General features: G+C 38.6%; 1 protein-coding gene across 5 annotated transcripts; it reads right to left on the bottom strand.

Annotated features, from left to right (window-relative positions):
* Positions 1-18,470: 18,470 nt before the first annotated feature.
* On the bottom strand, positions 18,471-45,671 carry LOC112393769 (glycophorin-A). Of its 5 annotated transcripts, XM_024736140.1 has the most exons (8): positions 45,406-45,663; positions 42,065-42,124; positions 28,109-28,204; positions 26,096-26,134; positions 24,235-24,320; positions 22,703-22,760; positions 20,094-20,187; positions 18,471-18,620 (listed from the first exon to the last, which is right to left on the bottom strand). In XM_024736140.1, the coding sequence occupies exons 1-7, from the start codon at positions 45,440-45,442 to the stop codon at positions 20,144-20,146; spliced, it is 420 nt and encodes a 139-aa protein (XP_024591908.1). In that variant the 5' UTR covers positions 45,443-45,663; the 3' UTR covers positions 18,471-18,620; positions 20,094-20,143. The 5 variants fall into 5 exon arrangements, with proteins under 5 accessions (XP_024591908.1, XP_024591912.1, XP_024591910.1 ...); XM_024736144.1 differs by lacking the exon at positions 26,096-26,134 and having other exon boundaries at positions 45,406-45,671; XM_024736142.1 differs by lacking the exon at positions 20,094-20,187 and having other exon boundaries at positions 45,406-45,655.
* Between the last annotated feature and the right edge of the window lie 26,418 nt (positions 45,672-72,089).

Here is a 72,089-nt window from a genome sequence, read left to right as displayed (position 1 = left end):
AGGATGTTGTGAGACTATTCTATTCTCTTGGAATTGCCCACTAAGATCCATAACTGAAAACAAGAATGACTGAAAACCACCCCTTTCTAAAGGGAACCACTGAGGTGGTCTCACTGCTGGTGCCAGACCTCCTCACAGGGCTTTCTTAAAGTTTATAGAACCAGACCTTCTACTGGGCTAGTCTATATAAGAGGAAAGTAGACAGAAGAGATTCACTGGGGCTTCATTGTCAGTGACTTGGTGTGGTAAAGGGTGAGGCCCACTCCACCCCATTCCCAGAATCTAAGTGGGAAAAGGCAGAAGGAAGCTCTGAAAGAAAAGCTTATAAAGACTGGTGATGCTTGCAGAAGAGGTGGGCAAGACTAACATTCTGTTTGGGCAGCATTTTGCCAGGATGCTCCTATTGCTACATGAGTAGTGGGGAGAGAATTGGGGCTGGACAAGAGGGCTCAGAGAAGGGCAGGGGTTGAGTGGCTGAGCACCATCCATTTGATGTGTAAAGATGCCAGAATAGGGCTTCCCTGGTGGCACAGTGGTTGAGAGTCCGCCTGCCGATGCAGGGGACGCGGGTTCATGCCCCGGTCCCGGAAGATCCCACATACCGCGGAGCGGCTGGGCCCGTGAGCCATGGCCGCTGAGCCTGCGTGTCTGGAGCCTGTGCTCCGCAACGGGAGAGGCCACAGCAGTGAGAGGCCCGCGTACCGCAAAAAAAAAAAAAAAAAAAAAAAAAAAAAAGATGCCAGAATAGCCAAGGGATCAAGTGGAAAGTAGCTGAAGAATTACCCTGTTGGTATCTTACACAAGAAGCCTGCCCCCCAAGCCAGGAGACACTAACAGTAAGAGCCTTGGGATAAGAACTTGGTGATGGGAATTGAACAAGAATGGAAGAGGCAGAGCTGGCATGAATCCCCATGTTATGGCAAAGCCCTCTGAGATTACCTCTATGACTTTGAGAAATCCAGCATTGAAATTTTTTTTTAATATTTATTTTAAAATTTTCTTTATTTTTTTGGCTGTGTCAGGTCTTAGTTGTGGCATGCGGGATATTTTTTTGTTGTGGCGTGCAGGCTCTTCGTTGTGGCACGTGGGCTTCTTTCTAGTTGTGGTGTGCGGGTTTTCTCTCTATAGTTGTGCCGGGCGGGTTCCAGGACATGTGGGCTCTGTAGTTTGTGGTATGTGGGCTCTCTCATTGAGGCGTGCGAGCTCAGTAGTTGTGGCACGTGGACTTAGTTGCCCTGAGGCATGTGGGATCTTATGTTTGATCCCGGCCAGGGATCAAAACCCCCGTCCTCTGCATTGGAAGGTGGATTCTTTACCACTGGACCACCAGGGAAGTCCCTGACCTTTTTTTTTAACCTTTCCAACAAACAAAAATTTTTTTTTAATCTTATTTTATTTTTTGTTTCATATATGTTCTTTAATAATCCAGCACTGAACTTTGACTCCCAGAGTCCACTGGTGGCTGGATTGTGTAAGCCAGGTCAGCAGCTACAACCATTAAGCAAATGACCACAACCACATACAGTTAAATAAAACGATGTCCGTTCTATGCTTTTTGTTCTCTGCTTCCAACCCAGGGGAGCTAAAGCCTAGAAGGAAGAGGGTAGTAGCCATGGAACTTTGAATTAGGTATGAGATTAGCATTTTGAAATTGGAATCATTTTAATAACAAAAGGGACTGGAAAGTTTATTAACTCTCCAAGATGTATCTAAGGAATAAGAAAGGTATATTCCGTATAGCCTAAGTGAATAAAAGATTGAATTTTTTTACTTTAAAGAAATGAGACTTTTTTTTTTTTTAAATAAATTTATTTATTTATTTATTTTGGGGTGTGTTGGGTCTTCGTTTCTGTGTGGGGGCTTTCTCTAGTTGCGGCGAGCGAGGGCTACTCTTCATCACGGTGCGCGGGCCTCTTACTGTCGCGGCCTCTCTTGTTGCGGAGCACAGGCTCCAGACGCGCAGGCTCAGTAGTTGTGGCTCACGGGCCTAGTTGCTCCGTGGCATGTAGGATCTTCCCAGACCAGGGCTCGAACCCGTGTCCCCTGCATTGGCAGGCAGATTCTCAACCACTGCGCCACCAGGAAAGCCCGAAATGAGACTTCTTTATAACCAGTTTACAAATAAAGAGGATAGTCCTAGGGACTGAGTGCTATGAAGAAAATAAAGGAAAGAAAAGAGGTAGAATTGAATGGAAGGAGGAGAGAAGAAGCTGCTTTGCCTTGGCGTGGCTGGGGAGACCTAGTTCATTCGACAACATTTTATTGAATTTTTCTGTATTTCATTCACTGTTCCCAGGTTTGGGGATATAGTAGTAAGCAAAGCAGACAAAAAAATAAAATCAACAATCTTCTTTGAAGGTGTGAGGCAGGAATGATGTGAAGGAGGCAGCCCAGCAAAGGTATGAGGTAAAAAGGAGAAAAAAAAAGAATACAATTCCTGAGAAAGGAGCAAGTGAACTGTGTTGGCGTTTCAGGGAAAGGGTTTGGCTGGAGACCAGTGAACAAGGAGAGGGTTGGAGAGGGATGGGGCAGGGAAGATAAGGCTGGTCAGATCCTTGAAGAGCACGCTAAGGAGTGGGGTTTACTCTGGTGTAATGGGAAGCCCACTAAACATTTTAAGTAGGGGAAGTACATGATCTAACTTACATTCTAGAAAAATTACTCTCATTGCTTTGTGACGGAGAGAGTGTAAGAAACATGAGTAGAGGCTGGAAGACAAAACGTGGGGCTGATACAGATAATCTCACCTATTCTTTTTAGTAGGAATAAATGATACTGGTCGCTTTTCAGTGCCCTCCCTTTTCTTAATTTCAAAATACCTAGGGATAGGGGTACTTTGACCTGAGGAAATTAAAATATTCAGCACTTTTATGCTTGAGTGGGCCTAGAATGAAGTTCATTGATTTAGGTTAAGTAAGACTTACATTAAACTGATTGCTTTCGATTTAAAGATGATACCTTTGAATTGAGAATAGAAATAATTTTCATATAGTTGGAAATATTTGAAATAATTACTCAACTCCAGTTAAAACAGAAGGTCTAAAAATTACTTTATTAGCTTTCCTCAGAGCACATCTTATTACAAATAATACCACCCACAAGAGAAAAGAGCCATGAGATGGTTCAAGGGCATCCTATGAGTAACTTAAATAGAGGCTGAAATAACACATTCTCCTAATATATGATGCACTGATAGCATCTGGCAAAAGCATTTGGAAGAGACCCAAACTGAGACAACAACCCTAGTCAATAAGCTCCACTGAGTGATGTTCTTTAACTGATAATGTGAACTCAGGTTGAAGTCTAGTCGTAGAACTTGGAAAAAGGGAAGTTTGAGAAATTATATATTGTTCATTGTGCAATGACTGACCTGGCCATGAGATCAATTCTAAGAATGACTCTAAGAGGCAGATAAGTTCAAGGCTAAACTCAAAAAAATAGGAACCACTCAACAGATGTTCATCATCTCAAGTTCTATTCCTAAACCCTTCTGTACTGAAGAACTTTTTGGATCTCCACTGTGGAAATGAAATTCTTGTGTCTAATTTGAACTTACTCTTAAGTTCTCAGTAAGACACAACTAAACAGTCTCTGAAACATATTAGACGTGCAACAGAGTTAAAGAACTCATAGATTTGGATGACCGTTTTTATCAGTTATAAGTAAAACCCCATGCAGATTAATGCAGGCTATCCATTAGGGAAATGTGCTCTAGCACCTGTCTTGTCATGATTTTTTTTTTTTAACTTTGAAAACATTAATGACTTTTATTGTATAACCCACAGATGAAGATAATCTTTCTCCCCCATCTCAATTCCTGGAACACTTGTGGTACTTCACTAGTGATGTGCATCATGTTTTCTCTTTATTATAATCATGCCTGTTCATAATTTCCTTTCTACATTGCACAGAAGCTTCTTACGAGTAGTTGGCAGATGCTTTTGGAGTGGAAGAAACCTGGGCTTGAAATCAGGTGCAGTTGTGTTCAAATGATAATTACAAGACAAAGGAAGATTTAAATTTACAAATTCTCAAGAGCTGTGGGAAAAAAAGCACTTGGTAGGGTTTAATAACTACTTACAATGAAAAAAAAAATCCCCTAACAACTAGGAGTGAGCTTCTTAAACAATAATGGTTATAGACTGAAAACTTATAGGAAACATCATTCTTAATGAAGAAACTTTAGTTCAGACATATTCCCTTTAAGAAAAGGAGCAAGAAGGATGCCAACTGTCACTGCCATTATATAATGTATTACTGGACATAGTGGCTAAAACAACATGTCTTAGCCTCCATGGCATTTAGTTGTGGTTGTGCATCTAAGTCTGGCCAATTGCATGTAAGTGAAGGTTACCACTTCTTCCATTTGCCAGTCTGGCCCAGAAAACTTCACCTGAGCATTTCTCCATTCTTTTTCCTGGCTAGGTGACTTTGCAGGTTGAAGAGGCACTAAGCCTAGATCCCTGAATGACTGTGTGGAGCAGAAATCTCTCTCCTCCCCACCCAGATTCACACTGCACACTTATATGAGCAAAATTACCAACTTTAATTGTGCTGAGCCCTTAAAGTTGGGGCCTCTTTGTTATAGCATTTAACCTATCTAATACAGAAATAGGGATGCTACCATAGCGAACCCCTGAAATATATGGCATTGGGTTAGTATTTGGGTGTCAGGAGACAAAGAATTAGATATTATTATTTGGTGAGTGTTATCTACAACAACTTAGAAGGAATGTGCCTTCTGCATCTGTAGTTTAGGAGAGTGGTTAGAGAGAGCCCAAATTCTGGTGTTTGTTAATTTTTACTGCTTGTATGGCTGTTATCATAACTGACACTATCTTGGGCACTTACAGTTTTTCCTTTTCTTCCGTTGACTCTACCCAGAACTATACTGTGCAGTAAATCACTTCTCTGTCATCAAGGGCTTTGTAGTTAATAGATATTGTTTAACAATAATCAGAATCAGGTGGCCTCTATGCTCTGTTAGTCCCCAAACAATGATAAAAACCTTTGCTGATGTATTCCAGGATCCCATGAGACTAGTTACCCTTTCATGAATCTTGACTTAGGAATACTTGTCCTGTTTCCAAGCACCTACCCCATACCTCGGTTAACTGTAAAATTGTCCCTATGGCCCCTCACTGGTGCAGAGTGCAGCTGTGAATGCTTCTGGATCATTGCCTGCCCAATCCCACCTTGTGAGTTAGTTACCCAATAATAAATTGATCTATTGATTATATGGAGCTGCCTACCTCATTTTTTGGTCTCAAGATGTCTTCTTAGCTTGGTGGACACTTTTCATTCCCTCCTTCCTTAAACACTGCCTTTAGCAATATATTTTAAGAAAATAATTAGTTCAGGAAAGAATTGGCTTTTATTTTTAAGAAGAAATTAAGGATCTCAGAATGCTGGAGAAACCAAACGCTTCTGGACCTAAAACAGTAGAAGATAAGACTGAAAAAAACTTAGAGGAAAAAGATGTATCGGTGCTTCTCATTAACCAAAATAATCCATCCCTATGGCTAAGATTATATCAAGAATATTGCTTTTCATCTTAGCCCATTATTTAAGGTGTCTCGAAGGAGCTATCATTAAGTTAGAGGCAAGGATTAATGCAAGTACACAGAGAAATTAAGAGATTTGGAATTGTGTCTCAGAAATAATTTTGGGTGTAGTTACAGGCAGATGGAGCTGATTGAAAGCAAATTGACTAGAAGTCACTTAAGTTTCTAAGGGATTTGTGTTACCAAAGTAACCCTGAGCCTGGCTTGAAAAAGCCTTTGCCTATTTCTTATCTAAAACAACCCTGGCACCATTGGAAAATGTGTTGCAAAATGTGTACAGTTTTCAGGAAGGGCCCACTGCTCAAAACTCACTTCAATGTGACTGTGATATTTAATCACCAGGAAGAGCCTTTCAAAATGCAAAGCCAAGTGCTATGGAGAACAATAGACACATCTTCTCCATCCTGGGCTTCACAGTTCTTGTCCATAAGATTCTCTCATTGCTTTGCACCAATGACTGACGTGTGTTTCACATTCATCTCTTTTTTTGAATGGTAATTTTTACGGCTAACATCCTAGCCCAGCTCCACCATTGTGTATGGGGGGTGGCAGGGACAGATAGCTTGTCTTCTTAGTTTCTTGATAGTTTGACCATGAGGAACTACATTTTAACCTCATGAGAAAACCGTTCACCATCAAGAGATCCTAGGCTTTCAGCTACATGCTGTGCTAGAGGGGAGAGGAGGAGAGTGTGATTTTTGTGTGAGAATAGGGAAGTACACGAGTATCTCATGACCAGAAGCATGAGGTCATGGCAGGGACTATCAACTGTCCACTAAGATCCATTCTACCCTTAGTACTGGGCATAGGGCTTGATTTTTCCCAGACTCCATTGCAGTTAAGTGAAGAATGAGACTGAGTACTAATCAACAGAATGTGAGTGAAGATGATATATCCTCTCCCCCACTTCCCCCTCCACTCCCTTTTAGTTCGTAGTGATTAAGCCTCCCATGTGTATTCCTTCTTACTATTTCCCTCTTGACTGGAATAATGATGCCCAGGGTAACTTTGGAAACCATGTGTTGAAGATGGCAGAGGTGCCATTGGCTTAGATGCATGAATGGCTACATGAAAGATAATCTCTATTCCCTGCTGACCTGGAATATTTCTGTACCATTACCTGAGCAAGAAATCAACTTTTGTGTTAGCACCATTATAAGTTGGGTTTTAAGCTGCCCTAATTAATACCATATACAATCAAGTCCATGGGATATTTTAGCAATAATCTCAAGCAGTGAAAATACACCGACTCAAATGGGTGACAGCAAACAGACTAAGTAGGTTTGGGCCCACAATGTCATCAGGGCCTGAGGATACAGAGAAATATCTACTCACAAGACGAGGGCTATCCAAGTGGTCAGAAACCAGACAAAAGAGTTAGGATTGAAGTTCATTTTCCAAACCTGGTAGAGGAATTATGGGATAAGCCTTTTTTTTTTCTTAACATTTTTATTGGAGTATAATTGCTTTACAATGGTGTGTTAGTTTCTGCTTTATAACAAAGTGAATCAGTTATACGTGTACATATATCCCCATATCTCTTCCCTCTTGTGTCTCCCTCCCTCCAACCCTCCCTCTCCCACCCTTCTAGCTGGTCACAAAGAACTGAGCTGATCTCCCTGTGCTATGCGACTGCTTCCCACTAGCTGTCTATTTTACATTTGGTAGTGTATATATGTCCATATATACTCTACCACTCTCTCACTTTGTCCGAGCTACGCTTCCCCCTCCCCATGTCCTCAAGTCCATTCTCTAGTAGGTCTGTGTCTTTATTCCCGTCGTGCCTCTAGGTTCTTCATGACCTTATTTTTTCTTTTTTAGATTCTGTATATACGTGTTAGCATATGGTATTTGTTTTTCTCTTTCCGACTTACTTCACTCTGTATGACAGACTCTAGGTCCATCCACCTCACTACAAATAACTCAATTTTGTTTCTTTTTATGGCTGAGTAATATTCCATTGTATATATGTGCCACCTCTTCTTTATCCATTCATCTGTCAATGGACACTTAGGTTGCTTCCTTGTCCTGGCTATTGTAAATAGAGCTGCAATGAACATTGTGGTACATGACTCTTTTTGAATTATGGTTTTCTCAGGGTATATACCCAGTAGTGGGATTGCTGGGTCATATGGTAGTTCTATTTGTAGTTTTTAAGGAACCTCCATACTGTTCTCCATAGTGACTGTATCAATTTACATTCCTACCAACAGTGTATGAGGGTTCCCTTTTCTCCACACCCTCTCCAGCGTTTATTGTTTGTAGATTTTTTGATGATGGCCATTCTGACCGGTGTGAGATTTGAATTGCATTTCTCTAATGATTAATCATGTTGAACATTCTTTCATGTGTTTGTTGGCAATCTGTATATCTTCTTTGGAGAAATGTCTATTAAGGTCTTCTGCCCATTTTTGGATTGGGTAGTTTGTTTTTTTGTTATTGAGCTGCATGAGCTGCTTGTAAATTTTGGAGATTAATCCTTTGTCCGTTGCTTCATTTGCAAATATTTTCTCTCATTCTGAGGGTTGTCTTTTCGTCTTGTTTATGGTTTCCTTTGCTGTGCAAAAGCTTTGAAGTTTCATTAGGTCCCATTTGTTTATTTTTGTTTTTATTTCCATTTCTCTAGGAGGTGGGTCACAAAGGATCATGCTGTGATTTATGTCATAGAGTGTTCTGCCTATGTTTTCCACTAAGAGTTTGATAGTGTCTGGCCTTACATTTAGGTCTTTAATCCATTTTGAGCTTATTTTTGTGTATGGTGTTAGGGAGTGTTCCAATTTCATTCTTTTACATGTAGCTGTCCAATTTTCCCACCACCACTTATTGAAGAGCTGTCTTTTCTCCATTGTATATTCTTGCCTCCTTTATCAAAGATAAGGTGACCATATGTGCATGGGTTTATCTCTGGGCTTTCCATCCTGTTCCATTGATCTATATTTCTGTTTTTGCACCAGTACCATACTGTCTTGATTACTGTAGCTTTGTAGTATAGTCTGAAGTCCAGGAGCCTGATTCCTCCAGCTCCTTTTTTCTTTCTCAAGATTGCTTTAGAAATTCGGGGTCTTTTGTTCTTCCATACAAATTGTGAAAATTTTTGTTCTAATTCTGTGAATAATGCCACTGGTAGTTTGATAGGGATTACATTGAATCTGTAGATTGCTTTGGGTAGTATAGTCATTTTCACTATGTTCATTCTTCCAATCCAAGAACACTGTATATCTCTCCATCTATTTGTATCCTCTTTAATTTCTTTCATCAATGTCATATACTTTTCTGCATATAGGTCTTTTCTCTCCTTGGGTAGGTTTATTCCTAGGTATTTTATTCTTTCTGTTGCAATGGTAAATGGGAGTGTTTTCTTAATTTCACTTTCAGATTTTTCATCATTAGTGTATAGGAATGCCAGAGATTTCTGTGCATTAATATTGTATCCTGCTACTTTACCAAATTCGTTGATTAGCTCTAGCAGTTTTCTGGTAGCATCTTTAGGATTCTCTACATATAGTATCTTGTCATCTGCAGTAACAGCTTTAATTCTTCTTTTCCTATTTGAATTCCTTTTATTTCTTTTTATTCTCTGAATGCTGTGGCTAAAACTTCCAAAACTATGTTGAATAATAGTGTTGAGAGTAGGCAACCTTGTCTTGTTCCTGATCTTAGTGGAAATGGTTTCAGTTTTTCACCATTGAGGATGATGTTGGCTGTGGGTTTGTCATATGTGGCCTTTATTATTTTGAGCTAAGTTCCTTCTATGCTTACACTCTGGAGGGTTTTTTATCATAAATGGGTGTTGAATTTTGTCGAAAGCTTTTTCTGCATCTATTGAGATGATCATATGGTTTTTCTCCTTCAGTTTGTTAATATGGTGTATCACATTGATTGATTTGAATATATTGAGTGAGATGTTTCTTGTTTCTTAAGGTAGGATTGTATTGCTATAAACTTCCCTCTTAGAACTGCTTTTGCTGCATCACATAGGTTTTGGGCTGTCGTGTTTTCATTGTCATTTGTCTCTAGGTATTTTTTGTATTCCTCTTTTATTTCTTCAGTGATCTCTTGGTTATTAAGTAGTGTATTGTTTAGCCTCCATGTGTTTGTATTTTTTACAGATTGTTCCCTCTAATTGATATCTAGTCTCATAGCATTGTTGTAAGAAAAGATACTTATACAATTTCAATATTCTTAACTTTAACAAGGCTTGATTTGTGACCCAAGATACATTCTATCCTGGAGAATGTTCCATGAGCACTTGAGAAGAAAGTGTATTCTGTTGTTTCCGGATGGAATGTCATATAAATATCAATTAAGTCCATCTTGTTTAATGTATCATTTAAAGCTTGTGTTTCCTTATTTATTTTCATTTTGGATGATCTGTCCATTGGTGAAAGTGGGGTGTTAAAGCCCCCTACTATGATTGTGTTATTGTCGATTTCCCCTTTTATGGCTGTTAGCATTTGCCTTATGTATTGAGGTGCTCCTATGTTGAGTGCATAAATATTTACAATTGTTATATATTCTTCTTGGATTGATCCCTTGATCACTATGTAGTGTCCTTCTTTGTCTCTTGTAATATTCTTTGTTTTAATGTCTATTTTGTCTGATATGAGAATTGCTACTCCAGCTTTCTTTCAATTTCCATTTGCATGGAAATGGAATTTCCATTTCCATCCCCTCACTTTCAGTCGGTATGTGTCCCTAGGTCTGAAGTGGGTCTCTTATAGACAGCATATATATGGTCTTGTGTTTGCATCCATTCAGCCAGTCTATGTCTTTTGGTTGGAGCATTTAATCCATTTACATTTAAGGTAATTATCGATTTGTATGTTCCTGTTACCATTTTCTTAATTGTTTTGGGTTTGTTATTGTAGGTCCTTTCCTTCTCTTGTGTTTCCTGCCTAGAGAAGTTCCTTTGGCATTTGTTGTAAAGCTGGTTTGGTGGTGCTGAATTCTCTTAGCTTTTGCTTGTCTGTAAAGGTTTTAATTTCTCCATGTAATATGAATGAAATCTTTGCTGTGTAGAGTAATCCTTGCTGTAGGTTTTTCCCTTTCATCACTTTAAATTTGTCCTGCCACTCCCTTCTGGCTTGCAGAGTTTTGCTGAAAGATCAGCTGTTAACCATAATGGGATTCCCTTCTATGTTATTTTTCCCTTGCTGCTTTTAATATGTTTTCTTTGTATTTAATTTTTGATAGTTTGATTAATATGTGTCTTGGTGTGTTTCTCCTTGGATTTATCCTGTATGAGACTCTCTGTGCTTCCTGGAGTTGATTAACTATTTCCTTTCCCATATTAGGGAAGTTTTCAACTATAATCTCTTCAAATAACTTCTCAGACCCTTTCTTTTTCTCTTCTTCTTATGGAACCCCTATAATTAGAATGTTGGTCCGTTTAATATTGTCCCAGAGGTCTCTGAGACTGTCTTCAATTCTTTTCATTCTTTTTTCTTTTTTCTGTTCTGCAGTAGTTATTTCCACTATTTTATATTCCAGGTCACTTATCTGTTCTTCTGCCTCAGTTATTCTGCTATTGATCCCTTCTAGAGAATTTTTAATTTCATTTATTGTGTTGTTCATGATTGTTTGTTTGCTCTTTAGTTCTTCTAGGTCCTTGTTAAATGTTTCTTGCATTTTCTCTATTCTATTTCCAAGATTTTGGATCATCTTTACTATCATTAGTCTGAATTCTTTTTCAGGTAGACTGCCTATTTGTTCTTCATTTGTTGGGTCTGGTGGGTTTTTACCTTGCTCCTTCCTCTGCTGTGTGTTTCTTTGTCTTCTCATTTTGCTTAACTTACTGTGTTTGGAGTCTCCTTTTCACAGGCTGCAGGTTCATTGTTCCCATTGTTTTTGGTGTCTGCCCCCAGTGGCTAAGTTTGGTTCAGTGGGTTGTGTGGGCTTCCTGGTTGAGGGGACTAGTGCCTGTGTTCTGATGGATGAGGCTGGATCTTGTCATTCTGGTGGGCAGGTCCACATCTGGTGGTGTGTTTTGCAGTGTCTGTGACCTTATTATGATTTTATGCGGCCTCTCTGCTAATGGGTGGGGTTGTGTTCCTGTCTTGCTAGTTGTTTGGCATAGGGTGTCCAGCACTGTAGCTTGCTGGTCGTTGAGTGGAGCTGGGTCTTGGTGTTGAGATGGAGATCTCTGGGAGATTTTTGCCGTTTGATATTACGTGGAGCTGGGAGGTCTCTGGTGGACCAGAGTCCTGAACTTGGCTCTCCCACCTCAGAGGCACAGCCCTGACGTCTGGCACAAGGTGGCCATCCCTGGGTTCACATCAACATGATCTCAGGCACAAACCTCCTTGGTTTTCCATTTTGTCTTTAAGTTACTTGTTGAAACAACTGGCCCGCTGTCCCCAGGAGTGTCACGGCTTTGGCTGCTGGGACACCTCCAGAGCCGGCAGCCTCAGTGAGGCCGCCCTCCCCTCGGGCTCTGGGGAAGTTCCGTGACAGCAGAGGGAAGAGACCCTGAGCCAGGATTTCATAAGCCATTTTTTAAATCAATATTGATCACTTTTTGAAGTAAGTCAGACAGAGAAGGACAAATATCATATGATATCACTTATTTGTGGAATCTAAAATATGATACAAATGAAAACAGACTTACAAAACAGAAATAGACTCACAGTCATAGAAGACGAACTTACAGTTACCAAAGGGGAAAGGTGGGGAGGGATAAATTAGGAGTTTGGGATTAACATATACACAGCACTATATATAAAATAGATACAGAACAAGGTCCTATTGTGTAGAAAAGGGAACTATATTCAATATCTTGTAATACACCAGAATGGAAAAGAATATGAATAAAGTATCAATCACTTTGCTTTAAAAATTTTTTTAAACTACGAGGAAACACAGTACTAGTTGTATTTCCCTATCTACCTATAGAATATTTGAGAAAAAAGTACATGAACTCCTGGTCTGTCTTAGTTGTGATTTCAAAAAGAGTTACGAGTCATCTATGTAATAATGTACCATTTTGGTGGGCTCTGCTCTAGGAACAGTGAAGAAGTTAGGATGGGAAGATGCTCTGTCGTTGCCTTGAGACTCTCATGGAAGAAAGAATAGGCAAATCACATGATGATAGAAGTTCATGCTGTGTAGCTGTATTAAATAGGAATGAGGAAGAACGCTGGGAACTTTTACCTCCAATATACTGGAAGTTTTGTGAAAACCTCGCGGTAAGTAAATCAAAACAAATTATTAAAGGGTTTTGAAATTATTACAGGTTATCATTTCTTAGTGGATTGTGTTTAGCTTTAGAAGCGAACAAGAACTATTACATGTCAGGATCAATGGGGAACACAAACTCCTATATCTTTTGGTCGCATGATCCCAGTGAGAGAGATGAGGGCTTCATTTGCTTTCCTTTTGTGTTTTCTTTATAAGCCTCTGTGGGAACCATGGTTACTGCTATATGAGGTGGCCATTAGATAACTAGAAATAAACACTGTTCTGGAGTTGCATTGTTGGAAGGGGAAACAGACACAGTTTTCTGCCTTCTGTTGCTGGGGTGACATTGCTGTTGTTTCTTTGGATTTCCAAGAGGGAAAAGTAGCCTGATTCTTCTCATTTTTTAAATTTTAAAAAAATTTTATTGAAGCATAGTTGATTTATAGTGTTGTGTTAATTACTGCTGTACAGCAAAGTGACTCAGTTATACATACATATATATTCTTTTTCATGTTCTTTTCCATTATGATTTGTCACAAGATATTGAATATATCAGTAAGACCTTGTTATTTATCCATCCTATATATAATATTTTGCCTCTGCTAATCCCAAACTCCCATCCTTCCCTCCCCTAGACCCTTCCCCTTGGCAACCACAAGTCTATTTTCTATATCTGTGAGTCTGTTTCTGTTTCATAGATATGTTGATTTGTATCATATTTTAGATTCCACATATAAGTGGTATTTGTCTTTCTCTTTCTGACTTACTTCATTAGTATAATAATCTCTAGGTCCATCCATGTTGCTGCAGATGACATTTCATTTGATTCTTTTAAACTAGGATTTGAATGAGGTAAAATTTGTTAAGTTGTTGAAATATCATATGCACACTGGCTGCTAACATTACAACAAACAGATATACATCTTAATATGAAAAGAAAAGTTTTTAAGACTACAGCACATTAAAAAAATAGGATCACATTCCTCCTAAGGTGTACAGACTAAGTTATCTTATTGATGAACTAGGAAACAAAATCTTTCTGTTTCACCCTTTTTTGAAACATTTCTCTTTCAACTTTCAAGAACTATATTTGCAGAGTCACCACACATTTCAATCACACCCAAAAACATGTTTCATGAGATACGGGTAATGGTATGCCAAAATGTCTCTGGTGTTCAGTTTTGAAATAGAGCCCTAGCTTAAAGATATTCAGCAAGAACCCACAAACACTGGTAGCATTTTACTTTTAAACTAGTGGCACTAGTTCTTAAACAACAACAGGAAGAAAGAAACTATTGAATATTGTTGCCCATTTTTTTCTGAACTTGTTCGTTTATGCACCTGTACTTCTGATTTGTTCAGAGTAAACAGGCTATGTTTTCTACCTTTTCACTTAAAAAGTAATTTATACACACATTTTCACACGGAAACAGAGTCAACATACTTGTAACTTTTTATGGTTATGGAACAGTCTATTTTGTTAAGATACTAACAAGAAAAATATGACTGACATACAGACAGTACTGAGTTGTTGGACATTTGTGCTGTTTTCTTTATTCATGTTATTAGCCACTGCTATGAGTATATATTATTTTGTAATAAATTACAAGATAATAAATTACAAATTGCTCTTCTATTTGTTATTGGAGTACCTTCTTCAAAATGGAAATACTGAGCCAAAATGTATGGGCAAACTTGTAAATTTGGGGATACATTTTTCTACTGTTTCTGAGTCAATTTAGAGAGTTATACTGATAATGTATGTGTTTTTATCCTTATGCCTTATCTATTTTTCATCAACAAATGGTTTTCCTACGTTAATAATTCTATCAGTATAATGGTTAAATTGAATGAATAAGACTCACAGAAGAAAATTAAAAATAACTTTAGTTATGTCTCCTGTGTCATTTAAAATGTATTCTATGGAACTGGTTCTTCCACTGTTCTGTCAAAACCTGGGTAGACTCCATTACTATTCTGGTCACTATTAAGTAATACAAATAGTCCTCCAGTTAGTAATTAAAATATCTATACCATATGACCCAGCAATTCTGCTCCTAGGTATATATCCGAAAAAAACAGAAACACTAATTCAAAAAGATATATGCACCCCAGTGTTCATAGCAACATTATTTACAATCACCAAGATATGGAAGTGAACTAAGTGTCCATCAATAGATGAATGGATAAAGAAGATGTGGTGTTTATATACAATGGAACACTATTCAGCCATAAAAAAGAACAAAATTTTGCCATTTGCAGCAACATGGATGGACTTGGAAATAAGTTGGACAGAGAAAAACAGATACTATATGATATCACTTATATGTGGAATCTAAAAACTACAACAGACTAGTGAATATACCAAAAAAAGAGAAGCAGACTCACAGATAGAGAGAAGAAAATAGTGGTTATCAGTGTGGGGGAGGGGCAATATAAGGGTGGGGGAGTGGGAGATACTAACTATTAGGTGTAAGATAGGCTACAGGGATATATTGTACAGCATGAGGAGTACAGCCAACATTTTCTAACAACTGTAAATGGAGGGTAACCTTTAAAAATTGTACAAAAAACTTAAAAAAATTTTTTTTAATTTATACCAATGCAATAATCAAAATTTCCATTCTGATTTTAAATGAATATTTTTACTCCTTCTCCCACCTAAGATCAGGAAAGAGATGGTCAAATTCCTTCCCTCACCCCACCTAGAGCTTTCACTCCTCTTCCTGCATCTTGCTACCCAAAGTTTCTGACCCCTCTCTCATACGAACACAGTAAGGGAAAAATTGGGTAAGGGGGTAGGAAAGTTCTGACTAGACCAATATCTTCACAGCGGCCCAGCTTTCTACTCTTGGCAGAGCTTTCCATTCAAATCTTTCTTTTGTAGGTGCTTTTGTGGGTTCTGCAAAACGTTCCCATCACTGGGGACTGCTCACCTACTATTCTCTTGGCTTCTGTAAATCCATCTTTGTCTCAGTTGGTTGTCTCCATCTTCTTCACTCCTAAGGTATCTGGCAGCACTTCTACTTTCTATTTAAAGCTAGTGCCTCCTCTAGGAATTCATGTCTGATATGCCCAACAGTCCCCCACAACCCAGAACCCATAGAAAGCCCATAGGAAAGTCTTTTTCCCATTGGCCCCTCCCCACCAAATTTAGGAATGCTTGTCATCCCCAGCATCACTACCTGTCCTGGCTGCACTGTCAGAGCAGGACTGGGGCATCTATTGTTTAGATTCCCAAGTGAGAGTCAGACTTCTGTAGTGTTCAGAGGACACAAGCGCTCCCTTGGTGCTGACCACCCTATGCACTTCATTTTGAATAAATCTCAAGACAGTTTTGCAAGGTGGTTATTCTCATCCTCACATTACAGATAAGGAAACAGAAATTATGTGAATAAATAAGCAAGGGTTCAAACTCTGGCTCCAAGATCGATTCTCTTTCCATATCATGCCACGTGAAACTTTCAAGATATCACTATGTATAATGGCATTTTAAATATTAAGAAAAGCGTCATGAAATAAGAAGCGAGTTTTATCAAGCCTCACAGGAATTACAAAAACGAATGAAAAGTCCCTGCTCTCAATGACACCCAGTTAAGTAGGGGATGGAACCCAAATAATAGTACAAGCAACACATGAGAATTCAGAGCACTTGTTTAAAGCTAGAGGCTGAAAATCTTTTATCAGTTGCCAGTAGACAAAGTCCAGCTAAATAGAGCTGAGAACACAGATTCATTAGAACTGTGTTGACATAATAAGAGGCTTATGCATGATACTGGGCAGAATTTTGTACTGATTTTTGTTTAAGTGACATTTGGCTCTTAGGAGTTTCTTGTATGAAATTTGCAAAATTTGATAAGACAAATACTTAAAATAACTCGGAAGGCTCTCCCTCAATTACTATTATGGGTATCATTACAATAACCCTTTAACCACGTCATTCCTCGCCTCCCCATGTTCTGCCTTCAAGCATCTCTCCCCTTTCTCCATTCATTTTCTCCCTACTGTAGACCCTTTGCTCACACTTAGGCAAACAAACACCCAGGCCTGAAGGATGACGTTTTCTAATCAGCTTCCCTCCCACCCCCACTCCAGTCCCAAAGTTTAAAAAATTCTAAGTGAACCATTCATAGGGGCATGATGACCTCATAGGTGAGATTTCTTTTCTATAATCTTATGATGATTTAATTATAAAAATATGAAGAGTAAAGGTCATTTTTTCCACCACAAATATTAAATTTAAATGTGAAAAATCCTTTGATAGAAGTACAGAGAAATTGAGGAAAAGTTAAAGGAGGTTAAAGCAATTCCTATTTCAGTTATTCTCTGGCCTCTCTTGCCCTGGTAGAGATGGCACAGTCACTCTGATCACTTATTGCCTCTGAGTCGTAAATTACTTTAGAGACAAGGTTAGTCTCATGTTCTCTCTTGGTTCAACATTTTGTTTTTATTTTAAAAATACATTTAAAGTTGGCTTGATGCTTGGGTCATTCTTTTGATTAATTTAACCCAATAATACTGTTAAAACAACTTTTAAATACATATACCAACAGAAATATGTTGTTCTTATTCTTTATTTTTATATAATCAATTTAGTACAAGAATACTCTCTGAACATACAAATAGGTTAAGATTTAGATTTTTTTAACTTATTAAAAAGTAAATCTACATTCCCAGGCTCAAATATGTACATAATATTATTTACTTAATTATCACACAACAATGAAAAGCTATATGGATTTTTGTTCGTTTGGAAATAGAACATCACAAGAAGGTACTTTGTTTTTACATTGCTTTTCAAGTTTTACTGTAAATGAGTGATAACTGTATAGTCACAAAGCCTTAGTCTCATATCCAGAAATTTCTTTTAGATTATTTAAACCAGTTTCCAAAACTTTACTAATAAGAGAAACTAGGACTGGACAGATTAAAGAATTTAATTGACAATACAGAGTAACCTTTTAATATATTTACCTGCATGTTAAATTTTCACATTTTGTTGCATTTACAGAGTTATTAGGAAGAAAAAAATCATTAATTCTTTCTCAGGATACTCTGCCCACTGACATAACTAACTCTCCCAGTCGAACACAATGCATCAGTCAGTGCCCTGAACGAGTTAATGCTCTAGACTATCAGACAGTTATTTTAAATGAGCCATTTACACATGTGTAACACCTCACTTTTTTAATGGGAAAAATCTTTTGTGTTGATTTATGCATTATAGGATGAAAGTAGGTGTCATTTCATACATCTATATCTATGTCCATGTCTTTATGTATATGTACATATGTGTATGTATGTATATGTGTGTGTATGTATGTATGATGCAAGGCATTTCCAAGCACAAGCTTTATTAGTGTGACTAAAACATCATCATCATTAGTGTAATACATACCCTACCTGTTCAGCAATGAAGGAAATAATAGCATTTCGCTGTCCTCTTAATTTATTCAAAACAATGAAAATAGACTTGGAAGTTTAGAATGAGAAGAGAACTTAGATTTTATCTAGATATTACAAGCCTTTCATTTGAGAGCACAATCATTAAAATACAAAAGAATAGAATGTCAGTCTTAAAGAATTGTGGACGAAGCCAACTAAAGTTTTGGATAAGAATTCCAAGTTACTTAATTATAAAAATTATGCTAACACACAAAAACAAGCATGAAAGAAAATATTTGTCACTGGACTCATTACAATGAAATTTTCATCCTGAAATTGTACAACTTTGGAAGATATACAATTTATTGGGTTTTTTTTACATGCTCATTTTTCACTTGACCAAAATTTACATGTTTATTTTTCACTTGACTGAAGTCTTGTCTTTGAGTTCTTCCAAAACTTGGCTTGGTGAACAGATTCTCATCAGTTACTATACTGTAGAAGGATTATAGAGAAAAACAGAACAAAACAGTAGTATAAAACATAGTTATATTTAAATACAACAGGAAATTAATGCATAAAAAAATTTCAGGATTCTATATTCTATCAGAGTTGTCCTGGAATACAATTGTTAAGAAATGAAAGGAATTTCTTTTCATGTTAGCTCTATTAGAGTTATGTGTAATGAAAAAAAATTTCTTAGGAAATCTATTGTAAAAACCTTAGGTAAGGAACAAACATAATCACTCTGTTTCTAGTTTCTGCAGAGATGAGCAACTAAGAGAGAACTTGTGTAGGGGTAGAATATAGTGGGAAGGCCATAAATGATAAGTGAGTTGAATTACAGATGTGTGTTTGAATTTAAGACAAGTAGTCTGTAATCTCTTTTAGGAATAATTTTTTTTTCTTAGACATAAGCAAGGGCAAGTCTGTACAGAAACTCACTGCTAGATTCCTCTCTGATTCTAGCATGTGAAAGAAGGGCTGATCTCCTGCACCAAATCTGACGTTCCAACTTTCTTGGCTGGTAGGTTGGATTTATGTTACTTCCGCAGACTGTGTGAAAGGGATGGGATGAACTTTTGCTGTTATGGAAGCAGAGCATTCTTCACAGTTTCCTTCTATTGGGGAATTATAGGAACTGTGCAGCTCAAAATTCTCCCATAAAAAATGGGCTGGCAGGGGTCACATGTGGCCGCCACTGTGGGCAGCTAACTCAGATTCACTTATTCTCATTTCCCACCAACCATTAATTGTGTGCAAGTTCAAGGAGGTTAAAGCAATTCATTCTTTATACCCTACCATTTCTAGTTCTCATTGAGATGGTACAATCACTGTAATCTCTTATTGCCTTTGACTTGTAAGTTACTTTAGAGCAGTATTCTACAAAAGTAGGGCTAAAACAGTTTTTTGGAATCTTATGTGTTTCCCAAAATTTCCTGTGAGGTGTGGGGTTAGATTTTTTTTTTTTTTTTTTTTGGGATTAGATTTTATAACCTATTTTGTTAGAGCAGACAGATAGCTAGATAAGAGAAGAGAAAGGGAAGCACAGGCCAAACAGCAGGAAACCATACAGTTTATAAACAAGGGGGTCTTTGGGCAGACAAAAAAACCCAGGACTGACAGGAAACCACACATTTTGGGGTAACAGGTGTCCAGGAGGCAGACAAAGAAAGGTGGGAAAAGTCAGGAATCTCCAGTGTCCAAACGTAACCTTTTGCTCATTATGCCCTCATTACAATAAAATTAGCCTTGCAGATAAAATGTTGCCATCATGCACCGAAGCTGTGACACTTCTGATCAAGGCTAAATAAGGACAAAAATCTCTCCTCTCCTTGGAAAGGTGGAGCTGGGATGAAAATCAGGGAATGCAACTCCAAACTTTTCCCTCCCCAGTGAATATTCTGCCCATTCATTTTTGTACCCCGTATAACCAGATTGCTAAAGGAATTCAGGGCAGCTACTCACCTGAGTCTGCCCGCTCTCCCCTTGATAGCACACTATCGCTTAATAAATCCTCACTTTATTTTCTTGACCTCCGTGTCTCGTATCTGAATTCTTTCTGCGATGAGACAAGAACCTACTCTCCAGTAACAATTTCATTAACTTACTAAGACACATTTAATAACTTCATTTGCACAAATATGGGGAAATGAATTGAGCCTAAAATCTGATTCATCTGACTTCCCATTGCCTTTACAAATATTTGGGAAATGAATGGCGAACTGAGGCATTAATCTTGCTAGTGTGGAAATGCACCCAATTCCTTGACTACACCATATCCTGTCTTCTTTTATGCTTTTGCTCAAGCTCCCCTTTTGCTTAGAACTGACTTTCCCCCAGAAATGTTTCTCTGTCCCCTAAGACTGCCCTCTGGTGATTTCATTTCCAGAAGCTTTTGCTACCTGCCCCGGTCTTTTTTAGATGCTAACGCCTCTGCTACCTTAAAACTTGTTCCCTACAATGACCACAGTCTGTTTCCCCAACTAGATTCTCAGCTTCTAGAGGACAGAGATTCCTATTGGTATATCTAATGCGAGTGTGGTGCCCAGCCCACAGTAAGCATGTGGTAAATAACTAACAAGGATATATTAATGCACTTTGATGGATTAAATTGTCCCAAACTTTTGTGGGCTATTCCACAGAGAGGCTCAAGATTGTATGGAAAAAAAAAAAGAAAAAAAAAGCAGACAAAACACTAAATGCTAAATTTGTCATCAAAATAAATCAGTAGTTAAAAGCATATAGAAATTTAGGTAACAACAACAACAAAAAGGTTTTGACTGGCAAATTCTCCATTTTAAAAGCAGCTTCAAAACATTTTTTTTAAGCAATGCATAATGTAGATAAAATAAATACTTAACGCATATTTGTTCTAGCTGCAAGTCCTATAAGGAAGTAACCTTAGTAAATGAAGTGAATCTGTTACATGACTCAAAACTTTTGTTGTTTTAAGTATCTGCAGATTGGGTTTTATGAATCCTGTTAGCTGAGAATTACATGTAGGCCATTCAGCCTACCGAGCATGAATTTCCTAGGACTAAACAATTATGTAACGATCATCATTAAGCTTTAAGAAGCTATAAGATAATGTGATGAGGCTAGTTCTGCATATGTGGTTGGGGGTAGAAGTTTAAAACTCTCTATTTTTTGTGACCCCAAAGTCCTAGCAAGTCCTTTGAAGATAGGTGTTAGGTATAGGGTTAAAACTGGAATCTAGAAATTTATAGCCCTTGTTAATTATGGGAAAAACTTCAATCGATTTTGTAGAAGGCAGAATCAGTTCCCTTTTGCTTGAGCATTTAAAGCCCATTCCAGGGCTTCCCTGGTGGCGCAGTGGTTGAGAGTCCGCCTGCCGATGCAGGGGACACGGGTTCGTGCCCCGGTCCGGGAAGATCCCACATGGCGCGGAGCGGCTGGGCCCGTGAGCCATAGCCGCTGAGCTGGCGCATCCGGAGCCTGTGCTCCGCAACGGGAGAGGCCACAACAGTGAGAGGCCCGCCCAAAAAAAAAAAAAAAAAAAAAAAAGCCCATTCCACAGAGACTTGTTCTTGGTGGACATATCCCCAAATAGATGTCACTTGCATTTATGTCTGAGGCAAATTTTAATAGAACTATATACTCAATTAGTGAGATTATACAACAGGCCATATTTAATAAAATTGGCTAGGTATTTAAACACATAGAGGCAGCAACTACTACACAGCTCTTATGAATTGCTCTCATGCTGGTATGGATGCTCCAGCATTGTTAGAGTTTACTTTGTTTTCTTTTCTGCAAGAGAGTACTAATATCTGGATGTTTTTAAATGTAAAAATCTCACACTTTTTAAGGTTGGCATGAGTGCTCTTTTTGGAAAGAGTATTGGGTGAGTCGATACTATTCTGGGTGAGCAAGATACACCCGCTATTTTCCCCGTGTTCGTGTCCCCCTTTGCGCCTGGGAGTGGAAATGAGAACAGAGCCAAGTGACTGGCCATTTGTGCAGAAGTCATTTGGAAATGGAGCCTGCACTATTTATAATATAAATAGGCCATAGGTACTTACTATGGCCAAGCACTGTTCTAGGTGCTTTACTTGTGCTGATTCATTTAATCCTCATGAAACTCTATGAGATGAAGGCCATCACCATGTCCATGTTAAATTATCTCCACATTCACTGTCATCATCTCCACGTGAATAGCTGTCTCAGGGTTACACAGCTGATAAGTGTTGGAGTATGTATTCAAATCCAGGTCTGGCTCCAGATACGGGACTATTAAACTATACCCACTGGAGGGTCTCCTATACACAACTTTGCAGTTTGGAAAATAAGAAGTACACAAATAACTTGGTTTTTACTTTACTTATCATATTTGTTTTACTTTTTTCTTTTTAAAAGATACATTATGCCTAAGGGAGAATTTCATTATGCTGTAGATAAACATTCACAAAAAAAATTCTTACAGAGGAGGCGTTGATAAAATAGAATATAAATGAATCCTAATTGGGTGCACCCTTCCTAACTCAGAAAGAAGTAAGTCATTAATTTACTTCCCTTTCAAAAACACAAAAGGCAATAAAAATATTAGCACCAACCTGTTTCTCCTATTTTTACAGAAGTTAAAGGATCGCTTGTTCCAGGAGTTGGATTTCTCTATGAATAAAAACCAGAATAATGTTAATACCACAGTTTTATAAACTTAGACACAATAAAGAAAAAATACCTCAGATTAAAAATATGTATTTTTTGGCTAAAGTTTGTTTTCTTTTGATTAAACTTCACTTTGCAGAGTTCTTTTGTGGGAGAAGTCATTATTTTGTAGATATTTACAAACTTTGATTTAAACTTGTATTTGTATTTCTAAATAGTATTTGTTATTTCTGTAGGTGAATTATTACCCCAAACCTTCACTCTGTCATATTTCCCTGCTGTAATGAAAAGACGAAATGGAAATTTTTTAAAAAGAGATAAGTTCTTTTAGTCATATTAACCATGACCCAATTCTTCTATATCCATATAGAAGATTTTCTCTGAATTTTGTCAACTAAGTATGTCATTGACTTTTTCAGATTTTAGATCATCAACCAAGAGAGAAGACAACTAAATTTAAGTTCGCCATCTATGCCCAAACCCAAGGAGATTATTTTCCCCAACATTTAAACTGTAGACGAGGGGTCATCTCCCATTCAAGTCGTTACAAAATCTTTCATATTAGAGTAGCTGCTCTCAATTACTTTGCTTTTATTAAGAAAGTATTATTTAGAGAAGATACGTTGACATGGAGTCATGCTAATGAATCATAGATTTGTATGATTATCAAAATCACCTAATAAAAATAGTTAAAAAAGAAAAGGGCAAAGGAACTTTATGTAGATTTACTGTCAAACTTGTTATAGCCCTGCCATTGCAATATTGCTATCTATCTAAACAAGCCTTTTTAAAAGAATATATAGTGTTTATAGTATGGAGATCACAAATAGTGTGAATAAGAACTCAATTGTACCATTCTTTTGTGACTAGGGACTTAATGATCTATGATTATAGTTCCAATTACTAGCATTATAATCACACACACCAATGTTGCGTCTGAACTGTCTTATAAAGAAAGTTACAGTAAAGGTTGTGTGCGTTGGACTCTGTCATACAGACTCAAAATTAATTTTAGGGGTGAAAAAAATCATTCATGCTGGAAAAATCATAGGTGGAGTTTGAAAAATCTGTCTCAGGAAATATGAGAATTTAAAAAAGCAAACATTTTAAACATGCATGAATATATCATGTTATTTTAACTATTTTTCATACACAAATTAAACTAGATACTATAATTAGAAATTTGACTATTTCATCCATATCCATCAAAATATATTAAATCAAGTTAGACAAAAAGTTTGGAGGATCTTTCATTGGAAGAGGGGGATAGATTTATATTTGGGGTTTCTTTATAGGGCAAGTGCAAAAAAAAAAAAAATTCTGTTAGAGTAATGCAGTGACTTCTATGTGTCCAGTTGAAAAAGATGAGTTTTACACAGTTTTGTTTCTCTTTGAGTTTAGTTGAACGCAGAGGACTAAACCCTCCTAGAGCTATTTACACCAGCATTTACAGCAAAATTAAAAACTGAGTCCTCACCTTTATCAGCAGGCCAATAAGCTGAGCACTTATGAGGATAATTCCAATGATAACAGCCATCACAGAATAAATAATGACTGTTATTACTATGAGAGAAAAATAAAGCAGCAAATTACAAAAGTGTGAAGTAAATGACATAGCAATTGAAAAGTAAAGCAGGTAAAATCAGGGTAATATCACTTTGTCTTTTTTATAGAAAGTACATTAATAAACTTTTATGTATATTTTAGTTTTTCAAAAATTAGGTTTTTCACAGTAACCACGTGGGAAACTGGGACTTTAAGTGGTAAAATCTTTTGTCCAAGGTCACACAACTAACGACAGTACCAAGACCCAGGGGTTTCAACTCCAAGTCTGGTGGAGTTTATAGGACCTCAGAGGTTTAATTACGGATAAGAGCTATGTGGACCTTCTACCCAATAAGGGAGAAACCACAGACTCTTTCATAGTTTCAGTGATATGGGAGAAAATAATGTCTTGATGTATAAAAGAGTATTGGACAGATCATAGAATCAAAAATTTGGAAGGAACCTGGTATAATCACGTTGTGAAAGGAAAAGAAGTCTAATGAGTTCAAGTTACACTAGGTGAGATAACTAGTTAGAAGTAGACTGGTAACTACTATCCAGCTCACCTATATTCTAAGCCTCTGTTCCCTCTATAGTATCTTTATGCGTAGTCTATAATAAAATCACTAAAAATCTTTTTCAAATCTTTTACACGTTGGGAGTGAGACAGAATTTAAGTTAGAGGTACTCTCACATATTCACGGCATATTTGTAGTGCTTCCAAATGAAGTATATAGAACTGAGGGCAAGACATACAGGGAAAAGAGCATATTTATTTGGCTAGTTTATATTTAAAAGCCTTATTACTGGTAAAAAAGTAAAAGTGGCTTTTCCTATCACTGGTATTGTCCAGCCTTCTTCTCCACTTAGCTTTAATTTATGAGATAGTGACTCAGTTATACAATCCATTTTTCTGGTGTGAGTATGGACACAGGCCAAGTGGGAAGGGAGGCCTAGAGATGCAGAGTAGTAAACAAGCACATAAATGAACCAGAGCCAAAGCGACAGCAGCACCTAAGTGGGGAAGCGACAGTCCCCAGATAGAGAGGATTGGGAAGATAGCTCCAAATTGATAGCACAGGGCCCGGAACAAATCCAGATGGAGACACAAATGGTCTGTATTTATTCTGGATTGGTGCCAATTAAGTAGGTGATTTCTAAGCCCCTTGCTTTCTTTATAGTAGGGAGGGGAGAAGTTCCAGTGTTTTATAAGCTCTAGACTTTTCTCAAGTACCCATAGTTACTTAGAAAGCTAAAAAAATATCTAACTTAAAAGAGAAATGATGATCAAATTATGTATTGCTGTTTCCAAAATGTTTAAGGAAATTATAGATGCCTATTTTAATTTTGAAAAGAGCATATTTTGTTTGCCTTTATAATTTTGTGTGACTAAAGTCAATAACATATACTCTCTTGTTTTTAAAATAAACTAGTGGTTACCAGTGGGGAGAGGGAAGGAGGACAGTCAATATTGGGGTAGGAGAGTAAGAGGTACAAACTATCATGTATAAAATAAGCTACCAGGATATACTGTACAGCACAGGGAATATAGCCAATATTTTACAATAACTATAAATGGAGTATGACTTTTAAAAATTGTGAATCACTATATAGTACACCTGTAACATATAATATCATACAGCAATTATACTTGAATTAAAAAAAACAGCAAAAAAAGAAAGAAAATAAACATAGAAAATAAAATTGACATTTCTATTTTCATAGGCATTTAAAACTAGCAAAACAAAATTTTAAATGGAATGATCATCATTCCACGTCAAATATTACCATACCTGGTTGTGAGAAATTGTGTGGATATCTTTGTCTTGCGGCTAAAAGGATAGCGTTTCAAAATAAAGTTAGAAAACATAAGGCATGTTTTAAAAATACCATTTTGGAATCAGACTGTCTAGTGGATTTCTTTTTCTTAACTGTGCTTAGAGAGCTAATGTTCAACTTTCAGCAGTGAGCTAGTAAAATGTATGAGGTAATGTCAGTCTTATTAGTAATTCCAGTATCTACTTTCAACTACCCAACAAGTTTTCATGACTCAGAAATTAGTAAACCATCTCATGAACTAAAGGGAAGGGTGTGAAAAAGTATTGGAAGAACCATCCGTGGACTTCCACAAGAAGCAGTGCATTTTTTAAAAATGTAAAAACGGTGATCAGAAAGGAGACATACTGAGCCATCATCCTGCATGGACATCAGTCCAACCCCAAAAGAGGCCATGTTGCTATCAATTTTCCAGATTTATGCCACAGCCACCATGAGGATCCAAACCCTTACTGTGTCTCAGCTAAGTTTTTGCCAGCAGTCCCACTGGATTCCCTTTCTGTAGAAGTTTCTAATACGGTTGCTTTAAGGCTCTGCTGGAGTTAACCTCCCCCTTATCAGTCCACAGCTAATATTTCTTTTTCTGCTGTCTCCAAACATCATTTCATGTCAAGAAGCTGCCTTACTACTGTAGCCACACAATTTTCTTGAATTTAAATATTATGAATAACATATCACACTATGTTGTATGACATACAAATCAAGGACTTGGTTATATTTGGTCATTCTTTTGCACTTATGCATAAAGGTTAACTGGACTTGTCTTCTCTATCTTTGTGGCAGTTTATAGTTGTGGCTGGTGTATGAGCTCTGGAATAAAACAGATAGGGTTTCAGTCATCTGTATGCCTCTTACTCATTGTGTGGCCTTGCTAAGTTACTTAGTTTCTCTGTGCTTCAGTATTCTCTTGGCAAATGAAGATTATAATACCCATCTCTTTGAGTTCCTATGAGGATAAGACCAGCTAATGCATGAAAACACTTAGTACAATGCCCCACCCACCATGCCATTCTTCATTCATAGGATTCAAGGCATGTAGCACTATGTGTGTCTGGAGTTGACCCATCAATGCTTTCTGGTTTGACACTAACATGTTGGCTTCACACTGCAGTCACTTTGAAAATTAGATTGTTTAACTGGACCCAGAAACCTAATAATTAGTTCCAAGCACTCAGCCTAATTTTCCTCTCTTGCTCTCTGTCCTTCTGAAAATCCATTGCTTCCATTTATCTCAGTGTATTTTTTCAATGATTCTATTAGCTAAAGATCCGGTAGCCACGCTAAGTCTTCTTTGAGGCTTTATTTTAAATCCAGAGGACCCTGCCTAAACCCCACCTACAAAAAACCCTCTCCCCTTCTACTTTCAACCTGCCCTTGTAAAGTCATCTTCTTCTCCCTAGAAAAATAACCAGAGAGAGAGTGAATGCCACCTGACCGTTCTTATCTCAGCACCCAGATGGCTTATATTTTACTGGGCGCTTATGATGTGCCAGGCTCTGAGCCAAGCAATTTTACACACATTTTCTTATTTAATCCTTAGAGAACACTGTGAAATAAGTATAATGAGTCCCACTTTAAAATTAAGAAGACAGAGGCCCTTTGGGGAACTCAGAGTTCAGCTCACTCAGGGTCAGCACCTGGGACAGGGCCAAGCCCTTGGCTGAGTCCAGCTGGGTTTAACCACAAGCCCCCCTTCACCACTGCACTACTGGATCCCTTTTATCTGGCCCACTATTTCATGGTCACATTCGTTGTTTATGTGTTTTGCTAGATTGTTTTAATTGTTTTAACCCACAGTATTTTTTCAGTGTGACAGTCCAGAAGTGAGAATTCCTCTGTGGGAGGGACTGTGTCTACTTTGCTTCCATTTCTCAGTCTTTGTCACAGTTTCCCCACAGTGGTAGGTCCCATTAAATAGAGTTGCACCATAACAATGACTCCAGAGCAACTGCTTTAAAATATGAACAAACCTTCTTCCTTTTCTGTAGTAGGTACAGGCATACTAGGAGAGTTTGTCTTTGGACCACTAGGAGTGGTTGGTATTGAGCCGTTGGCGGAAAGCGAAGCTGTACAAGAGAGAAATTGAGAGAGGAATCAAGAATGAGGCGATGAGTGGACCAGAGAGCGTGTCACAAAAGACAAATTTATCCCACATCTCTCCCAATGGCAGCTCCAGAATTTGTATATCACAGGGCCTTACAGAGGAGGAAAGTGAGCCTTGATTTCCTCATCTGTAAAATGATAATACCTGCCTCAAAATGACATTGTGAGGACTAAGTTAGTTAAATATATATATGTGTGTGTATTCACACACTCATCGGTCAGTACATTACTTGGCATGTAATGGACGTTATATTCAGCTTGACTATTATTATTGTTCTTATAAGGGGGGGCGACTTGAAGCTGCATGTGCCTACCATTTTACATAACTTTGGAAAACTGTCCATGTTAAAGAAAGACGGAGACTCACGGCAGTTATACAAAGACTGAAGTTCTGCCCCATGCCTCCACCTCCCCAGTACGATCCTATTTCCCCAGTAAAAACTAAAACAAAGACACTATTAAATTTAGTTTTCTTCTAGCTTGATAGAGGATGAGTCAGTTCTAAGGTTCTCCATCCATTCTCTCTTTCAAAAGTAGAATTTCCGAGCTCTAATAGAATTCTAGGAAATGCTGGCTCCGATCTAAGATTACTGGCTAAGGATCCAGATAACCAAGTGATGTAATGAATTCTAGGTCATGGTTATTCTTTACCCCAAACATATATGCACACAAATACAAATACAGAACATGTATTCTCATGTATCGTTTAAGATCTCATTGAATACATAATAAATTGGTTTTTATAATTAAGCAATTATCCATTTATTTTAAAATAAGTTTTATAAATTTATAAATTATTTTATGAAGTTTTATAAATTAAACAAGATTTTTATTGTAAAAGCAATAGATTGAATAAATTAAGCTTGGAAAATACAAGAAAGGGCAAAGAAAAATACAAAAGTCATCTATCATTCCACCACCCAGAGACAGATACTTTAAACATCTTGGTATATAATCATCTGAACTTTTAGCTATTGCATCTAAATATGGAATAATTGTGTTTAAATATGTAAATAGCATTTAAAACATATATACCATGAACATATAGCCTATATTTTGAATACTCTTCTATTACAAGATTTTTAATGACTGCATAGTATTCCATTGTATGAATACTGTAGTTTATTTATGAATCTCTGACTTTGAACATTCATATTATTTTTACTCTTATGAGAGTTAATACCATTCTGAGACAAACATCAGTGCACGAAACTCTGCAGAGGTATCTCTGCTCATTCTTTTGAGACACTTTAGTGAAGGAACTGGTACCCAAGTATGATGGTATGGGGGTGGAAGGACCCCTGCAAACACTTCTCAGGACAGCATCATCCTAGCTTCTCAGCTAAGTGCTCAAGGTTTCCTGGAGAATCCACAAAGAACTGAAAATACCTTTGGCACTTCTGCTCAGTTTACTGAAAGACAGATTTCCAAGGCCTGCCTCTTTCTACCAGCTGCCAGCTACTCAGTTCACCCTCAGATTGTTCAGGCAAGAACCCACACTGTCTGAAATATTTTCTCCTCTCCTATAGATCCTATTTTCACCTTGTTCCTTGACTTGTCATACTGCTTGATTCATTACTTGTAATGTAAACAATTGCCACACAAATTAGGCAAATGGTGTGACAAATAACTTGTATCTCTAAGTTATCCTTCAACATTCAGGGATGGTGGTGTAAAAGATAATATAAGAAGAAGAGTGTTTTTTAAATTGTTGTATACTTGATTTTAAATGTTTTAAGTATCCAGCAAAGGAATTCAGTTACACATATATCCATCTATCTATTCTTTTTCAGATTCTTTTCTGTTATAGGTTATTACAAGGTATTGAGTATAGCTCCCTGTGCTATACAGTAGGTCCTTGTTGTTCATCTATTTTGTATATAGCAGTGTGTATCTGTTAAGAACAAGTGTTTTTAAACAATAACCAGATGACAGGAATTTTGAGGTTTCATCAAATACCCAGATTAAAATTATGGAAAGAAATATTTTCATTAGGAATCAATGAAAGTATGTAAACATTATAAAAAAGGATACGTAATGAACAAAAGTCATCTATTTCTCTTAGTTAGTGTTACATCTTCTTTACACCTTTCAGTTCAGTGTCATTCATTCACATTTAGGGCACACGTTTATAACCCCTTGTGGATACCAATGAGCTTTTCTGAAACAAGTGTCCTGGGCTCCTAGATCCCAGGGCTGGCACATTTTGAATTCCTCAGCACTAGAACAGGGCTCTGTACATAATAGGTATTCAGTGAAATACTAACAATTGTAAATGTTTGGCCAGTTTCTTTTCTGGTTTAAAATTTTTTCTTCCAGTTTTATTGAGATATAATTGACATACAGCAATGTATTGTTTGGGCACTTTCTTATAAAGAAACACATAAGTGAGTTTCCAGATTGCATCTAAAATGAACATAACAATGAATTAAACAAGTCACATAACAAAGTGGCATGCACAGAATGAGTGTAAGGATAGTGAAAACCTGCATCTACAGAAGACCAACAAAATATTTTTGAGATTTCGATCACACACAATTTTACAACTAGAAGAAAAGAAATCCCGAAGTGAAAAAACAAAACCATACCAAATTTAAAGTTTTTAAGTGGTAAATGAGTTAAAAAGTTAAAAGTTTAACTGAAGCCATCTAGGAGTTTTGTTTGTTTGTTTGTTTGTTTTTTGCGGTACGTGGGCCTCTCACTGTTGTGGCCTCTCCTGTTGCGGAGCACAGGCTCCAGACGCACAGGCTCAGCGGCCATGGCTCACGGGCCCAGCCACTCCGCGCAGCATGTGGGATCTTCCCAGACCGGGGCACGAACCCACGTCCCCTACATCAGCAGGCAGACTCTCAACCACTGCGCCACCAGGGAAGCCCTAGGAGTTTTGATTGAGTGCAAAGATGGCCCTCCTCCAGCTGACAGTCTGAGTCAGGATTTGCAGGGGTTAGTTAGGGAGGTGTGTTCTGTCTATGGGACAGTGCCCCCTCCTGTTTGTGAACACCCTCAAGACCCTGCGTGACCCAGCCCCCCGTCTCCCCATCCTCATTGCTTGCCACTCCAATTTCCTCTTGTGGTCCAGCCATGCTGTCATCTCTTGGTTCCTCAAATGAGCCATACTCTTCTCCATGCCCAGACCTGTGTGCCTATTCTTCCTTTTGCCTGAAATATCCTCTCATGGCCCTAACTTGCCTAGTTATCTGCTTTTCAGGTCCCAGTTCAAGGCCATTTTCTTTCTTTCTCTTTTTTTTAAACTTTTAATTTTATATTGGAGTATAGTTGATTAACAATGTTGTGGTAGTTTCACGTGTACAGCAAAGTGATTCAGTTATACATATACATATTCTTTTTCAAACTGTTTTCCCATTTAGGTTGTTGCATAATATTGGGAGATCTTCTCTGATCTCCCCTACTTAGATTTAGACTAAAAACTCTGCAAAGTTCCCGGTGCTTGGCATGGTGTGGTAAAGCTCAATGAAATCTTACGATAGACTGTTAGAATCCAGATGTGTTCCATAGGCCTTGATGGTGTGGATGAAAAAAGTCACCTGCCATATCAGTAAACAAAGGATATTGCAGCCATCAAGCTGTCAGCCACTGCAGCTGCCCCAGACTGTGCACCCTGAGGGGATTCAGGATGGAGGAAAGCGGGCTACTGGCCCTAGACAGTTAAGGTACAGATCAAAGGAATGATTTCAATGGGCCCTGACTCTTGCATCTTCCCACACATGGAGAAGCACTAAATTTATTAACTTGAGGTGTCTGGTTTTCTTTAATTAACAGTAATCTTTTGATATTCCGACTACTTGGTTTTTATTGTAAAACTCGTACATATCTTGGCTCTTCCTTTACCTCTTCAGAGCAGTCCCTCAGAGCGACCTGAAAGGCTGTCTTCTGGGCTTAAGTCCTCAGAAATTCCGCCGAATAAAACATAATTCTCAGCTTTTAGGTTGTGCATTTTTTTCAGCCGACAATGGTTCCTAGGCAACTTGGGTATTTATTTTCTTGTTCGTTTATTTACAAAAGTGTGTAGGCATGTCTCTTTTGTACTAGGAAATACAATGAATTAATAAATAATTCATGGTCTTTCCATCAAGGAAATTCCAGCTTAGTCAAGAGAGATAAAAATTTAATCTAAGTGTAATGAAGTATTTTAGGGGATGGTGAAGTGAGGGCACAGGAGACAGTGGTCAGTTCTGTCTGAAAAATGAGGAGGTGGAAAGACCTCATGGAAGGGTTTTCTGAACCCACCTTGAAGGAAGTCTAGGGTTTCACCCGGCCAACCATGTGGACATTTAGGTACAGAGTCAGCAGGGTCAGTGATGTCCTGGCCCTTGAGACATCCTGGCAGTTTGGAGGAACTATAAGAATCTATGTGGCTACAGCATATGGTGTGAGAAGCAATGAAGGCAGTGAAGTTCCATTTGTTGTGGGCCATGACATGGAATTTCCATGGGCCAAGGCAGTTGGAAAGATGATGAAGGGTTTGAACCAGACTTTCATTTGGGGAGGATCACCGTCCATGGCATGAAGGATGATGTGGGAAAAACAAACAAAAAAACCATGCCCAGAACTCTTTAGAAGAGGATCCCATCTTGTGTTCAATAGTGGTCAAGATATGCAGTCCTTTTGAAAACAGGGCACTCCTCCTTACAGAGGGTCCTTATCACTTGTCAGCATTGCCTTTGGTGGAGAAGGCCTATATAGATTAAGGGCTTAAAGGGACAGAAAATTACAGCAAAAAAAGAATATGAATAATTTTAAACAAAGTGAGAGAAGGGGAAAACAGAATTTGCTAGGGATAATCAAAGTCTGTAACATTTTTGCTATCAAAATGAGAAAATGCTTAAGGAGAGAGAGATCATTAAAATTAGTTTTGAACTTTAGCAAAACAATTTTAACCCTCTAGCAAAGAGATAGACTTCTTTCTTCTCTACCAGCTACTCCTCAAGGGAAAGGACCATTTGGTGGAAATTTTGTTCTGAAGAAGCAGAGGCTGGAGTCCCAAGCCTCTAAATTGTAGTCAGAACTCAGGAATATCTAACATTGAAGGCAACAAGTTGTTCAGAGGAACAGTGTCCTTGAGGCAATTTCCAAAAATTGCACATGCTTTATCCAAGTTCCATTGGTGAGTGTCACGTGCTATAAAAACTGATTGGTGGCCAAATGGATTTGAGGCTGAAATTTTCCATGTATGTTCTTAGAAATACCTGCTTTAATTCTCCAGGTTTAGTTTCTCTGATACAATTTCTTACTAACATCACCTAAAACCACCAGCACAGTAAATAAATAAATACTAACTTGCAGTCAGTAAATAAATGACCTAAGAAGAACTTGATAAAAAATGTTTTTTAACATCATTGGCTTAACAATCTAATTTCTGTAGCTGATCTGTGAAATGACCTTTGTCATAGTTATTCTTCCGTTTTCTGAAAAAAATAGATAACCTTATAAGTGTTTTGATACGAATACCCATGCTTGGTTAGTGGTATGAGAAGGGCTCAGAGACCTCAAAGTCCAGAGTTCACAATCAGTGTCAGCTTGAAAGAACACGGGCTCTGATCATACAGACAAACTTTTAATTAAATTTTATTCTAACATAGATTCATATGGAACAATTTAAAGAATTTTATCCATCACCTCAAATTAAATAAACCAGCCCCTAATTGGAAAATGTCACTTAGGAGAAACAAAAGAAATATCTCTTTATACATCCTCAGATGCTTGAGCTCCTTTCACAATTCAAGAGAAGGAACCCCAAATCCCACAAAACATATCTCCAACAACCACCAAGAATGTTCTAGTGCTACATCGATAGCAATAGAGCTCACATTTATTTTACTCTCCCAGGTTCCTAAGGCCCTAATTGGCTAATAGGCAAGCGGGGCTATATTTAGTCATGCGAAGTTGCAAACTTTCTATGAAAAGCAGATTTTAAACAGGGCTTTTTACAACATAGTCTTCAGTTGGGCCAACTAGGTAGAAAGATTCCAAGGAAATGTGTAGCCATTAAGCAACAGACACGGTTTGCCTGAACCTCTTAAAGGGTGGATTACAGGAAGGGTTTCTCTCCTGCTTCTTTTCCTCTTGTGCTCTAGGTCCCTCCGTTTCTGTTGCTAAATCAGCTTTCAATCTGTCTGCCTTGTTCGCTGAATAAAGGTCAATTTCAATATTGTCCTAATTAATTCAAAATGTACTTTTACATTTTACCTTACAAAGACTTTTGGATTATTTAATCCAACTTCCTTACTTTATAGAAGAGAAATTTGAAAATTAAATGATTAGCTCAGTTTAACACAGCAGGTAAGGAACAAAACGGAGAACAAATTCTGCTGCTTTCCCATAATATTCCCACTTTCCAGATCTCTGCCTGGTTGAGATCTTGTCAGCAAGATTTTTGATGTTTTAGCATATTAGCTGGTGAACATTGGGGTGCATTGTACACACAAAAAAAGGCAACTAAAGTCCTTGAGATTCCCAGACATCCTAAGGGCCAGAATTGTTATAATAATCATGTAGTCTTCATCTTGATGATTTTTTCACACCAATATATTATACTACTTCCATTATATCTCTTAGTTCTCAGTGTCCCCTTGCTATAGCCACTAAGAAAAACTGTTTTCTGCTCTAGCAATAATGACCTGAGAGTCTTTTCCTTAATCCCTTTACTTCTGTTGCAGGAACACATCCAGACTATACCTGAAAAATTCCCCCTTTCTCCCCAAGAGAAGCATATTTACCTTGTGGTATCATTGAAGACATTCCAGCATCTGGCCACCCAGGAACAGATGGGTCTTGGGCCATCACTGCACATTTCCTTAGCTGCACTGGGCTCTCAAAACTTACTCTGAAGTTCTTGCCCCGTGCCTACTTGCAATGAATCACTGGCTGAAGCTTGAAGGATGGGTGGAGTATTCGGTAGAAATGTGGAGGAGGAGGAATTAAGGTAAAGAAATAACGTGGGCTAAAATATGGAGAAAGAAAGAGTACAAGGTGCATTTATGTGGAGGCTCGGGGGCAGCTGGCAGGCCAAGGTTGGCAAACCTCTCAGACCTACAAGAGTTTAATGTTCAAGTGGCGAATTAGTGCAAAATGGAATAGAAGGGTAGGTTTAGCAGGGCCTCCATCTCCTAGTTAAAAACACTTTTTTCATTCTCCAAGTAGTGAGATGGCGTTTGCTTTGGTACTTTGCACAAAGTACGTATTAGGGACTGGAACTGAATCACTTCATTTTAGATTTGGGAAGGAAGGAGTGAATGAATGAATATACCACCCAGAATATTAAACATTCCAAATTTGCACGGTGGTGTCATCTCATATTTGCCTGACGTCGGAATTGTTCCAGAACATTCACCCCTTTTGTGTCTTATCCTCACTGCTCTGACCTCACGGTTGGTCATGAAAACCGTGTCTGGGTGTTGCAGGAGGGACATGACAGGGCCCCTGACACTGTTCCCAGTGTGTGGAGGAGGTGGGGTGACTTGGGGGTTAGGGACATAGTTGGGAACGGAGGTCCTGTCTCCTGGCACTCTGCTCTGGGTTCCAGCCACTAAACCACACAGCTCCCCCAAACAGCTGACCTTGCTTACATGGAATGTCATCAGAAAGAAGGTAAAATGCAACGTTGGACAAACACCCTACAGTTTTGCTCTCTGCCCAAACTTCAGCTGCCGAGCTCCTGTCAGGATGTGATAAAGTCATTTTACGCAGCTGTTGGTTTTAGTTTGGTTCCCTCCTGACTTGCAGTTGATAGAAGTCTTATCTCACAAAAGCCAACTCTTATAAGAATACACCCCCCCTATGAAATGCTTTCAATAGTTTCCAAGTCAGAAAAGGAAATTTCCTAAGTGCTACAGTTTTCTGGCATTGTGATGACCATGAAAACTGATAGATAATGTATTTGTGGAAGTTCTGCCCAGCTCATTTGTGGTAAAACTGGGCAAAAAACTCACATCTGCTGGCTTCCAACTCAATGTCCTTCTGCCAGGCTTCTTTGTTTTCTACAGAACGAACGTACAAACAGAGCTCTTGCCTATTCCAAAAGATGTTTGGAGAAGGCTGTTGCCACGAAGCAATATTTTAAAAGAAATACTCAGTTTTGCCCTTGAACCAAAGGATTGACAAACTCAATTTGGGTCAACTTGTGATAATATAGTTAGATGTCCCTCTTGTCTCTTGTTATTCATTTCTCTTTTTTGGAAAGGTTTTAGTAAGCCAAAGTAGCCAGTTACAGTTTAGAAAAATTGAACTTTCTAAAGGATAAAGTTGTTGATGGGATAACATTTGAGCTTAGTGTTTTGAATAGCCCTCAAAATTTTGTGCACTCTCTGGTTAATAGCTCTTAAAGAAGGACACAGCATATCCACTGGTGCAATTAGTGGGCCAGATGTCAAACGCAATGACCCAGTTTCTGCTCACCTGCAGAGGGGCTTGCTTTGGCAGTTCCCAGCAGCCAATGGGTTGCACCTCTGCCTTCCTTAACTTGGTAGAGAGCAGCTCCTCCCTGAGTCTGCCTTGGAGCTGCTATGGCGTAGGAGGACAGTGGTTTCCCTCATGGAACCCTGAACTTTATAGCCTGGTTCTGTCCTGCCCAGCTTCTAGTCACCCTCATTGCTCCAAACTATTACTGAGCCAGCGAATAAGAGAGAGAAAAACCAGCCCATAATCCCAGCCATTGTGCATTCTTCAGCCTGGATAGATAGAAAGCAAGGGATATTTCTGTTCGTCGTCCCAGGGCAAAAGGAGATCAGGATTCTGGTCCTGGCTTTGCCACTAATTGGTTGGGGATCTGAGTAAGTCACTGAACTTTTTTGGGCCTCAGTGTCTCGTTTCTAATATGAGAGTGAAGGAACAGATGTCCTTTAAGGTGCTTCATTATTCCAAAATCATAGACATTCATATGTCTGAGATGGTAATATTCATAATCAACACGTATATTTACTACATAATAGGCATTTTCTCTTCAAAACAATTAGCTGAGAGCATATTATTATATATTAACCATCATGTGTAGAGGAGAAAAACAAAGATCAGAAACATCGCCTAATTTGCCTAAGATCACGCAGCTGATAGATGGTGGAGCTGGAGTTTGAATTCCCATCTCCTTGACTGCAGAACTGTCTGCCAAGGTCTACCATAATCTATGCAAAATATAAAGAATGAGGACACCAAATAAATTTCATTAAGAGAAGATGAAATTCTCACCAAATTAGGCAACTAACTCTCAAGCAAGCCTTCCCTTGCAGCAAATCAGGGCTAACTGAAAAGATGCAAAAATAATAATTCACCTGTGCAGAAGCTGAGGGTAGGAGGGTTATTCCTCTAACATACAGTGACAGAGTGACCTGTAGTGTCAGATCCAGGTTACGGAAGGCCAGATGTTTCTGGTTGGTAACAATTTGTTAACCGAAATCTCACTTTTTCCAGTGAAGCATCTTCCAGTCCAGTTACTCTTTGCTTATCATAAATCCTCAGAACTAAAGGAGATTTCACATACTTTAGAGGTGTCAGCTTTAAGATATTGGCATTTCTGTAGCTAAACTCCCTATAGGTATTAGGTTAGGGGTTAAAGGAAGTTAGACTGGATGAGAAAAATTCTAATTAAAAATGAAAACTTTACCCCAAAGTTCTCACACCACCGAGACTTCCTGTCACTGGCTGGACAACCATGAATAGGAACAGTGGAGATTAGATCAGCATACTCACTCTTGACTGCACGTTAGAATCATCTGTGGTACCCAGACATTGGAGTCTAATGTTGCCTGCAGCAAGAACCATTGTCCCAGTCTAGATAAACATGTAGAAACTTCATTTTCTTAATCTTTAAGATCTTTTCTTACATTTTCAAAGGTTCTTATGTCACCCTTACCTGGTGTTGCACAGATTCATAAAATGATTGGATATTAGCCTGATTTGCTTGAGAAAGAATACCATTCACACTTTTCCATATTAAATGATGGTATTTCTTGGGGTTTTGTCTTAGGAAACCCCATCTCCCCGACATTTGATTTCACTGTAATGCACTTCCCAAGGGTAAGTTCCTCAGTGTGTGAAACAGACAAAGTGGAATGGCTCTGGTGGAAACCTGGGTTCCAGGCCTGGAGCCTCATACCCCATGTCCACAGCCACCTGGGAGCTTCCCCAAGGAACTCCACAGGCACTCAGCTGGAGAATCCTCAGCCTAAAACTGAGTTTTTAAATTTTAGGTTGGGATCCCTTAGTGTAAGAGTTGGTAAACTTTTTTTCTCTAAAGGGGTAAAGAAAAAAGATTTTAGGCTTTGCAGGTCAGTCTCTGTTACAGCTCTATAATTCTGTTGTTACAGGGCAAAAGCAGCCACTGACAATATATTAGCCAATGTATAAATGAGTGAGTACAGCTGTGTTCCAGTAATTATTTATGGACACTCAGAGTTAAATTTCATATAATATCCACATGTCACAAAATATTCTTTTGGTTTTTTAAGCACTTAAGAATGTAAAAATCATTCTTAATTTTCAGGCTATACAAAAGCAGGTGGTGGGTTGGATTTGGCTCATGGGCTATAGTTTGTTGGCCCTGGCATTAGTGTATTTGGAATCTCTGGATGTGGAACTCAGTCATCAATACTTTTTAGAGTCCCTCAAATGATTCCAACATGTAGTCAAGATAGTGAATTCCTGCTATAAGGGGCCATGAAATCAGTTTACTCAGTTGTCACTGGCATTAAAAAATTAAATTGTATAAAATAGAAGAGTACGTGAAAGTACATCACACACTGTAAGGACAGTTACGATTTTGTGAAAGTTTGTTTCATACATATATATGTTTATGTGTTTGTCTCTGTGTACAATGAGTTGCAATGTACCTTCACGATGTGTTAATCGTCCTTGAATATGTCTTGTTGATAGATACACCTGGCTATACCCTATCTGAATACCTGGCCTCCAGAGGGGCTAAGGGAGTCAATAGCCCTTGTCACAATTGAAATCCACTTAAGGCACCCACAAGCTATTGGCCAGTTAGCTTCATACTCCAACAGCCTTATCCAGCTTATATAAGGTCTATAAAAGCAGTTAGAGTTTCTGTGTGTGCTGTACCATTAAAATGGTACATTGCTGAATTGCTTGACAAGATATTTTGAGATCTGTACCTGACAGAACAGGGAGGGTACCAAGAGGCAAATTTGTGCCGTGTTTCTCCTGGTAAGACGCAATGTCACTGCCGCGATCCATCTTCCCAGTTGCCTTCAACAGATGCACTATGTTCACATTTTGTGCTTTGGGTTTATTTCCTTTCCTTTCAATTTTTAAATATCATCATGACAGAGAAATAAGTGGCGATATCAAAGGGAGAGCCCTAGATAAAAAGTTATCTAGTCCAGATAAAAAGGAGCAGAAGGTTAACATCATAGTCATAAAATTAGGGTTCATTAGCTGCACCAAAAGGAGAAGACAGACTACCAGCCTTCACTATAGGCTTCATTTTAGTGAAAGCACGAGCAGGACACTGAGTGACAATGCCGCAAGAGTAAGGAAGGGCCAAGCTCGGAACATTAATGTGTATGACAAATAAGGCAATATCATATATGGATTAAATGCACAGACTCTAGAGCCTGAGTGCCTGGGTTCAAACTAATTTCACTAACTACTGGCTGAGACCTTGGGCAGCTGATTTAATCACTCTGTACCTTTGTTTCATAATTTATGAAATGGGGATAATAATTGTCTATCATATGGAGTTATTGACTAAGATAAATGAGTTAAATAGATACATATATATTTATATAAATGTTTATAAAAACAGAAAAACTGATCTTAAAATTCATATGGAATTGCTAGGGACCCCAAATAGCCAAAATTATCTTGAAAAAGTACAAAGATGGATGACTTACGTTTCACAATTTCAAAACTTACTACAAAGCAACAGTAATCAAAACAGTGTGGCACTGCTCTAAGGATCAATGGAATAGAATCGAGAGTCTAGAAATAAACTCATATATCTGTGATAATTGATTTTCAGCAAGGGTGCCCAGACCATTTAAAAGGGGAAAGATCTAAAATATCAAGGGAGATAAGGCTGTAGACAAGCTGAAGCCAGAACTCTCCTCCTGCATTTTATACTGGGGGTTGGTATGGTGCTTGGGGACTGAAGGAAGAATGTACAATGTTTTGTGACTTGGGGCTTGCAGTTTTTTTGGAGTCATTCACTTTACTGAAACAGACATGGGTCAGAACACTGCCTGACTCCCAAGATGTGGTAGGAGTCTCAGTGAATAAAGCACCCTAAGGTTCTATATGCTGCCACTTTCCAGATACTCTTAGCTAATAAAGTGTGGCAGCTGGGGGCTTGGAGATGAGTTATTGTATCATAACAGAAACAAGCCCTGTAAAAAACAGAAAATGGACCTTTTCCAAAGAAGACATACATATGGACAACAGGCACATGAAAACATGCTCAACATTGCTAAACATCAGAGAAATGCAAATCAAAACCACAATGAAATATCACCTCACACCTGTCAGAATGGCTATCATCAAAAAATCTACAAATAACAAAATGTTGGCAAGGATGTGGAGAAAAAGGAACACTTGTACACTGCTGGTGGGAATGTAAATTGGTGCAGCCATTATGGAAAATAGTACAGAGATTCCTCCAAAAACTAAAACTAGAACCACCGTATGATCCAGCAATTCCACTCCTGGGTATATATAGAAAGAAAATGAAAACACTAATTTCAAAAAATATATGAACTCCAATGTTCATAGCAGCACTATTTACAATAGCCAAGATATGGAGGCAACCTAAGTGTCCATCAAGAGATGAATGGGTAAAGAAGATGCAGTACACACACACACAGACACACACACACACAGACACACACACACACACACACACAGGAATATTGCTCAGTCATAAAAAAGAATGAAACTCTGCCATTTGCAACAACAAGGATGGACCTAAAAGGTATTATACTTGTGAAATAAATCAGAGAAGGACAAATATTATATGTTATCACTTATAATGTGGAATCTAAAAAATAAAACAAGTGAATGACTATAACAAAAGGGAAACAGAGTCACAGATATAGAGAACAAACTAGTGGTTACCAGTGGGGAGAGGGAATGGGGTAGGGGCAAAATAGAGGTAGGGGATTAAGAAGTACAAACTACTATGTATAAAATAAATAAGCTACAAGAATATATTGTACAGCACAGGGAATATAGTCAATATTTTATAATAGATTTAAATGGAGTATAATCTATAAAAATATTGAATCACTATGTTGCACACTTGAAACTAATATAATACTGTAAATCAACTATATTTCAATTTTAAAAAAAACAGAAAATGGGAAAATAGTAACCATGGGTTATCTCATACGTTTACTGTCAATTCTTGCTCTTTTGTCTGTCAGATCCGTGAAATCAATTTCAGTATACATCACAACCAAGTTTATTTCAGTAGTAATAAGCACAATGAAATGAATATGCTGGTGTCTAGGTTTTCCTCTGTTAATGTTTGTCAGCATTGCTTAATGATAGAGACATCTTAGAAAGCAAAGATTGTGTGTGTTCAGTTTAATTTAAAAAGTTTTAAAAAACTTTTCCTAATTATATTTGATGATTCTTTTCACAGAGAATTTAGAAAGTATGAAAAAGCAGAAAAAAATGACCTCCAATCCCAACACCCAGAGATAACCCTGGAATATTTCTTTTCAGTATTGTTGCTTTAGTTTTAATTTAGTTCATTTATCACAGAAACTACACAGAAAGGTACTTATTAAATATATAGATATGATAATAATGGCTGGAAATCTATTGCCCGTCTGCTTTTGTTGGTAACTTACCTGATGTTGTAACACCTATTTCTGGAGTAGTTGTGGCGACAGCTTTAGTAAAAATATAACCTATAAAGACATTTGAGAAATTATTTAAAATGTGCTTCCCCAATAGGTTCATAGATGTTTTCGGTCATCCTCTAGAGACCAAAGTAAAAAGAAATTCATTACAAGAATGTTAAATTCAACTTCCCAACTTAAAATCAGTGTAAGTCAATTTTGAGATACTGTCTCTTCTTCCCCCTCTTAGAAATCCTTCTCCAGGAGTTCATAGTGAGAGTGTTCATTTCTTTCTAAAAATTTCACATCAAACTAGAGATTTATAGATTTGGTAGCTAGCCTAACAGATCATCTCAGGCTGACCTTTGAGGTATCACTGAAGTTTAGAGATGAAAGGGATTTTAGATGCCATCTAGTCTGTGTTTTATTTAAGAGGCAGGAGAAAACTGAGGAACCATGGGGGTCAATTGATTCTCCACAGTTAAACTAACCTGCAGCAAAATTCTGGTCACTTGTCATTTCTGCAACTATTATTAATTGAGTGCCTACTATGTGCCTAGCAGTGTGGAGGATGCATAAAGGAAGCACAGGTTTGACTTTTAAGAAATTTAGAGTGCTGTTGTCCCTGAAACCCAGTTCAGAACTCATTCCCATAACAATTAAGTGGAGAGAAAGGGTCTCCTCTTGGATCACTGAAGAAAAAGGAGAAGCCTTGTTTCTTTGCTTAGTCATTCTAATGGTGTGTCTGCAGGCGTGTGTGGTAAGGTGCACATGGCTAGTCATGGTCCAGGGACACAGAGCTCTCTCCAAAGGCTTCTTAGCATCAGGACCCGATTTTCAAATCAAAGCTTTGGCTTTTCCTTGAACACACTATGTCTTCTCCTGCCTTAGAGCTTTCGCCCTTCATGTCCCCTCCACCTCCGGTGCCCTTCCCCAGATTTTGCAAGGTTGGCCTCTTCTCATTGTTCAATTCTCATCAGAAATGTCACGAACTCAGAGAAATATTTCCTGCTCCTCTTCTCTACATCAGCTTTCTGCACTGTGTTCATTACCTTCCCTGGTTTAATTCTCTGTGTGCTATTTTTCACTGTCTTTTCTTCTTTTAATAATTTACTTGTTCTGCTGAATGTCTGTATCCCCCTCCCCATCTGCCCCCACCCGCCCTGAACTCCAACTCTGGGAGCTCATTTATCTCCCTGCTGTGGCCTCGGTGTTTGTCATCTGACACATAATTACTGAACGAACAAATGAGTGAATGAATTCAGGGACTGGGAATAAAATAATTTCAAAAAAACTTACTCTCTGTTGGGAGGATGACATCTGATACTCTTAGAATTAGAAGTTTTGACTTTACCCTTAAGATTACTGGAGAAGCAAATAAGTTTTTTTCCCCATTTCCTCACACTTTTCACATTCTCCTCTTCAACTAATGAATAAGAGGGGGAAATTTTTTCCAGTGTCTTTCTATTATTCTATAAAGTCGTCACATCAAGAGAGTTTCTTTGGAGTAGCAGTCCCCAACCTTTTTGGCACCAGGGACCGGTTTCGTGGAAGACCATTTTTCCATGTACCAGGGGATGGGGGTTGGGGGGGATGGTTCAGGCGGTAATGCGAGCCATGGGGAGCGGCTATAAATACAGATGAAGCTTCGCTCCCTCGCCCGCCACTCACCTCCTGCTGTACAGTCTGGTTCCTAGCAGTCTGGTTGGGGATCCCTGCTTTGGAGGATTCCAGAAGATGCAAAGATGATGACAGCCTTGGCCCTGGAGACCAAGGCAGCCTTTGGAGTCACTTGACCTTGCTGACCTCCTGAAGCCTCATTTAAGGCCTTACTGCACTACCGGCTTGAGCACTGGTAAAATGAATTTCTTTCTTTTCCAGGAATCCTTTCCACATATTCTTCCCCGCCCCTCCCCCAAATGGGTAATGTGTCTAATTCGATTGAGTAACCCCACTTTGCCCTCTGGAACCACGCAATGAATACCTCTTGTCTCTTCTGTGTAAGAGCTCTACAAATGTCTGAATATATTTAAATATTCTGCCACATTCCTTCCATGTGTTTTCTTTTCTTCAAGCTAAATGTTTTCATTCCTTGCCACTTAAAAAAATTAGAGCAACTTTGTTAATCTTCTGTTTTCCTGGAATTTTCCCATTCTCCATCACTTCTCAGAAATCCCCATCCCATACCCAGGTTTGTTTCCTAGTTTATGACTATCATCGTAGCTAAATACTTATTTACTACTTTACTATGTGCCAGGCACTGGAGTAAGGACATTACAGTAATTAGTTTGTTTAGTCCTTAGGCGCTTACTAGGAGGCAGGTACCAACATTGTCTGCATTTTACAGACATGGATGCTGAGGCCAGGAGAGGGTAAGTAAGTTGCTTAATTTCCCCAGCTTTCAGATATGAAGCCAGGTTTGAACCTAGTTCTGTCTTTCATGCCCGTGCTTTAACCATGACACTACTCTATCCCCTGATGTATCTTAGAAAATGCTGGATCCCTTCCCCATCTCCTAGAGCGCCCGGTAGATCCTTGATGCTTGCTGTAACTCGAGTTACAACCACGTTTGAGGGGCTAAACACATTTCAAGTCATTGCCTGCTCCTTATCTATGTGCCGGGCACCAGTATTTCTGACACATAAACACTCCATTTGAGAAGACGTTAACCATTAACACTCTCGGGAAGAGGCCAAAAGTAATGATAATTTGATACCACTTCATAATATGCCTATGTTATTTCTTTTTTTAATGAATGGATTTCGATTCCTCCCCAAACCACATAACCCCTTAGCCAATAAGAGTTCTTTCTTTTTTTGTTTTTTCCACCTTACACCTCAGTAATGGACCACAATGTGAGAAATAACTCCCCCATGGATTCAGGGTTCATGCTTGCGGCTTGTACATTTTTGTCAGGAGAAGGATGAAATCATAATTTTTTGGAAGACTTTTTTGAAAACTGAAGACTGTATATCCACTATCACCTTCACGAATGACTTTCTAACTTAGAAGTTAAACTTGTGAAAACGCCGGTAAAGCAACACATTCCTTCACACAGAGATGTTTCTCAGTGTATTTGGTAAAATTCTTTTAATTCTGGCTAGGCATAGGATTGAAGCATGCTTCACACCCTGGAACTGTGCTGTGATCCAGTCACAATTACTGGGCCCCCTGGAGCCATTTCTTTCACGGAGTCCCAATAAGAATCCATCCTCCAGACTGGGATCTGAGATACTACTCATTTAGGTATTCGTTTAAGTCAGATAGGACTAAAATGGGATAGTTTATCTTTGCATGTATAATCCTATATCCCATATTACAGCACCCTGCGAAAAAAAAATTCCACTTACCTGACAATAGTAGCACAAAGATCATTTTTCCGTGCATCCTGAGATCATGAGCTCGCTTGCCAAGGTCAGTGCAAGAAATCCGCCAAGGAAGACTGGTGTGACGTCTGTGGCCTCAGCCTGCACTCTGTTATCTTTCAGGCCCACCTTCTCCAGGCATTGGGTGATAGGCCGGGTGGCATTTTTAAATGATGCAAAGTTGTGAACCGTCTATCCATAAAGATACGTGGTTATCTGCTTAACTGGGATTATTAAAGTGTTCAGTCAAATCTTCACTTTAGGGAACTGGCAGCTACATGTTAAATTTACTTTGCATAAATTCAGTGGGCTTGATAAGGTAGTAGCAGTCAGGAGCCACCCAATTGGACAAACAAGAATTAGACTGTGAAGGCTTGAGACTAGGGTCTGAGCCAGGCTGAGGTCACTATAATAGAGCTAGGAAAATTCTCATTTTTAATGTGGAGTTTCTTTTGGGCCAGGGAGAAAATGACTTCTTACACGAAATAAATGTATTGGAGAACTGGAATTACCACTGGAGTGCTCTGAGGTTTGAAAAAACTCTCCAACCCATGCAAGTCATACAGCAATGTAAGAATACATGCGATGCAAGAAATCTTTAATTCAAAATAGAGTTTGAATGGAACAGCTAGGGCCCACACAGAACCAGCGAGGTGAGTTTCCCTCCAAACACACCTCACTAAGGAAGCATAAATGGATGACGAGACAATAAATGTGAAGTATAGCCATCCGAGGAAGGTCAGTTTTAAAGGTCAGTTTTAAAGGTGGAATTAGATCTGAAACAGCTCAAAAGAAGGTGTTTGGGTACTCTACCTCAAACACCTCACTTCCTCTAAGAGTCTGTGCAAATCTTTCCTGCTTGGCCCAGAAAATCAATTTGCTAAGTCAGCAACTTGTTAAATAGATTCTATTTTTACCCAAAGATGGTTTTAAAACAATATTTATGAAACTGATATTTGCAGCTTCAGGAAACTGAGCCACTGAGAAAAATATTTACTGGGGAAAAGGTGGAGATAAATATCTGTTAACATCCCAATCTCCCTGAGATTGAGGGATAGATGGGGAGCTGAGATGCAGACATGGAGGAGGCTGAGGGGCACAGAGTGGCACTCGGAGGGACAGTGCAAAATCTGAAAGCCCTGGAATCCTGGAGCCCCTCTGAAGGCCCCACCGATGAATGCAAGACAATTGCAGCAAAATTTACACATAATTCATAGTAACCAATATTTAGCAAACCAATGACTGGCTTAAATTCAGTATTTGCTGCGGGGGGAATATCAGGCTGGGTTGCAGAAATTGTTCTCAACAGAGAGCCAAGTAAAGGAGTTTTTTTGGATATTAATATGAGCAATAAAGATTATTTCACATGACTTTATATTTTTAAGGGGAAAGCAATTAGCATGAGCCTTGAAAATGCTATGTCTCTTTGGAAATCAGTAAATAAATTAGTTACTATCCTCACAAGGGACTATTAGGCAGCTGTTAAAATCATGTTTTCAAAAATATTTGATATGGAGACTTGGGATAAAATAGGTAAGTGGAAAACAGCAAGCTCGGAAACTGTATATGCAGAAATAAAATCATGTTTGATTCTTTTTTCCTCTGTGCTGTGTTACTTCTGCCTGAAACCTGCTTATGCGCTTCTCACATGATCTACTTCTATTCTGCTTAGGATCTCGATTTAATAGTTCTTCTTCCAGGAAGTCTTCCCTGACTTCGAACATCTGCATCAGGGGTCCCTGCTCTATACTCATACTGTACCCTCTTCCTCCCTTTTTATAGGACTTACCATATTGTGTTGCAGTCATTTTTGTGTCCCCAGTGGACTATACGTTCTAAGCAGGCATGCCCTGCCTGTGGCTATCTTATTTACCACTGAGTGTTTGGGGCACAGTTGATAGTAAATACTTGTCAAATCAATAAATGACAAATGAATATTGCAGTGCAGAAGAAAGTAACTTCTCTCAGGCAGTCCTGGGGAGCAGAAGCTGCTCTCTATATGTACACATAAATATATACATATGTATACATATATATAGAAAGATAGATAGATGATAGATAGATAGATATTCCCTATATCATACCTTAGCTTCAGGTTTCCCCCTGTGTGGAGGTCCCTAATAAGACAGGAAGGAGAAAAGGAAACTCAGCCTAAAATCCAATTTCTTACCTTCTTCAGCCCGGACTGATTGGCCTCCTTTTCTTCATAAGACCTCATGCTTTCCTGGAAAATCACTTCATTCATCAGTCTTGAAGCTCCTGCAGTACTTACACACACTGGTTCATTTGTTATCCTGCACGACCCCTTTTCTTGTATCTGTAGGTCCTGTGATCTTTGTTCTAGTTCCAGCATCTGGCAGAACACCCTACAGAGGCTGAGGGGCAGTCAGGAAATGGTCCTCGGTACTGGCAACTGGATGACATATGTAGCCCCCTACATGAACCTGAGGCCACAGGACAGGAATGGATGCTTTGCTCTTGGTCACTTGAAAGGATTAGATAGCTCCTAATGACATGAGGAGTGAGAAATGACCTTGGATCAAGGATGGGTCTGCAGCTTCCTTCAGGCAGACACGTTGACCCTATGTGATCTGATTAAAGATAGACAAAAGCTGTGGGGCTTTCAGTGAAGTAACTGGAGGTCAGACCCAGCATTACACCACAGGGTGTGTGGAAGCAGAACTGTATGGTGCCCTCTAGTGGTGCATCCGCATAATGGAAAAATGTGAAATCTGAAAATGAAACAGTAAAAAACACAGGACGTCACCTTACGCTTTTCCCTTTCTGGCATTTCCCCAATTTTCTTTATATTCTTACTGAGACACGTGTGCAGGATCACCAACAAATCCTACCTGTGAGATATTTTGTGGAAAGGTGTCAGAGAAATCTACCTATCTTTTGAGAATTTTGAGTTTATACCTTCAAACATGGAAACCTTATCCCATTTGTAGGTACATTATGTCCGTGGGCTACTTTTTCGTATTGTCATTAGTCAAGGAGAAAGATGAATTATAATGTTGCAAACGAGGAAAGTCAAACTGGATCTATTAAGCTAGCTCAGACTTGTTTCAAGACAAGGAACTGTTACTTTTTGTCAATTACTTCTCCTATTTCAGGATCACATGATTCCTGAAGATGGTTGCAGGCTAGTCTGATCTGCCTATGGAGAAGTCGGCTTTTTATGGAGGCTGAGGAAAGTTGAGACACGGTGCTTGCACTGTTGGCCTCTTGGTGTCTTGTCACCTTACGAATCTCCAGCCTGCTTTGCCAGGGTTGTTCAACTTCTTTCCTCGACCTTGTTTTCTCTTATCATTTCAAAATTAAAATAAAACAAACACAAATTTAGACAGATCTGACACTCAAAATAACCCTGTTACAGAGGCAGAACAGATATTATCATTCTTCTCTTACACATCAGAAAACTAAGGGGTGGATAAGAAATTGCAAATGTACCCTTGATTTGATTTGACCCTAAGGGTTTTTTAAAACATATGGATTTAGTTGCCATTATTTATTTATTTATTTTTAACATCTTTATTGGAGTATAATTGCTTTACAATGTTGTGTTAGTTTTTGCTGTATAATAAAATGAATCAGCTCAATGTATATATATATCTCCATATACCCTCCCTCTTGCGTCTCCCTCCCACCCTCCCTATCCCAGCCCTCTAGGTGGTCACAAAACACTGAGCCTATCTCCCTGTGCTATGTGACTGCTTCCCACTAGCTATCTGTTTTACATTTGGTAGTGTATATATGTCCACGCCACTCTCTCACTTTGTTCCAGCTTCCCCCTCCCCCTCCCCATGTCCTCAAGTCCATCCTCTACATCTGCGTATTTATTCCTGTCCTGCCCCTAGGTTCATCAGAACCACTTTTTTTTTTTAGATTCCATATATATGTGTTAGCATACAGTACTTGTGTTTCTCTTTCTGACTTACTTCACTCTGTATGACAGACTCTAAGTCCATCCACCTCACTACAAATAACTCAATTTCATTTCTTTTATGGCTGAGTAATATTCCATTGTATATATGTGCCAAATCTTCTTTATCCATTCATCTGTTGATGGACACCTAGGTTGCTTCCATGTCCTGACTATTGTAAATGGAGCTGCAATGAGCTTTGTGGTACATGACTTCTTTTGTATTATGGTTTTCTCAGGGTATGTGCTGAGTAGTGGGATTGCTGGGTCATAGGGTAGTTCTATTTTTAGTTTTTTAAGGAACCTCCATACTGTTCTCCATACTGGCTGTATCAATTTACATTCCCACCAACAGTGCAGGAGGGTTCCCTTTTCTCTACAACTTCTCCAACATTTATTGTTTGTAGATTTTTTGATGGCCATTCTGACTGTTGTGTGGTGATACCTCATTGTAGTTTTGATTTGCATTTCTCCAATGATGAGTGATGTTGAGCATCCTTTCATGTGTTTGTTGGCAATCTGTATATCTTCTTTGGAGAAATGTCTATTTAGGTCTACTGCCCATTTTTGGATGGGGTTGTACATTTTTTTGATATTGAGCTGCATGAGATGCTTGTATACTTTGGAGATTAATCCTTCATCATTGCTTCATTTGCAAATATTTTCTCCCATTCTGAGGGTTGTCTTTTTGTCTTGTTTATGGTTTCCTTTACTGTGCAAAAGCTTTTAAGTTTCATTAGGTCACATTTGTTTATTTTTGTTTTTATTTCCATTTCTCTAGTAGGTGGGTCAAAAACAATCCTGCTGTGATTTATTTCATAGAGTGTTCTGCCTATGTTCGCCTCTAAGAGTTTTATAGTGGCTGGTCTTACATTTAGGTCTTTAATCCATTTGGAGTTTATTTTTATGTATGGTGATAGGAAGTGTTCCACTTTCATTCTTTTACATGTAGCTGTCCAGTTTTCCCAGCAACACTTATTGAAGAGGCTGTCTTTTCTCCATTGAATATTTTTGCCTCCTTTATCAAACATAAGGTGACCATATGTGCATGGGTTTAACTCTGGGCTTTCTATCCTGTTCCATTGATCTATATTTCTGTTTTTGCACCAGTACCATACTGTCTTGATTACTGTAGCTTTATAGTATAGTCTGAAGTCAGGGAGCCTGATTCCTCCAGTTCCATTTTTGTTTCTCAAGATTGCTTTGGCTATTCAGGGTCTTTTGTGTTTCCATAAAAATTGTGAAATTTTTGTTCTAGTTCTGTGAAAAATGCCATTGGTAGTTTGATAGGGATTGCACTGAATCTGTAGATTGCTTTTGGTAGTATAGTCATTTTCACAATGTTGATTCTTCCAATCCAAGAACATGATCTATCTCTCCATCTGTTTGTATCATCTTTAATTTCTTTCATTAGTGTCTTATAGTTTTCTGCATATAGGTCTTTTGTCTCCATAGGTAGGTTTATTCCTAGGTATTTTATTCTTTTTGTTGCAATGGTAAATGGGAGTGTTTCCTTAATTTCTCTTTCAGATTTTTCATCATTAGTGTATAGGAATGCAAGAGATTTCTGTGCACTAATTTTGTATCCTGCAACTTTACCAAATTCATTGATAAGCTCTAGTAGTTTTCTGGTAGCATCTTTAGAATTCTCTATGTATAGTATCATGTCATCTGCAAACAGTGACAGTTTTACTTCTTCTCTTCCAATTTGGATTGCTTTTATCTCCTTTTCTTCTCTTATTGCTGTGGCTAAAACTTCCAAAACTACGTTAAATAATAATGGTGAGGGTAAGCATCCTTGTCTTGTTGCTGATTGTAGAGGAAATGGTTTCACTTTTTCACCATTGAGAACAATGTTGGCTGTGGGTTTGTCATATATGGCCTTCAGTATGTTGAGGTAAGTACTTTCTATGCCTACTTTCTGGAGGATTTTTATCGTAAACGGGTGTTGAATTTTGTTGAAAGCTTTCTCTGCATCTATTGAGATGATCATATGGTTTTTATCCTTCAGTTTGTTAATATGGTGTATCACATTGATTGATTTGCATATAGTGAAGAATCCTTGCATTCCTGGGATAAACCCCACTTGATCATAGTGTATGATCCTTTTATGTGCTGTTGGATTCTGTTTGCTAGTATTTTATTGAGGATTTTTGCATCTATGTTCATCAGTGATATTGGCATGTAGTTTTCTTTCTTTGTGACATCTTTGTCTGGTTTTGGTATCAGGGTGATGGTGGCTTTGTAGAATGAGTTTGAGAGTGTTCCTCCCTCTGCTATATTTTGGAAGAGTTTCAGAAGGATAGGTGTTAGCTCTTCTCTAAATGTTTGATAGAATTTGCTTGTGAAGCCATCTGGTCCTGGGCTTTTGTTTGTTGGAAGCTTTTTAATCACAGTTTCAGTTTCAGTCTTGGGAGCTTGTGATTTTCTAAGAATTTGTCCTTTTCTTCCAGGTTGTCCACTTTATTGGCATACAGTTGCTTGTAGTAATCTCTGATGATTCTTTGTATTCCTGCAGGGTCAGTTGTTACTTCTCCTTTTCAGTTTCTAATTCTGTTGATTTGAGTCTTCTGCCTTTTTTCCTGATGAGTCTGGCTAATGGTTTATCAACTTTTATCTTATCAAAGAGCCAGCTTTTAGTTTTATTGATCTTTGCTATCATTTCCTTCATTTCTTTTTCATTTATTTCTGATCTCATCTTTATGATTTCTTTCCTTCTGCTAACCTTGGGGTTTTTTTGTTCTTCTTTCTCTAACTGCTTTAGATGTAAGATTAGGTTGTTTATTTGAGATGTTTCTTGTTTCTTAAGATAGGATTGTATTGCTATAAACTTCCCTCTTAGAACTGCTTTTGCTGCATCCCACAGGTTTTGGGTCATTGAGTTTTCATTATCATTTGTTTCTAGGTATTTTTTGATTTCCTCTTTGATTTCTTCCGTGATCTCTTGGTTATTTGGTAGCATATTGTTTAGCCTCCATGTGTTTGTATTTTTTACAGAAGTTTTCCTGTAATTGATATCTAGTCTCATCTCGTTGTGGTCAGGAAAGATACTTGATATGATTTCAACTTTCCTAAGCTTACCAAGGCTTGATATGTGACCCAAGATATGATCTGTCCTGGAGAATGTTCCATGAGCACTTGAGAAGAAAATGTATTCTTGTTTTTTTGAATGGAATATCCTATAAATATCTAAATCCATCTTGTTTATTGTATCATTTAAAGCTTGTGTTTCCTTATTTATTTTCATTTTGGATGATCTGTCCATTGGTGAAAGTGGGGTGTTAAAGTCCTCTACTATGCTTGTGTTACTGTCGATTTCCCCTTTTAGGGCTGTTAGCATTTGTCTTATGTATTGAGGTGCTCATATGTTGGGTGTATAAATATTTACATATACTAAAAAGAAATAAAAAGAGGTATATTTCAATTAAACATCAGTAGGGGATTTAATTAAAAATCTGGTCCCTCTGAAAGCACAGGAAGATCTGTCAAGGGTGAGCTTGCAGTCCCACATGGTGGCGGTCCACTGGAGCTGCCCCTTGGGACAGGTAGGCTTTCTTGACTTAGCCAAGCCTTCCACTTGATGCTTGCCGCTGTCAGCTTAGACAGAGTTCTCCTCTGATAAAACCTCAAAACCTCAGCATCTCACAGCAACATCGCTTCATTTCCTGCTCACAATCCTGTTTGTCTGTGTTGATTCCAGCTTCCAGGACCCATACTGAAGGAGCAGCCCCCATTTGGAATTCTTGTTTCAGAGGGAGAAGAAAAATGGCCAAATCGGGCAATAGCTTTTAATGCTTTGCCTCAGACGTGGCATGTGCCATTTTGGCTCACATTCTATTGGCAAATCACAGGCCAAGCTGACAGCAACGGGGCAGAGAAGTACATTTCCTCCAAAGGAAAATCCTGTTAGTTGTATGGCAATGGTGAGGATATAGAAAACACTTACATGGAGGACAGTGAATGATTGAGAACAATAATACAATCAACCACATTCATTTATACTCTCTTTCTTGCTCCTGTCTGCATTTAAGTTTGCAAATCCAATTTAGATAGTTAGGAGACCTCTTCAAGGTCTTCTAGAGATGAGATTTAACCAGGTCCCTGTTTCCTTTCTTTACAATTTTAATGTAATGTGCTGTTTTGGAGGTATGCTCAGTCACGCCCTAGAAGTCAGAAACTCTCATCACTACGTGGTTAGTAGGCAGTAAACAATGGCTCCAGGTTGCTCTAATCCCATTGTGTTATCCCCCTGGAATCAGGTATTATGCATCATCTTTCCATTAAGGATTAACAGGTCCATTGTGTTCTACATCCATATAACTGTCCCATAAATGATTAGTGACCTCCTACCAAGTGCTGGAGATACAACCTTCTGTAATTCAAGTTCCCCTCCAGGAACTTACAGCCTACCTGGGGGACAAACAAGTAAGGAGGCAAGTGCATCATGGAGTGCCCAGGATATATAATCGTGAGCAAAGGGCACTCTGGGAGCACATAAGAGAGGCCCACTCAAACATAATGTTCTGGAAAGGCTTTCCAGAGCAAGCAAGGAAACCTAGAGAATGAATAACCAGGTCAAGGGAGAAGATGGCACATTCCAGGCAGAGAAAATAGCATAAGTAATGGTCTGGAGTTGAGAGACAGCACTGTAGTAGTTTGCGCAACTGTTTGAAATTCCAAGGACACACACACAAACTTGCACATTTGCACTTTTCAATGTCTAGGAGGTCAGTCCACTCTCTGCCCTTTACCTATGTAAACATGAATTTGACCCTGGTTCTCTACATGAAGAAATACTGGGGGAAGCATATCAACAAAAGATAAAGAACAAATCTATAGTAATTTCTTGTATGTATATTTTATTGAGATGTAACACAAATTTTAAGGGTGCAATGTGATGGATACACATGCACACACACATATACATACATACACACATGTGTGTGAGTGTGAGGGAGAGTGTGTGTGTGTGTGTGTGTGTGTGTGTGTGTAACCACCAGTCAGATCAAGATATAGAACATTTTCAACACTCCCATTATTTTCTTTCTTGCTCATTCCGGTCAATACCTATCCTGTATTGAGGTAACCACGACCCTGTCTTCTAACACTGTTGATTGGTTTTATCTGTTCCTAAACTTCGTAAAAACTGAATGACACGTTAGAACTCTTTTGTGTCTGGATTCTTCCCTCTTTAACATAAAGTCTGAGAGATTCACTCAGGTTGATTTTGCATGGAAAAGTAGATCGTTCATTTATAGTACGGTGGTTGTCCAGCTGTCAGTCTTTATTGAAAAGACCATCTCTTCCCAAGGTATGGTTTCTTCATCGAGGGTAGTATGTGTATTTGTCCTCTGACTGCTTTTAAGGTTTTCTCTTTGTCTTAGATTTTTAGGAGTTTGATTATGAAATGTCTGTGTGTAATTTTCTTTGGGATCTGAGCTTCTTACATGTATGAGTTGGTATTTTTAGCAGTTTTGGAAAATCTTGACCATTACCTTTCAAATATTGGCTCTCTCTTCCTTCTGAGATTTTGATCATGCATACATTAGACTTTTAAACTAATACTCACACATATGGGGTTTTTTTACACCCATACCTTCTTTTCTTACTGTGCTTCAGTTTGAATTCTATCTAATGACCTTTAATAATCCTTCATCTACGATGTCTAGTCTGCTGTTAAATTTAGTCCTAGATATAGTCCTATATCATGAATTCTTTGATGCTACTTTCTCATTTTTAATTCAGAATGCACACAATTCTTTTTTATATGTTCCAATTCATGGTTGAAATTCTACTTATTTTCATTTGTTCTGTGTACCTTTTTCTCTGAGTCCTTGAACATAATAATCATAGTTATTCTAACGTCCTTGTTTGTTGACTGCAGTATCTGGACATCTGTAGTTCAACTTTTATTTTATTTATTTATTTTCATTATGATAAAATATGCATAACATAAAAGTTATCACTTTAGTCATTTTTAAGTCGACATATGGATGGCATGCGTAGGTGCGTTCACATTGTTACAATCATCAGCTCTTATTTTCTAAATATTATTTGCCACATTTTCCTGTCTCTTTTCATGCCTAATAATTTTTATTCTTCTGTGCAGGACATTGACCTTAACTTTTAAGCTTCCCATCCATGCAGCTTCCATGGAGATGTCTCGAGGAAGAGTTCATCATGGTTTGTTGCAAGCCCCTTCCCTCTGGTAGGATTTTGTTCTGTTTTTCCAATTTAGCTCCCCAGACTCTTGTGCCATTCTAGAACTCAGCAAGTGTCCTGTGGGAGAAAACAAGCCTCGTAGTGGGGCTCCTCTTGCTCTTAGTCTGTTACGCCAACCTGATTCACCGCCACATGCTCTGATAGTTTTTTCTCCCCCTTCCACAGCCTAATGTCCCCATGGAAGAAATCAACAAATAGGTAAATTCCCTCAGTGAAAAAAAGATTCCTTCTATGTGACGATGTGACCTCCTGTTACCTCTCATATCTGCACCTGGTTATGATACCTCTAACAGAATCTTCCTGATGATATTCCCACATTTTCCCCAATATGCCAAATTTGAAGGAGTAGTTGTTTCAAGTGTCAATGAGCAAATAGCTCATTGACCCTTGAAGGATCACTTTTAGTGACAGACTTCCGATTTCTTAAAAACTAACCCAGAAACAGGTGGTATTTGATAATATTCTGGAATTATACATCCCAATATCTCTTCCATTTTCCCTTTCTTGGCCTCACTCTTAGGGTCAGAGGACAGAAACTGAGTGGTTTGCTGTAGCAGCAAATATAGGTGAGCTTCTCTGGGCCCTGAGAGCCAGCTGAACCCAAAACAATAGATTTATTTTCAGGTTATAATACCATGGGATGCCTACTACATTGTTACCCCATTAGCTCTGTTATTCTTGCTTCTGACCAGTCCATGATATTAATGAAAAGTTATTGGATACTAACCAATTATCAGGCTAATTACTGTACGAATTACTTCTTGTGGGTAATGTATTAACGCTCATCATGATTCTGTGCAGTAAGTACCGTTCCCCTAGCATGTGGTAGAGCCAGGATTTGAATCCAAGCAGTCTCTCACTAGGTCCCAGGTTTATATTCAATACTACCGTCCATCCTTCTATGCCAGATCACATAGTGAAAATCAATTAGCAGGGTCTGGAGGGGCAGGGACAGGGCAAACACTAAGATAAGGACACTGTTTCTTAGGTGCACACAGGAGTAGGTGAAGAGCCTTTGTGTAGAGACCACTCTGTGCTCTGAGACAGGTACATACTGTTCAGAGGAGTAAACTTGACTCATTACGGCTGGGGAGTAGAGTGTGAGCAGTGAGGATGGTGGCAAGAGATATGGCTAAAGACTGTGGTTGGTGAGACCATCAGCTATGTTAGGCTTTGGGGTTTTATCCTGTGGACAACTGGTAAAGCATTGGAAGCTGTGCAGCAGGGTGATGCCATACTGTCCACAGGATGGAGAACAGATCTTTGGGAGGTAATACTGCTGTCAAGGAGAACAGGAAGAAGGCCTTAGCAGGCAATGATGTGAGAGTAAAGCCAGATGATTGAATAAGGCAGCTGTTATGGAGTACGTTGAACTGATTCAACAACTGTTTAGAACTTCAGGTTGAACGGTCTTGTGTTGAATTGGATAAGGGGGATGAGAGAGGCAGGCTAAAGGTTGCTTCCAACCTTTTCAGCTTACATGATTGGGTAAAGCATGGTCCCATTTACGGGGATGGGAAATGCTGGAGGCAAACCAGGTTCATGAGGGAAGATCATGAGTTTCATTTGGGAATACTGAATCTGAGATTTCTCTGGAAGATCTTAGTGGAGAGGTCAAGTAGGAGGATGGATGACTGAATCTGGCACTCGGAAGAGGAATCTGGACTGGAGATAGAGGTGCTGCTATTGTCAGCTTGTAAACAAGGAGAATGGAGGTAATGATGGACAGAAGACAAGGGAAAGTTTATAATGTCTTCAGGCTGGATGGACAGTTCCCAGAATGTCTCTAAGCCTCGCCTTGGTAACTAGAGACATGGATGGAATCTTGGCCATATTGTCTCAACTAAGTTCTGTGTTCCTGTAGCATCCAGCTGGAGCCTTATAAAAGATACCATTAGTCCAGAATTCAGAGGTGGGCTCACAGTAGACATATATTTTATTATGTGATGATTAATTTTGACCATGGCTGATGAGCTCATACATGGACAAGTGATACCACTTGAGCCCATCTGATTCCCCACCGGAGAATATTTTCTTGAAAAACACAGAAGACTGGAAGTTAGAAATTAAGCTCTATTAGCGATGGAATTCTCGGGTGAATAGCAACCAGAATTTCCTGAGCTCCACTGAACCGCATGTGTTCCCACCCTTTGTGATGTCTGGAGTCTGTGAGGTAGCCCAAAGTTCTTCCAAGAAATTCTCTCATTCTATGAAGCTATTTTAAAGCGGGTTTGGGATACTTGTAACCAAAAGAGTCTTAATTAGGACAGGCCTTGATGTGTCTAATTAGGGAATCATTAATAGAATAAAGCAAAGGCGGATGCTGAGCTGAGCTGGCCGGGGACCAAGACAGGCAGCTTTACAAGTCTCCATGATGGGTGGGAAGACAGCAGTGATCGCACTCCTGGAAGGTATTACAGATTGCTGGGCTGCAGAGGACTAAAGGGCCCTTTTGTGCATGGCTGATCATGTGGGGATGTTTAGCACAATCCAAATATGCCCCTTAGTCCTGCCATGACACTCCCGTAAGTGAGATATGAGCCTGCACTGTCTTCCAGATTCCAGACAAACCCTGCTGACTTTTAATTTTTTTTTACTATCTGTCTAGTGCAGAAGGGATTCAGTTACCCTTTAGTCTTAAAAATATGCCAAAGGATGGCATTGGCCTTCTGTGGCTTGGGGCAAGCTTGTATTGCACAAATCTGTTTCTCATTTATGTGGTTCAGCCAGATCGCCAGGGTTGGGTTTTTTTCCCTCATAGAATGTGGCCGTACAGAAGGCCAACATCTTTTTTTATTTGGGTTTTCTACTCAGATCCTGGACAGAGTAGGGAAAAAGAAGAAATTACTGGAAAATTTTGATGTCTATCTTTACAGGACCAAAAAACCCTCCTCAGAATAAAAACTGAGGGAAGAAGCCATTTTTAAATACTCTGTTAAGTTTCATATTTCTATTTATAATATAAATAAAATTATTATAGATTAAAAAATACTCTGTTAATTTCTGTTACTAGCCTCATGTCTTATCAGTGTGTATGATTTAACCAATGAGTCATATGGGAATACTTCTTATGCGCTGCCTTCAGTATGAAAACTGTAACTGGCACTAATGGAGTTTAAAAGAACGTACAAGAAAATGTTATGTTGTAAGAAAGAAAACAAGGTTTCAGTCGTGTAATACTTCAATAGCTTCGATAGTGATTTAGGGATTTAGCTGTTTAAATCTGGTAGATTATAATAATTTTGCAAATTGCCATAGCTAGTAAAAAATTAGAACCCGGAAATAACCTAAAACGTGTTCCTTAAAAAGACATGAGACTTTTAAAAAAATGATACAAATGAACTTATTTACAGAACAGAATTAGACTCACAGACATAGATAACAACCTTACGGTTACTAAACGGGAAAGGGTTATATATATATATGTATAACTGAATCACTTTGCTGTACACCTGAAACACGGTAAATCAACTATATGTCAACAACAAAAAAAAGACACAAGCCTGCCAATGAGACACCTAATTGACACCATTACTTGTATGGGGAGACGTTAAAGTACAAAATAAATGTCTCATTTTGATAATATGTATCATTCAGTAAAGAAAAATAACTGGCTCTATATAGAGTCTTTGCCTTGGGTGAGCAGGGTTAAGATACCTAGGTATATCCCTCATGGTATTTTGAGTAGAGAGACTCAAAACACAGAACGTGTTTTAAGCTGGTTCTTTCTAGCCAGGCTCAGAAGAGACTATGTTTAGTACCTTTTTTCTGGATCTACGGAGCTACTCTTTTTGTTTTTATTTTTTTCATTTTTGTTTTTTACATTTTTCTTTACTGAATGATACATTAGCCAGCATTGATTTATTTTGCTTGAAATCATATAACTCTAACAGAATAGAAGAAGGCACACACCATCAGAGAGAAGTAGCCTGAAATTCAGAATCTGAGGCAATGCCACACCTGGGACCCAGGATGCACAGATTCAGCCTGGATCTTCTAATCGAGGCATCAGTAGCTTTATGGCATCTGTATCTTCATGCTGGGAGAAGGCCAAGGACCCAGCCTGAGAAGCCCCCCTCTCTGTGGATGTTGGGCTTCAGCTGTTGTTATTTAATCTTGGGGAAAAGCCAGAGTGGCTATTTGTAGGTAGTGGGAGGCCAGCAGTGCCTGGAGAGCGTGGCTTGAGAGCAAGAGCAAGTTGGCTGGACCTTGTAACACATCCTTCAACTTCACCAAGTGATGCTTCTACTTCAAGGACCTGATACACATCCATTGTTCTGAAGAAGTGCCTCTCGATTTTTCTAGCTCATGCTACCCATCCCTTCCATCTTTTCTCAGTTTTAAAAAATACTTATTTATTTATTTATTTATGGCTGCATTGGGTCTTCGTTGCTGTGTGCGGGCTTTCTCTAGTTGCGGTGAGCAGGGACTACCCTTCGTTGCAGTGCGCAGGCTTCTCATTGCGGTGGCTTCTCTTGTTGTGGAGCACAGGCTCTAGCGCGTGGGCTTCAGTAGTTGTGGCACACGGTCTCAGTAGTTGTGGCTCACGGGCTGTAGAGCACAGACTCAGTAGTTGTGACACATGGGTTTAGTTGCTCTGTGGCATGTGGGATCTTCCCGGACCAGGGCTCCAACCCGTGTTCCCAGCATTGGCGGGCGGATTCTTAACCACTGCGCCACCAAGGAAGTCCCTCTTTTCTTAGTTTTAATCAACCCAGAAGACTGATTGTTTTTTACTTTCTGTAATTCGTATTAAGAAACAAAGGGCACATGAATATGTTTTATTAAAAACGACACAGCCCCCTGATAGCCTAATACATTCTCCTAGGAGAGAGAGGGTATGAATATAGTACAGGTCTTTGACAGTGTAAACGCAAGCAGTATAGCCAGGAAATGTAATTTATACATTTAGAAAGTATTTCACAAGGTGCTACCCTTACCCTGATCATTGCAAAAAAGATGTTCAGAAATTCTGTTCTCCCCACTTACCTTTCTTCTACAAAATCTACCCAACCTTATTTATCTTATACAGAGAAGAAAAAGAGAACTTTGTATTTACCCTGAGAATGCAAAAACCATTAAAACAAATTAAGCCCTCAGCAAACACTTTCCAAATATAACCTTCAGCTGATAACTGGTGAACAGATACCTTGTGTAAAAGTTGAGGTTTTTGCTGATGTGGGAACCATATGTTTATATGTGTTTACCAAACAGAGCTCCTCAGAACCTGATAACTCTCTACTTATTCCTTTTTTCCAAGTGGCATAACCTTGCACCAGTGGACATGCGCTATTAGCTCACACATAGCGTTTTGGGTTATTCTTGGTTCCTTCTTTGGCGGAAGGCCCTTCAAGGAATGCCTGGGTGGCTGGTCTATACACAGACCTCCTGCCAAGGAGTTCCCAGCTCATCACATGCTCCCTTGGACAGCACTACTGTAGTGTTTAGGTGACCATTTCTTAGAATTATCTGGTAATTGGATACTAAGTATTGAAAACCATTCTGTTTCGAACATTTTTTAAACCAGAAATTTCATGTCTAAGACTTTATCTTAATGCTGGAAGAGATCAGAGAATTAGCTCCAGGGATAATAGAAAAAAAATTGAAAACAACCTAAATAGCCAGTAGTAGGGAAATGCTTAAGCAAAATATAATGAAATATTGTGATCGGTAAAAATCATGTATAGAGGGATATTTAGAGACATGGAAAGATATTCACAATATACTGTTAAAAAATACGAGTTGTGAAATAGTATATTACCAGATTACTATGTTGTAAAAAATACAAATTGCAAATAATTGTCCTGTGTGACCACTTTGTGGAAAATTACCTACTTTTGTGTGTTGCTGGGAGCCTGTTTGTAAATGTATAGAAACAAAACTGAAAAGAATATACCCTCAAGTAAAGAGATTTTCCCCCTCCTTTTGCTCATTAAATATTCTACCGTGAGAATACATTGCTGTTTGCTACTAAAAATCAGTTATTTTACATAAAGAATGAGTAGAAAAATTGCAAAAGAAATATACATTTCCTGACTTTGGACGATCCCTCTTTTCTAAAAGGAAAATAAAACTGGTAAATTTGTTCTCTGTTTTGATCACTAGAGGTCACCAAAGTCATAAAGATTAGTAGTCTTTTTTTTTTTTTTTTTCTTTCCGTTTTCATTTTGAGTCACAGAGGGATGTTTCTGGCCTCTCCTGTTAGGCAGTTTTGAAGCATTTACTGGAAGACCTCTTGCTACTTAGACTTAAGGAGAGTAAACTGTTTGGACTAGTTTTTTTCTAACATTAAATATTCCCTGAAACAGACAGCCATCTCTCTATGGGACTATTCAAAACAGATGGGTGTTTCTAGAGAATGTGATTTATTTCCTCCTCTGATACGAAAGGACCTCTTGGCTGATAACCTGCTGAATGTGAGTTCTGAGCCATGTTGTTGAGACAGAACCACAGAACGCCCAGCAGCAGGCATACACCGTTTCAGATGAAACACCATGGACCATTTCAAGGAAAAAACGTTGTGCCTTTACTGGTAACATGTGTGGTGTAGGAGGGCTTCAATGAAGCAGAACATTCAAGAACACCCATGGCATCTTTTGAATAACAGACCACACTACCTTTTCACATGGTAATGATCCTGCATTTTTTGAATTCAACATAAACCCAAATCCCCAGACCCTAAAATTACAGAGAAGCAGGGAAGGTTCAAAAACTACATTGGAATCCTGCAAACACTCAAGGAAACTGTCTCACTCCGAAGGCTTCACTGAGCAGAGAAAGGAAGATGTACAAACGAATTTCAATGTTCTCAGCATGCTTCCATTTCAGGAAGGCAGAATTCATATTAAAAGATGAGGTTTCTGTAATTAAACAAGATGCAGCATGTGGAAGGTATATGCTTGTCAGGAGTTGTATATGGTAGACAAGGATGCAATTGGTGAGAAGACTCCCATATTTTCAGTGTTTCAATTACCAACAGAGAAATGAGTTACCTGGTCACGCAGATGAATTGGTGTCTGAATCGGTCTCCCGGAAAAACTAAGCAAACCATTCTTTTCCATAAGAACTCCCAGCGCTTACATACCTGACAAATCCAAGGACAGGTCTTTGGTACAAGCAATAAACTAAGAGACTTCAAGCCAATATCAACGTGACACATTTTGCAGGCAGGCTTATTCCTTATTCCGTGGACCTCATTTGACTTTGATCTTGGTTAACTTTGAAGTTGCCAAGGTTCCCACTTTCCATAATTTTTTTTTTTAAGTTAAATCAGACAGGCGGGCAAAGGAAATCTAAACCTTAAAAGAAGTGAAAACAACGAGACACATTCAGTTATATATTTTCACTACTTTGTTTAAAGTAGCACATTGCTGTACTTAAAACACTTCACATCATTGAGTTATTTATTAAGTTGTAAATAAAAGTCACATTTTCCACTGTATCTTAGGAGACACATTTAAAAACATGTTGCTGGGAACCTGTTGTATGATTCGTGGGAGAGGTTTAGTTAAATGCAAAACTACAGGCTGTAGTCCATGATGCCCTAGAAAATATTACCATGACACAGCTGTTAATTTACAGGAAATATTTATATAGAAATTCTAATATTGGAGATCTTATATCTGTAAGCTGGTCTTTTATGGAATTTCACAGAGCATGTATTCTAAAGTCTACTAGAAACTCAGGTTTGCATTTGTATTTATCAAGTGATCCAGACCCATACCTCAAAACACTCATTAATTTTATTTCACTCTTATTATGCTTCAGATATATGGGACTATTTTTCTTATTATCACAAAGGCAATTATATTTGATAATGAGCTATACACAATCACACACATATACACGCATTTGTGTGTGTGTGTGTGTGTGAGTGTGTGTAAACCATATTTGTATAAACAATCATTTGGCACAAAATCAGTTATGTGTTGTTTATAAAATTTGTCTTAGGGGGTATTAAGAGAGAAAATTTCTTTTTGAGAGATTTTAAAATTCAGCCCACCCAGCTACTATTTATTATCTCTTCTGGGATACCTCACTCATCTAGTCATCCTTCTTTGTCTAAATCACAAAGTGGAACTTTGGTCTATCAAAGAAAACAGAAAATTTATGTTATACCAGGTCATTAGCCGAGTGTCCTGAGGACATTTCATGTTACTCTTACAGTTCTATTCCAGCAAGTAGCAAAAAGTCTGAGTCACCTTTTGGCCACCTAGAAGAGCTAAATTCTCTTTTGGGTAAGTCAGATCTTGCCAAAGTGCAAATCTGACCCTTATTGTTCATATAATCTGAACAGTGATACACATAATAACTTGGTACAATTGAGTTACCCCTGGGCTTGAGAAACATTTTGAAGTGTAATGAAAACTTCATATATCTAGACGCAAGAGGTCTCATTCCTGGACATAAGAAGGAAAGCCAGGAAGGAATTAATTTACTTGTCTATAAATCAGAAGTTTAGGGAAGAAACGTCAAAGAAGAGAATTTAGAGATATAATGGTGATGTGGATAAAGATGTATAAGTCTCTCTACTCATTCTCCTAGAGAAAAATTGTTTATGGAATAAGATATATAGTAGATGCTAATACCTCCATGGCTTTGACTGTGTTCTTTGGGATGAAGCTGGGGACCACCTTAGTAGGCTGAGATGTCAGAAATAGCGCAGGGGCAGGCACCAGAGTTTGGATCTCAATACTCTCAGTTTGAATCCTAAAGCCGTGTGGTGCTACATAAGTATTTAACCTCTTTGAACCTCAATTTCTTCATCTCCAAAATGGGACTAATACATTCCTTTAAGGACTGCTGTGAAGATTAAGGGAGAGTCTAAATGTAAAACACCAACATAACGCCTAGCTTGTGATAAATGTTTAAGAAAAGGAAAATGTTTGTTTCCTTCCACCAAAAGTTGTTGTAGGGTTAAGTGACTTAATATTTATAAAAGTGATTTGTAAACTACAAAGTGCTAATCACACATCAGTCTTTATAAATATTACTTTAAACCTGTATTTAATACGCGCTTAGTTCTTTTGGGAAGCTTCAGGCAACACATATATGGCCTAGAACTGATATAGGAATTCCAAAGCCAAATTTTAGAGTATTCATTTCCTCCCAAGAAAAAGCATATAATGATATCACAAAGAACTAACTTTATTACTTGGAATGACTACTATTTCTTGTCTTCTGAATGCCAAAATGCTCCAAGAGTAGGTAAGAAAATACAGAGGGTAGGAGTGGAGAGGGCAAGAGAAAGACAAGAAGGAAAACAAGGGCAGTGGAACATTCTACCATGGGATGATTGAATATGGCTTGTAATCCTAATTACTTTAGGGAATGGAAAACCATTTAAAAATGTAGTTTATTTTGAAAGACACATTTATTTGACACTTACAAGTAGATAGATATCACAAAATAGGTCTGGGAAATGCTGATTGGGCGTTTCTCTTGTTGGGCTCAAGAGAGACTTCCTAGGAACAGGAGGTTATTCTGCAAGTTCCCGTGTGTATGTGGGTGTGTGTGTGTGTGTGTGTGTGTGTGTATGTGTTGGAAAAGCTTAAGTTGTGCAAGTCATGAGTGCATCCTGGCAAAAGCTGATGCCACTTGAGAGTTAGACCCTGAGAATGTAGTGCCTTGGGAGAAACACTGTATACCCCTCAGTGGGGGCACTAAAAATAGAAACTGAATGTTTAAGTCACTAGAGCACAGAGTATATACAGGCCTCTCCTGTGAGCAGGAAGCAATTGGAATTCATTAAATCCAAGTTAATACTCTGTGGGGATGTTTCTTCATAAATCAGGGTCCTAATGTACAGAGACTTGTTCAAAGTCTTAGAAGATATCTTAGAAGAATCAAGGTCTTAGGTCAATCTGATATGGAATTATTAGGCAACGAACGAGTCACAGGAGAAGAAACAGCATTAAGGCAGAGAGCTGGCTTTGGAGTTAAACCAGCCGGACACTGCCCCTTACTTTGTGACTTTGGTCAACTTGCTCAACTACAAGCTTCAAGGTTTTCATTTAGAAGATGAAGATAATAATAGTAAGTACATTATGGCACCGGTGTGAGGAGGAAATGAGAAAATGTGTGTACAGATTTTAGCACTGCGTCCAGCAAATCACAGGTAGATATGACTATGAAAAACTATTATTCATAAAATACTGACAAGAATACACTATCATGGGAATAGGGCCCTCCAACCAAGGGCCCTTCGTGGAAATATGTGAGGAATGTAAGGGCTGTCCTGAAGAATGTTCTGTGCTAATTTTAACTGAAAGTGAAAAATGACTGCTTAGATAACAAGAACCAAACAAAATGGGAATCTTATTCTAATATAACCTTTGAATGTCTCTTCAGATAGTAGTTACATTAAACTAAGTAGAAACAGCCTCACCCTAGAAGATGCATCTCTTGAACTTGGAAATTGTCTTCGTGCCCGTAGAAATGAAAGCATACATTTGTTTTTAGATCTGGGGAAGGCATCGCTTAAAAATATATTTTATTATATACTAGTCAGCTAGAGGAGCTACATTAAAAATGCTATGTTCTAGTAAATATCTGCAAAATACATTTGAACTTGTACTTGATCTGCATTTAGTTCTTTTTGGTCACTTTGGCCAACAAAATAGATGGCCCAGAATAGACCTGGAAATTCTACTAGATAATCCAAAGCCAAATGAACTGACTGCATTCAAGTTATTTTTTGGAAGAAAAATTTTACAATCATTAACAAAAGTTCACTTTATTATTTGGGACAAAAGCCATCTTTCTTCTTCTGAACATTAATATGCTCCAGTGTAGGTACCTGTTGAAAGACAGGGGGAAAATGATGCATCGTCTTCAACCTGTTCCTTTGCCTCATTGTCTGCACTTTGGTGCTGCCTGCAGTCTCTGCCAAATCAACTGTGAAATCTACCTGGAGGGGTGTGGGGAGTTCCCAAAGAAGGCAAAACAAAGCCCCAACTGGAGTGAATGTTCTGAGAGAGGTGGAAGAAGGAATGATGCTCACTCAGGGCAGATTTTGTCTTGACACCCCTGAGATTTGCATCTGCAACCCCCAAACCCTCTTGGATGGTTGCTCATTAACATGGTCATTGAAGGCCATGCCTTGTTACAGTCAGCAGGTATAATTTGTTCAGGTGTTTTTGTGTGTGTGTGTGTGTGTGTGTGTGAAAATAAGTATATTCTTTTATACATAAAATATTAGCATTATAGTGTTCCATAATGCACTCATAAAAGTAGAAGGTAATAGTAAGAGAGTATAGCTGAATAAAATCAAAATTTATCTGGCGGTCCAGTGGTTGACTCCGTGCTTCCAAGGCAAGGGATGCAAGTTCAATCCCTGGTCGGGGAACTAAGATCCCACATGCCATGCAACGCGGCCAAGAAAATATTAAAAAAAAAATCAAATTATCACTAGTGTTTCCAAGAGTCACCAGTTCATTATCACAAAGTAGAGCCATGACTAAGAAAAGACTGAAAATCAGGATGGGAAGAACAGTCTGGGAAAGAGCTGAACAAGGTTTGCAATAAGGCAGTAGCTGTGGGGCTGGAAAGGAGAGGGAGGTGTAAAGAGAAGGGGGTAGAGTGTATGTAAGGGGTGAGATAGAGGGAATAGTCTAAGATGCCTCTCCGGCGTCTGGATTGGTAGACTACGAGGATGGTGAAGCTATTCCCTGAGATCAGAAAAAACAGAAAGAGAGCAAGTATGGTAGAAAAGATAATGTGTTTGCATTGGATAGCTGAATCATCAGATATGACCAAACAGCAAATGGATTTTAAGATCTTATTTTCTAGAATAGCATTTAAAATAAAAGGCGATTAAATATAAAGCTAGATTATACATCAACAATATTTGGTGCTGTAAACAAGTACGATTCAGTCACGCCACGGATCTGCCTTTTATGAGTCAATAAAATTTAAATGGATTAGACTACTCATTAGTACAATCAATTTGGAAAATACTATATAAATATCAAAAGCATTGAAAATATTAATATTTTTATTTAATAATTTTATTTCTAGGAGTCTAAGAAACTAATCACAGATACAGACAATTGCAAAAAGATGTAGACTGCAATAATTAAAGGAGCAAAAAGTTGAGATCAGCCTGAGAATCCAGTAATAGTAAGTTAAATCATGATACATCTATAGGGCGCAGAATATTAGGTAGCCATTAAAAATAGTTTTCTTGAAGACTCTAAAACTGTGGGTGCATTCGTTTTCTCTTGCTACACCACAAATCACACAAAAACATATTAGCGTAATACAACAGGCATATATTACCTCACCCAGTTTCCCAGGATTGGCTGGGAAGTGGCTTATCTGGTGGTTCTGGCTCAGGGTGCCTTGTGAGATCTCAGTTGGGCTGTTGGCCAGGGCTATAGTATTCTCAAGGCTTGACTGGGGCTGGAGAAGCCTTTTCCAAGCTCATGCATGTGGTTATTGGCAGGCTTTCTGGATGTTGGCTGGGGGGCCTCAGTTCCTCACCTGTCATAAGGTTGTTCACAATATGGCAGCTAGTTTCCCCCAGAGTGAGAGAGAGAGAGAGAGAGAGAGAGAGAGAGAGAGAGAGAGAGAGAGAGAGAGAGAGAGAGAGAGGCAGCGAGAGGCAGCCAGCCCGATGTGAAAGCTGAAGTCATGTATAACCTAATTTCCGAAATGACATTCCTTCCTTCTGTCATGTGCTGTTGACGGCACAGACAAATCTTGGTGGAAGGAGCCGGGACTACACAAGGGTGTGCCTAGCAGGAGGTAAGGATCAATGAGGACACCTTGGAGACTGACTGCCACGGTAGGACAACACTGACGATAAAAATAACTGAGCAAAACAAAACAAAAAAAATAACTGAGCAAATAAAGAATATTAGAGAGACCTTAATTACTCAAAAAATGAGAAAGTCAACAACGTGAAGATGTCAGAATATTAACTATGCATCTCTCTGTTGCAGGACTACAACAGTTTGTTTTATTTTCTTCTTTATAGTTAGATATTTCACAAAATTTTTATAATTAGCATGTATTTCATTTATTATAGTTTTCATAAATGCTAGAAAACCTCAGAAAATATGTTGAACTTTTAATGCTATTATGTTTACATGGACTCGAAGTTGTTCCAATAAAACACAAGTCATTGACTAAAAGAAAATACTGATGTGTTCTACTAATTTAGTACAACTAGTTAAGCTTAGGATCAAGAGATTATACTTTGATTTCTTTTTGAACAGCTCCATATATTTCCTAGAATATTTTGTAGAAATTCAAATGTAATAGCTGGCTTCTAAGTTGATGACCATTAAGATGTTTTTGATTTTCAGTTTCCCACCTTATCAAAGGTACTATGTACCTAGGCTAGACAATCTGTAAGGAAATTTTTAATTCTGAAATTCTTTGATTTATAGCAGCTGTTTGTTAAAAACTTAATAAGTACAAGACACAGAAGTTTCTTAGCCAACTGTACTACAGTCCAAGATTCATGAGGAATTTGAAGGTGTTTTTTGGAAAGAAAAGTTGAGGCAAATGTTTATTTTTTTTACTTGCACCATGAAATCTAGGCCTTGTCCCAACACACCAGAGGCTGGCATTTGGAGATGTAAAGGAATACAGAAAATGTCTGCAGCATTTACAGAGTTTCAGTAGCTCCTGCATGGAGTGGGGCATATTAGTGGACTCATTTAGTCCTGAGAAGTGTCTGCAGATACCCCAACAAATGTCTTTCTTGGAGTTTTAATGTTTACTGGTATATCCTTCTGCAGGATATCCGCTCTGCTTGTCTTCCTGCATGAGAGAGTACAGATGTCCCTGAAAGCATCTTTGCATGGATGTGCTTGAAGCAAGATGCTGAGAGAAGGCGGTGAAGCTTGGAGGGAGGTGTTGGAGAGAGGAAGGCAGGGCTTTCCAGGCTACGGTCACATAAGCTTTTCTTTAGGAAATGGATGCACTTTTTTATGAGAATGAGCTCTCGCTGTTACAGAGGTCAGAGACGTTCTAGTACAATTTCAATTTTTCAAAATTCAATTATCCCCATTATGATGACACTCTTGGATGTTCTGTTTGTTTCACTGAGGTCCTGAGATTGCAATTTAATGTGTTTCAGTTGGTGAGTGTTCTAAAAAACGAAATGACTGAAACATTTATCAGTGTCTGAGAAATAGTCCTGGAGACAGAATAGGGAAGTCCAAAGAAAAAGGAAGACTTGATTTGACTCCAAGCAAGTAAACTGAATGAGTGATTACAAAATCTAGTCAAAAGAACTCTATAAAACATATCTTAAAGTGCTACTCATACGGTAAAGCTACTGCCCCTGAAAAAAGGGGATTCACAACAAGGACTCTAAGGTGTAGGCGATCACACATGCAAATAAATAGTTAAATGTTTAATAACCCATGGTGTATTGTACTCTTGAGTGTGACAAGGTGCTTCCGTGAAGATGGAAAGTACTGAGATCTGCCCCAGGGAGCTGCAGACTTACTAGAGGGGCAGAAATGCCTTGAGGATATTGCTGTCAAAAAGTCAAAGAGACAAATTTAGAAGTCCATGTATACACTGTGATGATAAACACATTCTAAGAAAAGGGGGGACTGAACTCTCAAAATGGCATGGAAAGCAATGCACACAAAGTAATTCAAACTGTAGTGGGCTAATACCCACCTGTTCTACTGGAAGTCCAGTAGGGCTTCTAGACATGTGTTTGTGCTAAACCAAACCAAATCAGTGTGCCAATGAATGCAGAAACTACTTGGCCATGGTCAAGTCACAAGGCAGATGGATAATCCATAAAGGTGAGTCTGAGAAAAAAAAACCCCTGCTGATCTCATCCTTCCCCAATACTTTTCCAAAGGACAACAGCCTGCCCTAGAGCTTAAAAGAAATGAATGAATAATGAACACAGAATAAGATGGGGAGGAAGCCCACTTAGAAGTCTGACCTTCACACTGTGGTGTACAGCCGTGAACTTCTGGCTTCTCCCAACCAAGCCCTTAACTGTATTAAACATGGCACAAATCATAAAGGAAGTGTCCACAGAGGGACGGATGACTATACTAAAGTCCATCTCCTTATAGAAGGACTGTCAGGCTCTCCTTCTCTTCATCCTCATTATTGTGAAGCAAGGCCAGTTCTCTGAGATGAGAAAAGAATTTCAGAACTTACAAAACAGAAAAGGCATGAAAGTTGCCCAGCTTGAGGAAGAAACGAAAGAGGGAAAAGAGATGATCTCCCACTCACCACCCCCAGGACTACGTGTCAGACGAGGAGTAATTAATATTTAATGCATGTTTGCAATGAGCTGTATAGCAGGAATAATTTATGTGCATTATTTCATATATACCTTGTCATAGTTCAATGGGATTGGTCTCCTTGTTTTGCTAATTAAAAAAAATCAGAGGATCAAGCATGTCAATGATTAGCAAAAAGTAATACCAGCTATAAGTGGCAGACTCCATTTTTGAACCATATCATTTTACTCCAAAGTCCATCCTTTTTCCCCTCCTCAATGTTTCTTTCCTAAGCAAAATTAATGCATTGCATAAATTAACCCATGCAGCACTGCTGAGATGGAATAGGCTATCCGCTGTTCTTTGGGAAAGTCAAGTTTGCTTTTATAAGACGTTACAGAAAAACCTGAATGAACTTTTTGGCCAACCCAATACCTGAGGGCCTCGCTTTTCCCTCAGGTGCCCTTAAGAGCCACCTCCTCACTTCATTCTGTTCTCTGCTCAGCTGCCACTTCCCTGAAGACATCTTCCCTTCTGTCATTCTCAGTCACCTTATCCTCCCAACTTTTCTTCACAACATTTATCCCAATTTGACATTATACATCTCTTTGTGCATATGCTTATTTTTTGACTCTTACATTAGAATGTATGCTTCATAGAGGCAGAAACTTTGTTTTGTTTACTGCTATGTCCATAGAACCTAGATCTGGAATTTAAGAGATGTCCTATACATATAGAGAACAGACTGGTGGTTGCCAAAGGGGGAGGCGGTTGGGGGAGGGCTGAAGTGGGAGTTTGGGGTTAGCAGATGTAAGCTTTTATATACGGAATGGATAAACAAGGTCCTACTGTACAGCACAGAGAACTATATTCAATATCGTATGATAAACCATAATGGAAAAGAACGTAAAGAAAAAAGAATGTATATATATGTATAACTGAATCACTTTGCTGTACAGCAGTAATTAACACAACACTGTAAATCAACTGTACTTCAATTTAAAAAATAATAAAATGCATATGTGACGTTAAAAAAATAAAACCAAGTAAGAAACTAAAAAGAAAAAGAGAGAGATGTCCTATACATACTTGTTTGGTCAATGAATTCATAAGTGTATTGTGAATATTTCTTAAGCAGAGGAGAAAAATCGTAACCAGCCTCAAGTCTGTTATGCTATCCTCTATCCTTCCCTCCTCCACTTTCCTTCCAAATTTGACTGAAAAAATCAACCCTCAGTTTCCTATTCGCCTGTCTTATGGTCAAATTCACGACCAATGTAGGTGAAGACAGTTGTGGCACAGACAGACGGCCA

The sequence above is a fragment of the Neophocaena asiaeorientalis genome, unplaced genomic scaffold (assembly GCF_003031525.2).
Source record: "Neophocaena asiaeorientalis asiaeorientalis breed wild unplaced genomic scaffold, Neophocaena_asiaeorientalis_V1.1 scaffold7, whole genome shotgun sequence".
In the NCBI taxonomy this organism is placed as follows: Eukaryota; Metazoa; Chordata; class Mammalia; order Artiodactyla; family Phocoenidae; genus Neophocaena; species Neophocaena asiaeorientalis.
The sequence above is the reverse complement of the archived record's forward strand: the minus strand, read 5'-3'. Positions and strand labels throughout refer to the sequence as shown.

Bases quoted from the DNA above. Each gene is read 5' to 3' on its own strand.
- LOC112393769 (XM_024736140.1), bottom strand. From the start codon at position 45,442: ATGCACGGAAAAATGATCTTTGTGCTACTATTGTCAG. The intron at 28,205-42,064 runs GTAAGTTACCAA...TCTCTTGTACAG, and splicing joins AATAGGTGTTACAACATCAG to CTTCGCTTTCCGCCAACGGC. The intron at 26,135-28,108 runs GTTTGTTCATAT...CTATCCTTTTAG, and splicing joins TACTACAGAAAAGGAAGAAG to CCGCAAGACAAAGATATCCA.